This window comes from Natrix helvetica (assembly GCF_964273705.1).
Source record: "Natrix helvetica genome assembly, chromosome: 1".
NCBI classification, from domain to species: Eukaryota; Metazoa; Chordata; class Lepidosauria; order Squamata; family Natricidae; genus Natrix; species Natrix helvetica.
Genome location: NC_138548.1, coordinates 243,146,512 through 243,218,318, shown reverse-complemented (window position 1 = coordinate 243,218,318; position 71,807 = coordinate 243,146,512). Strand labels below are relative to the sequence as shown.

General features: G+C 40.8%; 3 protein-coding genes across 3 annotated transcripts; all 3 read left to right on the top strand.

Annotated features, from left to right (window-relative positions):
* The first annotated feature begins 29,892 nt into the window (after positions 1 to 29,892).
* P4HB (prolyl 4-hydroxylase subunit beta) lies at positions 29,893 to 46,305 on the top strand. The gene is made up of 11 exons (XM_081934641.1): positions 29,893 to 30,128; positions 31,538 to 31,744; positions 35,204 to 35,337; positions 35,655 to 35,792; positions 37,487 to 37,591; positions 37,928 to 38,053; positions 39,456 to 39,656; positions 41,036 to 41,156; positions 41,328 to 41,509; positions 41,837 to 41,923; positions 45,294 to 46,305. Exons 1-11 carry the CDS (start codon positions 29,969 to 29,971, stop codon positions 45,375 to 45,377), a joined length of 1,545 nt encoding a protein of 514 aa, XP_081790767.1. The 5' UTR covers positions 29,893 to 29,968; the 3' UTR covers positions 45,378 to 46,305.
* Positions 46,306 to 51,796: 5,491 nt separating this feature from the next.
* On the top strand, positions 51,797 to 54,828 carry PPP1R27 (protein phosphatase 1 regulatory subunit 27). The gene is made up of 3 exons (XM_081937267.1): positions 51,797 to 52,207; positions 53,230 to 53,380; positions 54,138 to 54,828. The coding sequence occupies exons 1-3, from the start codon at positions 52,030 to 52,032 to the stop codon at positions 54,259 to 54,261; spliced, it is 453 nt and encodes a 150-aa protein (XP_081793393.1). The 5' UTR covers positions 51,797 to 52,029; the 3' UTR covers positions 54,262 to 54,828.
* A 5,860-nt stretch (positions 54,829 to 60,688) lies between these two features.
* On the top strand, positions 60,689 to 65,484 carry MCRIP1 (MAPK regulated corepressor interacting protein 1). The gene is made up of 5 exons (XM_081939104.1): positions 60,689 to 60,894; positions 61,547 to 61,606; positions 62,100 to 62,218; positions 62,637 to 62,738; positions 64,484 to 65,484. Exons 1-5 carry the CDS (start codon positions 60,704 to 60,706, stop codon positions 64,546 to 64,548), a joined length of 537 nt encoding a protein of 178 aa, XP_081795230.1. The 5' UTR covers positions 60,689 to 60,703; the 3' UTR covers positions 64,549 to 65,484.
* Positions 65,485 to 71,807: the final 6,323 nt, after the last annotated feature.

The following is a 71,807-nucleotide window of genomic DNA, read 5'->3' as shown; positions in this document are numbered from 1 at the left end:
CTAAGAAAAGCCACAGAGAGTTGCCAGCTGCTCCTCCTTGCTGCTAATCTGTAGATAAATTGTGTATACAAGATACCCTCAGGACTTACCTGCCTAACCTTAATGCTCCACCCCAATTAAGAGCAAACACCAGTGTTAGATCTGGGCAGCGAGAGAACAGACTGCGGACACGAAGTGACTTAACAGCTCTTTATTAGTAGCAATAGTGATCCAGCTTGCTCTGTGGTCGGAGGGTTCCCCTTTTATAGTACTCGGGTACGCCTCTCGACCAATCAGAGTAATACCTGTTTCCCGCTGTAGCAGCGGACCAGAGAGGAGACTTCCTCCTATATATGTTAATATCTAACACCCCTCCCCTCCTAGACGGAACGTTGCGGTTAGTAACATAGTCCTTTAGATACGTTGGTGTTTGTCTTGCTCGGGAGGAGCGTCGTAGTTCGGGTTGGTTAGAAGTGGTTGCAGGATCGGGTGCTTTTCCTGTTTCACGTTCGGGAGGTTTTGTGCCTTCATTGCTAGGGCGTTCCGGAGTCTGCTCGGTTGCGTTGTCTGGGGTTTGCTCTGCTTCGTGCTCGCTCTCTTGTTCCGACCTGGGTTCGCAGGTGTCATAGTTCTCTATGACGGGGCTCTTGAGCGGCTGACTTTCCGTTGGCTGGAAACTCTCGTCTTCGGTTCGAAGGTCTGAATGTGCTAGGCGACCCCGAAGTTGATCGATGTGCCTTTTCCAGTTCCGCCCATCTTCCAGCTCCAGCAGATACGATCGTGGACCCGTGATGCCAATGACCTTGGCCGGCATCCACAATGTTCCCCCTGCATAGTTGTGGGCGTATACTGAATCCCCTATGCTGAAAGACCGAATTTTGCTTGTGGAGTCTGGGGGAGTTGTGGCAGAGTAATTTGGGTGAAGATGGTCCAGGTGAGACCGTAGACGGCGGCCCATGAGTAGTTCAGCGGGGCTCCTACCCGTCGTTGCGCTTGGGGTAATATGCTGAATTAAGAGGTAATGGTCATTGCGTGTTTGCCAATCACCTGGACCCATCCTAGCGAGGGCCTCTTTTGCGAATCGCACCATTCTCTCCGCCTGTCCGTTTGATGCCGGATGGAATGGCACGACGAGGGCATGCCGAATTCCCTGACCTGCTAAAAACGTTTTGAAATGCATGGCCGTGAATTGGGGCCCGTTATCGGAGACTAGGAGGTCGGGCAGGCCATGAGTGGCGAAAAGTCGCCGTAGAACCTTAATGACTGCCTCTGCCGTGGTTGAAGTCATTAGGACTACCTCTAGCCATTTGGAATATGCATCCACAACTATAAGGAAAGTCTGACCTTGAACTGGCCCTGCGAAGTCGATGTGTATTCTCGACCAGGGTGCTTTCGGCTTTTCCCATTCCGTGGCGGGTGCTTCCGGGGGTGCTGGTCTCGATTCTTGGCATGGATCGCAAGTGGCCACCCACTCCTCTATCTCTTTGTCCATGTTTGGCCACCAAACGTAACTTCTCGCTAAAGCCTTCATTCTAACGATCCCCGGATGCCCGACATGTAATGCATCTAACACATTTTTTTGTAAAGCATAAGGAATAACAACTCGATCCCCCCACAATAAACAACCTTGTAACACTGAGAGTTCGTCCCGTTTTGACCAGAACACTTTGAATTCTGGGCCCACGTTTCCCTTCGGCCACCCCCTACAAACCCAAGTTTGAACTTGCTTTATTAAACTGTCTTTAGAGGAGAACCTTGCAACGTCGCAGGAAGAAACCGGTCCTGAGTCCAAACAGTCAATGAGCAACACCGGTACTTCGGGAGTGGGGTCTGGCAAAAGGTCCGGTAGTGGGCAACGGCTGAGTGCGTCTGCGTGTCCTAGAGTGGAGCCCGGTCGATGAATTAACTTGTAGGAGAACGCAGCCAGGAAAACAGTCCACCTGGTCATGCGTGGAGAAAGGGAGACCGGGGTGGGGCGGTTTCCCGCCAAAAGTCCCAACAGCGGTTTGTGATCAGTAATTAGTTCAAAATCGCGGCCGTAGAGGTATTCATGGAAACGTTTTACTCCAGCTACCGCAGCTAACGCTTCCCTGTCCATCTGGCTGTAGTTCCTCTCGGCCGATGAAAGAGTTCTAGAGTAGAACGCGATGGGTGCTTCTTTTCCGTCTGGCATCCTGTGGCTAAGGACTGCGCCGACTCCAAAAGGTGATGCGTCGCAGGTCAATACTAGTGGTACTGTCTGGCTGTATTGGACTAACAGCGAGTCAGTGGTGAGCAGGCGCTTTACCCTGGCAAAAGCTGCTGTTTCGGATCGTCCCCATCTCCATGGTGCGTTTCGCTGGAGTAGTCGATGTAGCGGCTCAGCAACGGTCGCCTTCTGTCTCAGAAAAACGCTGTAGAAGTTAAGTAGTCCGAGGAAGGCCTGCAGCTCGGTCTGGTTACGTGGTGTGGGGGCGTCCTGGATCGCCTTAATTTTCTTTGAAGTGGGGTGTATTCCCTGACCATCGATTCTATATCCCAGGAATTCTACGCTAGGCACGTTAATTTGGCATTTTTCCTTTTTAAGGCGGAGACCCTTCTCTCTGATTCTGGCCAAAACAGTTCTGACTCTTTTATTTAATTGCTCCTTGTTTGCAGCGGACACCAAGATGTCGTCGAAATAGGGGATGACTCCCGGTATCCCTTGCAAAAGCCGTTCCATGACGCTCTGGAACAAACCTGGAGCAACACTCACACCAAATTGCAGCCGGTTGCATTTGAATGCCCCTCTATGTGTCACTATAGTTTGGGCCTCCGCTGTGGCGCTATCTACGGGCAGCTGCTGGTAAGCTTGTGCCATGTCTAATTTAGCAAATACCTTTCCTGGCCCCAACGAGTGCAATAAGTGCTGTACTACAGGCACAGGATACGCGCTTTGTTGTAGCGTGACATTAATTGTGCATTTATAGTCCGCGCAGATGCGGACTGATCCGTCTGGTTTGACTGGGGTCACAATGGGAGTTTCCCAACGCGCGTGATCCACCGGCTCAAGGACTCCTTGCTCTACTAATTTATCTATTTCCTTGTCTATTTTTGGGCGGAGTGCAAAAGGCACTCGTCTCGGCTTAAGTCGGATTGGCGCCACTTTGGGGTCTAAATTAAATGATATTGGTTTACCCACATACTTACCAAGACCGGGGCTGAACACATCCTCGAACTCCTTAAAAATCTGTTCAGCGCTGCTGTTTTCCACGGCGTTGATTCCGGTGACTTCTAACCCCAGGGCTTCAAACCAATCAAGCCCCAGAAGGTTCTGTAATGGCGCGCTGGCGATGGTCACGGGCAGCTGGGCTACGATGTCCTTGAAACGGATTTGGAATGTGCCTTGGCCCACGATGGGGACTTGGTTCCCCTGGTAGTCTCGCAGCAGGACGTCTGGAACGCGTAGTTGGCTCTTTCTGAGGCTAGGGATAGCCTGTTTCATGGATGCCCATGAAATGATCGTCAGGGTTGATCCTGTGTCAACTTCTAGCTCGCAAGGTGAGCCCTCCAAGAGGACTGTGACTCTCAGCCTTTTTGGCCGCTTGGGGCGGACCTGACTTATCATGGTGAGATACGTTCGCAACTCCTCTCTCTGGGTCAACTCTATCTCAGTATCTGTATCCTGAAAATACTCTCGTTGAGCGTCTTGATAGAACGCTCTTTCAGCTCTTTGTGAGTAATCTCTCTGGGGATACGCTCGCTCAGCTCCTTGTGTGTAATCTCTCTGGGGATACGCTCGCTCAGCTCTTTGGGAATTTTCTCTCTGGGTAAACACTTGTGGATTTCTCTCTGGGCGCCCTTTTTGGTTTCGCCAAGCCCCTGGGTTGGGCTTCTGTTGGCGGTACATGGGTGGCTGCCGTGAGGCAGGGACTTCGCTCCGGCACACTCATGCGATGTGCCCAAGTTTGTTGCAGTGCGAACAAACAACGTTCCTGAACCTACAAGTAGACCTGGGGTGATTCCCTCCGCAGCTTGCGCAGGGCGGCAAACGGAATCCGGGTCTCCCCCCAGGCCTCACGTGACTGCTCTGCATCAGGTGACTGTCCTCGAACTCGGGATCCTCGTAGTCGGGGCTTGTGTCCTCGTAGTGAACTTTGGTGTGTCTTGGCGCTGGCTGGCCAGTGTTGAACCCGCGTTGAATTGTCTCCGCTGATCTGTCTGCTGCTTCTGAAGCTCTTGCCTCCTCGAGTACAATCTGTAGGCTTAAATTGGTTTTTGCTAACAGCCGCTTTTGTAGGGAAATGTCTCTCAGCCTGCTAACGAGTCGATCCATAATCTGCTCATCCAGGTCTCTGAATCCACAATGTGTGGCTGCTTTTCGTAGTGCTGCAACGTACTGGTTGATAGATTCTCCCACCTTCTGGTTCCTCGTGTTGAACGCTTGGCGGCAAACATGGCGGGAAGGTTTTGGCGCGTAATGAGTCTGTAGAGCCTGTTGCAACGCCGCCCATGATACTGCCTGTATTGGAGTAGGCGCGGTGAGGTCTCTGGCCGTGTTGAATACTTCTTTTCCGCAGTAGCCGAGGAAAATGTTTTTCTTCCGGGCGTCGGTGATTCCCGTGTATTCATTCGCTTCGAGAAAACACTCGAAACGAATCATGAAGGCTTCCCATTCGTCATTCGCTGGGTCGAATGGAGCGGGGGGAGCATGCATCGCCATCTTCTCTCGTTTGAATTTGCCGCGCTGCGGTGGCTTGAGATGGCTGCCGGAATTTCTGCCGAATTCCTGGGCTGGATCAAAACCGGAGATTCTGGAGGTAGCGTTCTTCGTCCTATCTGTCTCTCAATCACACCCTCGTCGCCAATGTTAGATCTGGGCAGCGAGAGAACAGACTGCGGACACGAAGTGACTTAACAGCTCTTTATTAGTAGTAGTAGTGATCCAGCTTGCTCTGTGGTCGGAGGGTTCCCCTTTTATAGTACTCGGGTACGCCTCTCGACCAATCAGAGTAATACCTGTTTCCCGCTGTAGCAGCGGACCAGAGAGGAGACTTCCTCCTATATATGTTAATATCTAACAACCAGCAGTGCAGGTAAAGTTCTGCAGCATAATAAGTAGCTTTATGTCTCCTATTGGACGTAGAATCACCTGTGTGGACAGTTTCTCGCATTTTCAAACCATAAACATGATCTCCGAGGAAACACTTGGTAGAAAGATATACAAGATAACCTTTTTAGTCTTCGACCTGTTGAACAAGAAGTAAGTTGCTTCTCTCACTGCTGCAGGAATCCACCTGCCTACCTAGGTTGCATTCCTGCTGCAACTTATGAACTTTCTAACACATTTTCCTGCATTGTTACAATTTCTGTTCTCATGTGATGGAATGAAGGGAGGAGACAGATGTCCGGGTGGAGGGAGGGGGTGCATTCTAGAGGAATAAGAGGCAACTTAGCCCCGATATTATGTGTGAGAGAAAGAGGAGGAAGACAGCCCCTACCTAACAGTTTACAGAGTATATTTTAGATGCTATAAATGCAGATAATAGAGTGCTCAATCTGGCAAGACAATCAAACACTCACCTTGGAAAAATCACGTCATTATTGGTTTTGGGCCTGACATCTCAATGTAAAATAATTTAACAAGAGCTGATCTATGTTAGATTATGCACTATGTAATTGTTTTGTTTCCTAGCAATTTTCCACAGTTGCAGGATCCGCTTTTTGTTTTGGATCAATCGAATGTTGATCGAAATTGAATGATCCATTGGTTTTGACAAGAACTGACCAACCAGTTTGTCACTCAAGCCTGACATCGTGGGCTGAAAGAATGTGACTGGCCCGAAGTCACCCTGCTGGCTTTCGTACCTAAAATGGGACTAGAACTCACAACCTCCTGGTTTCTAACCCACTAGACCAGTGATAGCTAACCTTTTCTGGACCGAGTGCCCAAAGCATGCCCAAAACCCAAAAATGCAATGTGCGCATGTGTACCCTCTGCACACTCATTGACTCCATGCATGCACATGCCCCTGTGCATGCATGCATGCACCCCACGTATGCACACGCAGCCCCCAGCAATTGTCCCGCCCCCGCGCATACATGGCAGAGACCCAAAGACCAGCTGGCCGGTGGGAGATGCGTATGCATGCGTGACAAAGCTGAACTGGGGTGATGGTTCGCGTACCATCAAAGTGGGTGCTGCGTGCCACCTTTGGCACGCATGCCATAGTTTCGCCATCATGGCACTAGACGAAATGGACTTTCTAGGAATGTTAATGTTAGTCAAACTGGCTTTCCACAGAATGTTAGTAACACATTACTTTCTTCCTGCTATGTTTTTTAAAAGTATGGGGTTTTCCAGATGCCAAAATCCAGGATGTGACAGAGAGACTAACCTAAACAATCAAACCCACAGATTCTTTCATCTGCTGTTAGAACAGATGACACTGCCAGAGAGCGTTCAGAGAGAATATTGAGAGATCATGATGACGTAGGCAGAAATGCAAAAGATTTGGTGTAAAGGTGGTACTTTTGTCCATATTTCAAACTGACTCACAGCCCAAAGGAATAGAGGATGCTGGAGGTAACCAGCTATAGAGGGATAGTGTCATCAAGAAATTTTGGATTCCTGAATGATGGCCTGCAGCACCATCTATAAGCAGGGCTTCTGGCAATGGATAGGCTGCATTTAACAAAGATTGGGAAAAGTGTCTTTGGAAGACATCTTCCTCAGGTCATCTGGAGGCAGAGGAAGACCAGTTCTCAGAACCACATTGAAGCGTAAGCCTGGAGGAAATAAACCTTACTTACAACAAGGAAGGGAATGGTAAAAGGGAAGAGTAGATCAGGAGTACTCTAGGAGATTTAGCAGGGAAACTTAAGAAGAGCATGTGATGTTTGTACCCCCATGCACGGAGTATATAGGGAGTAAACAGGGAGAGCTTGAAGTCATAATATGGGAAGAGGGCAAATTTGATCTTACTGCTGTTTCTGAAACCTTGTGGGATGGAACTCCTCATTGGAATGTAGCACTTGAAAGATATAATTTGTTTAAAAGAAACAGACTCAACAAAGGGGAAGGGGGAATCACATACATTGAAATGATTGCACTTCAACAGAAGTCCATGACCTCATGGATAAAAACCCTGCTGAAAGCATCTGGCTGAATATTACGTGAAAAAGAAACAACATTGACATTATTGTGAGTCTGTACTATGTGTTGCCAAACCTTGTAATGGATATAGAAATAGATGCAACTTTCACAAATCAGAAACAGAGCAGGAAAAAAAAATGATCCTATGATAATGAGTGATTACAACTGTCTTGAAATCAATTGGGAATCAAACCTTGGCACAATTGGGAGAGATCCAATCCTTGGCATGCCTTGCAGAAAACTTAAATCATCCAAAACATGAAGGAAGAAACTAGAAAGCAGTTGAACTGGAGTTATTGGCAAGAAAGAAACAGTTGAGGAAGTTGGAGGGACCATTCAAGAATTCACAGATTGTAGGTTGAGAAAACTAAAGGAAGTCAGATTAGTGTTCTCTATCTCTCTGCATATATGAATTTTTTAAAATTAAATATCAAATAAATTTATTTATTTATAGAATCCACCCTGGCTAGATGCTGAGAAAGGAAAAAAAAAACTAAGAAAACTGATAAATTCCTCCCCTTTACATAACTGATCTACAAATTATAAACTTTCCCGTCCCGATTTCACAAAAATGCTATATTAAATAAGCAAATGCTCCAAGTGAGGGGATCTCTATCTGATAATCAAATCAACCCATCAACTGATCATAGTATATACATTAAAAAAAAAGGGGGGGGGGAACAGTCAACAGGTTAGCCCAAATAATACACTAATCTTCAAATCCCTGTTAACGATCTGTTACAGTATTGTATTTGACATGTAGAAAGGTGACTTCCTAGTGTGAACTTGTTTTGGCTTTATCCTCTAAAACCAGATGAGGAAATATAATTTTTGATTATATTTCATTTAAATCTTTTATTATTTATTTTTGAAAGATGTCCTGATGGATGGTGTGTAGACCCAAGAGTTCAAAATAAACAGGGTTGGAAATGTAGAAAATATTAAACTAACTGCTCTGTGCAAATACCTCAGATTTGATTCAACTGCTGTACTTACGATTTCTTTATGCTTCTCTGCAATTATCAAGTTGGTACAATATCCTGGTCTAACCAAGAGATGGCAGAGGAGGTTTACCAAAGCAGTAATGCTGGTTGTGCTCTATTTTGGGGGAGTTAAAGCACAAAATTGCATCAATCTACATCAAACCATTGTGCACACTTAATTCAGAGGAAGTCCCATTAAACTGAACTGTGTACATGTACATACTTTGAAATATGAACAAACAAGGAATCAGCTATTGCAGCTCAGAAAAACACAGTGCAACTTGTATTTGCCTGGCAGATGGAAGCACAAAGTACCGCTCTACAAAGTACCGCTCTGCAAAACTTTAGTAAGACCACACTTGGAATACTGCATCCAGTTTTGGTCACCCCATTCTAAAAAAGATGTTGAGACTTTGGAAAGAGTGCAGCGAAGAGCAACAAATATGATTAGGGACCTGGAGACTAAAACACATGAAGAGTGTTAGTGAAAAGAAGGACTAGGGGCGACATGATAGCAGTATTCCAGTATTTAAGGGACTGCCACAAAGAAGAGGGGGGTCAACCTATTTTCCAAAGCACCTAAAGGCAAGACAAGAAACAATGGATGGAAACTAACCAAGGAGAGAAACAACCTGGAACCAAGGAGAAATTTCCCAACAGTGAGAGCAATCAACCAATGGAACAGCTTGCCTCCAGAAGTTGTGGGTGCCCCATCACTGGAGGCTTTCAAGAACAGACTACACAACCACTTGTCAGAAATGGCACAGGATCTCCTGCATGAGTAGGCAGTTGGATTAGAACAGTGGTCACCAACTGGTGGTCCGTGGACCATTGGTGGTCCACGAGAAAATTTTGGTGGTCCACATAAACATTATTTGCATTTTTTATATGGCACTAAATTAGGGGTCCTCAAACTATGGCTGCTGGGACAGATACGTGCAATGAACCTTTGTGTTGCTGCAGAGAGTCTCCAACTTCGGAGTCTTTTTGTGCAGGTCGGAGGGGGGAGAAATTCCGACTTGGAGTCCACTTCAGCCTCCTGGTGTGGGACTTTGGGGGTGAAGGCTGGAGGAAAGTACCACTGGTGGCAAAGAGCCGGAGGGCCTTGTTCCAGTGGAACTGCATCATGGCCTGGAACTGGCTGACCATCTCAGCCCGCTGAGCCTTCAGGTGCTGGTACCTGGTCTTGCACTCCTGCAGGTCTTCCCTCTGCTTGTAAAGCTCGTAGTCCTCAGTGAGGTGCTTCTGCTGAGTCTCCTTCTTGTTCAGATCCAATTTGAACTGAGCCAGTTGTTTTGCCAGCTCTTTCTCATGGTGGTTGCTTAGCTCCAACAAACTGCTTCCTGTTGGGGCCCTAAGGAGCCCGGGCGGGCAAGTGAGGAGTGGGTGGGAAGGGAGGGGTGGTAGAGGCTGGTGAGGCACCTCTTGACGTCAGTGACATCGAGTTGGCTACATCCATCCAGTCACAGGGCCACCTAGCCACACCCACCCACCCACCCACCCAGTCATTAGGCAGATCATATTAGTGGTCCACGAAATTTAAAATTATGAATTTACTGGTCCCTGAGATCCGAAAGGTTGGTGACCTCTGGACTAGAAGACCTCGAAGATCCCGTTTAACTCTGTTATTCTGTTATTCAACCACTGTACAGGTAATCCTTGGTTGATGACCACATTTGGGACCAGAATTTCTGTTGCTAAGTAAGACAGTTGTTGAGTCATGGGTGATTTTATGACCTTTTTTTGCCATGGTTATTAAGAAAATCTTTGCAGTTGTTAAGTGAATCATGTTGCTAACATCAGAAAAAGGAAACAGATCATGTATAAAACATCTTTCAACCAAATGGATACTCATGCAACCTTTTCAAGAAATACCTGACCACTATAGCACAACCAACATAAGTTGTGAAAAGGGTACGCTGCCATACATCAAAAATGTCTCAGAAATCACTAACAGACTATTACAACCACACGGCATCACTATAGCACACAAACCAACTAAAGCCCTCCAAATTATCCTAAGTAAATCAAAATACCCCAAAGGAAAAAAAATAGGATTTATCTACAACATAAGCATTAATAGCCACTTTGTAGGATGAGGGTAGAAGATTAGCCAAGCACGGCCATGAACACTAGCTAACAATCAAAAGATATGATAAAAATTCCCTAATTTTACAATACATGAACAGACTTAACCAGAGTTTCAACTGGGAAAATGACCATCCTATATTGAGACAAGTCCAAAAATGCTAGAGAACTTTTGGAAACTCAAGACAAATCAGCTGTCAACAGGCACATAGTGATAAATAACATCTATGTGCCATTCAAAAGAGACAATAAAAAAAGCCAAAAAGGAAACAAAAAGACCACAACATCTCCTCACCAGCAATCGGTCAGATGAGCAGAGATTAATACCAAGATTAACACTAGATCATAACCAAGTAGTAAACAATACTCCAAATAAGAGAACTAACGACTTAGTCTTAGACAAAACAAGCTAACAGTAAACACCCCAACCAAAGAACTTCCAAGAGGACTACCACCAACTCTGACAGGGCAAGCCAGTAGGATATAAAATGAGAGCAAACTCACTCCCTACTATCATTGTAGTTGTTTACCTAGTTTGGTAATGAAACATCAGACAGCACCAAGGACTCCAGAGTTCAAACCTGAGCTACAAATTTTCTTTTCTTTTCTTTTCTTTTCTTCTTTTTTTTCTTTTCTTTTCTTCTTTTATTTTCTTTATACAAGTGTTTTCCTGGCAGGAGGAAAACTGGAACTGATGGGAAAAACTTCACCTGTTAGTTTTGACATATCAAGCCTGAGAGACGTAGATAAATTTCTAGGTCATGAAATGGCTGGTTTCATACATTACTTTAATGTGTTTGGCTAATTTGTGACTTACCTGCGCATACTGTGTGGAGTCTGTGGACCCAACTGTTTAATATTAATGGCACTGAATGAGGGGGATTTATGAACAGCCCCTCCTGGTTGCAGCCAATGTAGTGTCCCTGTGATTGCAAGTCGTGTGCTTAGCAACCAGCTTGCACTTACAACGGCTGCTATGTCCCACAGTCAAGTGATTACTATTTGCAACCTTCCCTGCCAGCTTTCAGTAAAGTCAGTGGGGAAGCCAGCAGGGAAGATTGCCCTGATAAATTGCTCCTGCTTCTGCCACTTTTTCTCCTGAGGAACCCCTGAGCAGCATAGTGAATGCGGGCCCCAGGTAGGCAAACAACTCCCAGCCACACTCACAATGCAATGCGTACCCCCCACTGCTTTCCACACTAACACTGCATATCCCCCAACCTTGCTGCATTTGTGCTGTGCCCCAGTACCTTCTTTCCCTGTCTGAACCAGTGGTGGGGTCCGGATCCCGGTGCAACTAGTACTGTGCAACGGGACCCGGCATCCCCCACATGCACATGCGCAGTGTGCGCATGCGTCCTTACCTCCACAAGGCCTCTGTGATGCCTCTGTGACGCTCCAGCTGCTCGGTGGAGCATCGTACAGGCGCCATGCACACTGTGCGTGTGCGCAGAAGCGCCAAAGAGCTCAAATACAGGTAAGGAGCTCGGGCAGACGGGCTCTCCAGAGCACCATACCGGAATGGTACTCGGTGCTCCCGGCAGGCACCGGTACGTTCGTACCGGGGCGTACCGCCTGCAACCCACCACTGGTCTGAACATACTCCATAGCATTCACACGCGCTCTGGCCTGCTTGCTGTTTTATGCTATATTTTAAGTGCAATTGCTGTGCTTAGCTCTTTAAGAAGGCTAGGAAACAGTTAACCTTTTTAAGGATGTCATCTAGGGCAGAAGTCAGTTTAAAGTTGGCTGCCACTGAATAAAGACTAGCTCTAGTTCAAGCTCCTTGCTGTCTGCCTTTATTTTATGCCAAGGTCATCACATGGTACCAGGAGTGGGGTGAGAAGTGTCATGGCAGCAAACAGCAACACAAAGAACACTCCTTACCTTGATTTGGTTAAGGTGGAAGGAACTGATAGAGCTTGTGTTTGCAGGACCTGATGCAGACAAATGGACTAATCAGCAAAAAGCAGCACACTTTCTAATATGTGTGGGACAGAAAGGACGTGATGTGTGCAGAGCCTGGCAAGCAAGTGGGGAGATCACTGCAGAGGACAAAAAGAAAACAGAGGTACTGTTTGCAAAGTTTGAAGCATACTGTAACCCGAGAAAAAACTCCATAGTGCAGAGAAAACTGTTTTATGAGAGAAACCAGTGTGGAGGTGAATCTGTGGATGATTGGGTGACCCAGCTGCGCTTGCTTGCCAAAGGCTATGCTTTTTATGATGCTGGAGATACGATTTAAGACCATATTTTGATGGGCAGTAAGTCTAAGGAAGTCCAGGAAAAACTGCTGCAGGAAGTAGACTTAAATCGTGAGAAAGCCGTAAGGATTGCCAGAGCATATGAAATATCAAGAAAAGACATGCAGATACTGGAAGGAACACAGCACCAGATCAATGCTATAGAAACTCACAGCAGTAGAAAGGGCACACAAAGGAACAAAAGGCACCTATGGCACTGGAACAAGTAACAGAGAAGCAGCTTGTGGATATTGTGGAAATATGCACCATAAAAACAGTGTCTGTCCTGCAAGGGGGCAAACATGCAACAAATGCAGGAAAAGAGGACACTTTGCTAGGGTGTGTAAACTGTCTTTGCAAACCAAAAGGCCACAAACACGGGCTGTATATGCTGTAGAGGACAATGATGACAATGCAGGGTCAAACTTGGACTGCTCCTCGATATATCTTGCAGCGATACAGAAAGAACATCAGTCTGCAGATGAAGCCAAGGTAACATTACAGATAGGGGCCAATAAAACTCCAGTCACATTCAAAATAGATACTGGAGCACAAGCAAATTGTGTGCCAAGCCACATATATCTGGAACACCTTAGGGATGAATCCCCTTTAGAGACTCTGAATTTACTGAATTTAATGGGCTATGGTGATGAAAAGCTGAAAGTAATGGGTCGCTGCCATGTACAATGTGCCTACGAGGGATCGGAAAGGGCTTTACAATTATTTGTGATAGAAACGCAAGCCCCAGCTGTGCTAGGTCTCAAATCAAGTAAAGAGATTGGACTTGTGAAGATCATAATGACTGTGAATGGTGGGCACAGAGGTCTGATGGAAGCTGACATTAAACATGAGTACTGTGATCTATTCAAGGGCCTGGGGTGTCTCCCAGGCATAAGCCACATATGTATAAAGGCCTGTCATCCATGCGCCAAGGAAAATACCTCTAACTCTTGTGGATAAAGTCAGACAGGAACTCACTAGGATGGAGAAGTTTGGAGTAGTAAAGAAGGTCGCTGAACCATCGGAATGGGTCAGTTCTATGGTTGTGGTGGTGAAGAAGAACACAGGTGCAATTCGTATATGCATCGATTCATGTGATTTGAACAAAGTAATAATGAGAGAACACAACAAACTCTCCACCATAGAGGATATAGCACACAAGCTAGTAGGAGCAACAGTGTTCAGTGTACTAGATGCCCAGTCTGGTTACTGGCAATTGCGTCTTGACGAAGCTAGCAGTTACCTCACTACTTTCAACTCTCCTGCGGGTCGATGGCACTTCACAAGGGTGCCTTTTGGCATAGCATCGGCACAGGAGATATTTCAAAAGAAATCACATGAACTAATTGCTGGTCTACAGGGTGTTGAAGTAATAGTTGATGATTTGTTGGTCTATGGAAAGGATCAAGTAGAGCATGACAGAAACCTTACTGCTTTGCTCAATCGATGTCGTGAAATAAATCTTAAACTCAATCCAAATAAAATGCAAATTGGGGTAGGAGAAGTGACATATTTTGGACACCTACTAACCAAAGAGGGTTTGAAGCCTGATCCAAAGAAGATCAAGGCAGTTCTTAACATGAGACATCATTGGGCATTTTCAACTATCTATCGAAATTCTCTAAGGGCCTCGCACAACAGACAGCACCGTTACGTGCATTGCTGCAGAAGGATGCCATTTGGTGTTGGGATGCAAACATGGAAAGGAGTTTTGACAAAGTGAAGAAACTGATCACTAAATATCCAGGCCAATACTGAAATACTTTGATGTAAATGCTGACACTGTGCTTCAAGTGGATGCATCCCAGTTTGGGCTAGGTGCTGTACTGACTCAACAAGGACATCCGGTGGCTTATGCTTCACGTGCACTGACCACGACACAAGCCAATTATGCTCAGATTGAGAAAGAGATGTTGGCCATTGTGAATGGATGTGAGAAGTTTCACCAGTACATATATGGCCATCCAGTAGTTGTAGAAACCGACCACAAGCCGTTGGAGTACATACTACAAAAACCGCTAGCTTCTACACTTCCACGCTTGTAGTGAATGATTATGAAATTACAGCAGAATGATCTCACAGTGAAGTATAAGCCTGGGAAGGAAATTCCAATGGCAGATTGCCTGTCAAGAGTGTTTCCGGAAGGACATGAAGCCAGGGATGAACCTGAGCTGGAAGAGCAGGTACATACAATACTAGTCAACATGCCAATATCAGATGTACGGCTGGAGAAAATAAGACAAGATACCAAACAGGATAAAGTACTAGAGAAACTAACACGCGTCATGTGCAATGGCTGGCCAGAAAAACGCAAAAAGCTGTGTCCTGAGTGGCAGGAATTCTGGCCTGTGAAAGATGAACTATCCATTTATGAGGATATCATACTAATGGGTGACCGTATTCTTATACCTAAGTCACAGCGGACAGAAGTAATGGAACAAATTCATCAGGGACATTTGGGCATCACACAGAGCACGGGAGGTGGTCTACTGGCCTCATTTGGACCCTGACATTGAAACACTTGTAAAGAAGTGTGACACCTGCCAGACATTTCAAAAAAACAATGCGAAAGAACCTCTTACACCTGGAATGCTCCTTCACGGGCATGGTAGAGACTGGCTACGGACATTTTTCATTTTGGAAACATGATAATAGTGGACTACTACAGCAAATACTTTGAACTAGTGCAGCAGGGAAGTTTAAAAGCGGCAACAGTCATATGGGCCTTCAAGACAATACTTTCAAGACATGGAGTGTGTGAAGAACTGGTGTCTGATAATGGGCCACAATTCTCATGTGCCGAATTCCAGTGCTTCCTACGTGAATGGGGAATCAAGCACAAACCCACAAGCCCTTATCACCCACAGGCCAATGGCCTAGCAGAGAAGTATGTTGGCCTAGCCAAATCCATTATACAGAAAGCACAAACGTCAGGGCAGGATGTGTATTTGGGCCTACTAAACTATCGTGCAACACCCATTGAGGGCTTATGCTCACCAGCTCAGCTGTTAATGGGAAGAACACTGAGAACTACAGTGCCTACTGCTCCGCATAAATTGCAACCTCGTTCCATCGCACATGAGCGGGTAATAGCTCAGAGGGACATAAACATGAGAAAGCAAAAACTGTATTTTGATAAATCTACCAAGCCTCTTCATCCACTGTGTGCCGGACAAGCTGTGAGACATAGAGTCACTGGGAAAATATGGGAACCTGCTCGAATTTTCAAAGAGGGCAATTCACCAAAATCATATGTAGTTGAAACTAAGTGTGGACAGCAATGGAGAAGTAACAGGTGTCATCTGCGTCCAGACATGGCTGCTGACACTGCGTTGGAAGAAGAAAACAGCAAGGAAAGTGAAGCGCAGGCGCATGATAGCACAAAACTCCTGAACACGGATATACAGCCTACTGAGAATGCCAAGGACAATGTAAGCATATCAGCATGTGACAATGCTGGGACCGACTCACAACTTGACAGTAATTTTACTGATGATCAGACAGCGGTAACTTTCTCTCGCATGGTCGAGCTATTAAACCAAAAATATGGAAAGATTTTGTAACATATTAGATGTTTTATACTTAAGAAGGGAGATGTAATGATGTGTATGTTTTATGTTATATTTTAAGTGCAATTGCTGTGCTTAACTCTTTAAGAAGGCTAGGAAACAGTTAACCTTTTTAAGGATGTCATCTAGGACAGAAGTCAGTTCAAAGATGGCTGCCGCTGAATAAAGACTAGCTCTAGTTCAAGCTCCTTGCTGTCTGCCTTTATTTTGCGCCAAGGTCATCACACTTGCAAGCCATCTAAAGAATGGCTTGTTGTGACCAGGATTTGACATTTCCTGTCAGATTCTCCATTGATTTTGCTTGTGAGTCAGCAGGAACTTGCAAGCCCGAATCCTCACTTAATGAAGGCAATGGGGATTGCCGGGATTGCCATTGCTAAGCAATGCAGTCATGTAACATTGCACTTTATGTCTGCATTACTTTGCTATGGAAATCCTGATCCCAGTTATCATCATTAAGCAAAAACTATGTGTATGTTGTTTGAGAACCAGTTTGATGCATTGTTAGTCAGTTTGGTCTAAGGTAGCGGTCGGCAACCTTAAACACTCAAAGAGCCATAAAGGTCCTAACGAAACTCCCCCTGTTGAATTCTGGAGCCAACCGGAAGTCCAGTTCCCCCACAAGAGAATCGCCTCATACCGTGGAGTCCTTTTTCCTCTACCAACTAGAAGTCTGGTTCCCCCACCATAGTCTCCTCCTACAACAGCGTCCTTTTCCTCTACCTGTCCTAAACAACCCTAATCCTATCAACTGTGGAGCCAACTGGCAACAGGGAGCTGCAACAGAGGGATGAAAGAGCCACAGGCGGCTCCAGAGCCACAGGTTGCTGACCCCTGGTCTAAGGCACCAGGCTATAAAGCAGGAGACCTTGAGTTCACGTCCTCCCTTAGTCATGAAAGCCAGTTGGATGACCTTTCACTAGTCATTGTCTCTCAACCCAACCCACCACATAGGGTTATTGTGGGGGGTGGGGGGTGGGGGGAGAAACTGGAGGAACTTGCATTGCATATGTTCACTGCCTTGAATTATTTGTAAAACTAATAAGATGGGAATGCAAATAAAAATACATTTGTGTTTTATAAACTGAGGCAATTTTAAAAATTGTTAATGATTCAGTTAACCATAGATAATATAACATAGGAACAGAGTCTCTCTGTTCTCCATCTTAAGATTCACATTTAAGAATGTCTACATTGTTATCTCTTGACTAGAAAAATCTGAATGACAGTTAGATGTCAGCAGAGATACAGAAAATACTTCCCTCTTTTTTGTTAACTCATGGTCACCCAAATGCAAACATCCCATGTTTGTAGCCCAGATATAGGAGGCCTACACAATTTATTAATTCATGGCTGGCATGAACCATTGATCCTCTACTTACCTAAACAAATGTACTAAATGAGGAAATTTAAGGAAAACTCAGTTTACTAGGGGACAGGCATATTTGACAGTATCTAAACAGCTTTGTGATGACCAGCTGGTTTCTACTTCCTCTTTGTTAGATTGGGTAAAAATGTGCTTGGACGGCTTGGGCGCATAATGAGTCCTGAGCGTCTGCTGGAGCACAGACCAGGTGACTGATTGGAGCGGTGTCGGCTCAGAGAGGTCTTTCGCCGTCTCAAACACTTTCTGGCCACAGTACCCGAGGAACATGTTCTTCTTGCGGCCTTCAGAAAGGCCCCTGAGGCCGTTTGCCTCAAGGAAACAATCAAATTGTAGCATGCACGAGTCCCAGTGCTCGGTGACTGGGTCCTACGGAGTCGGTGGGGCGTGCATGGCCATTTTATGTTCAGAGGGCGTTTTGAGTTGCCGCTCAAAAATGGCTGCTCGAAGCCACACCGAGCTCCGAGCTGGATGTACTTGCTGGATTGCTACGCTCTTTTCGGTTTGCCTAGTTGCCTTCCAATCCCACCTTCATCGCCAGTGTTAGATTGGGTAATGGATAGGCACACACAGGCTTAACGGTAACAACAGCTCTTTATTAAGTACAAGTGAGAACAATCCAGAGAAGGTTGAGTCTGACAGCAGCCCTTTTATAGGGAGCTGTCAGACCTTTCAACCAATAGGATTAAACCTCTGTTCCCGCCGGAACAGAGGACCTTGGTGGAAACCACTGCAGTTAGTACAAGTTTTGTCTGATTCCTATCTTAAAATGAAGCTGAAACAGCAGAATACAATCTGCAAGGGCAGTGAGGAAGGAGCTAGCTACCCAAGCAAAGTTTACTATTTTGTCTGTTTAAGGACATAATGTCCCTTCAGCTAGGCTGACGAGCCAATCTGATCCATTCTGGGCTTCCTTTTATGGGATCTGCTTGATTCCAGGAGCAATTAAGCCAGGAAATCCAATTTTCCTCCGCCTTTTGTGTCACAACCCAGGTCTAACAAAAGGGAAGGATATTTGAACCAATTGCAAGGAGCCAACTCAGACTTTTCTGACTTGTTTTTTCCTCCCCAACCCCAAGCTCTAACCTAACAAGTTTGAGCAGAGAAAGGAGGAAGTAGCAGTTTTAGGAACAACTGGTTTAGTTTTTCACAACCAGGAAAAAAGTGCTGGGAATGGTAGCACTCTTGGAAGGAGAACATGTTTTATTTGCAAATGTTTGCTGATCAGTAGATATTTGTCTGCTCCAAAGAAAAAAATCTGATTAATTTCTTGAAGCTGAATAATATTCCTTATACTGGGGGAACCTATTAAAATACAGTACAGTACAGTAAAATAACTTGCACATTTATCATGAGTAACACTCTAAACAAGCCCCAAATGTACCAAGCTCCTAATCCAACATGAGATCTTGAAGCCTAGATCAATAGGGTTACAGCACCAGCAGCTGCTTAGCGGGTCACGGCTTGTTCCTCTGTCTCTTTTAAATGTCAGCTGTGATGATATTCTTAATTAGACTCTAATCTCATTCATATTGTTGCACTGACGTTTTGAGGCTCAGACACCACTTTTCTTGTTAATTAGTAACTTTTAAGCCAGGGCTTGCCCTAACTTCAGCATAAAGCAAAATCAGAAGGATAGTTGCTAAAGCACTGTTAGCTGATCTGTTGTGGCCTAGGCCGAGAAGGACTTTGAGCTGAATTCCTTTTGGCTGTTATCTACAGAAAGGGCGTCTAGTGACTTTACTGTTTGTGATGATGTGTCCTATAGTACCAAGCCTAACAGGTTTTCCCCTCTACTTTTACCGCCATAGTCCCGTACGTAAGGAATGGAGTGGAATAAAATGAAACACTATAGCTCAGTTTCAGAAACTGCACTTATATCTGTATGTCATATTAGAAAAACATCAGAACATTGCAAGAATTTAACATCATGCAATTTTAAAGCGTTTAATTCTAATTCACTAGACAGCAAAACCTGCTCTTCAATTCACCACAGAGCCTTTAACTTTCACTTAGTTTAGCTGATGTGAACAGGATTTAATTTATTTGCATGCTTACAGGACCATATGGCTAGACAAAAGATTTGTGTTTCGTCAGTATGTTTGGAACAGTAGCTGATAAATTATCATAAAATATGCTTAGAGTTAATTATACAGCAATCATAAGTTACTAAAACTTTTAATGAATTTTGCAATCAGTCAATGCAAAACTCCAACTCCACTTTATTGAAGTACCATATTTTTCGGAGTATAAGATGCACCGGAGTATAAGATGCACCAAGATTTTGACGAGGCAAATTAAAAAAAAAAAAGTTTTTTCACTCTGCAGACCTCCCAAAAACGGACCTTTTTTTTGCAAAACCGGGCCCATTTGTTTTTAAAAAAAGAGCATGAATAGCCTTAAGCAGGCTTGTAGAGTGCTCCGGGGGGGGGGGGACGAGCAAAAAACAGCCAATCTTTTGCAAAAATGGGCCCATTTTCTGTCAAAAAAAGGGCATGCATAGCCTTTAGGAGGCTTATAGAGTGCTCCTGGGAACTGGGCAAAATTGAGCAAAAAAATGGCCCGTTCTTCACTCATTTCTGCCCTCCCCAGCCCCCAGGAACACACTGGAAGCCTCCTAAAGGCTATGCACAGCCATTTTGGTGAGGGGGGCGGGGTTTCAGGAGGCAAAAAATGCTGTATTCAGTGTATAAGATGCACCCAGATTTTCACCCTCTTTTTTGAGGGAAAAAACTGCGTCCTATACTCCGAAAAATACGGGTATGTCTTCTGTCTTCCTCTTAAGGTTCTGAAAAAAAGCACTGTTTTCACTTAATGGCTAAAACTAGCCAATGTTGAGTTCAATAAACATCAGAGGAAAGGTATTCTGTTGCTAGGAACTACTGTGGGGGCAATATATTGACACTATAAACCACTTAGAGAGGGCTGCCTGTAAAACACTGTGAAGCAGTATATAAGTCTAAGTGCTATTGCTATTATGAAAGCCCATTAGAAGATCAAGAATATTTAGAAAGCAGAAGGTTTTCCAGCAAATCTTGTCCTACTCCTGTGATTAGTTATTGATACTCCAGTTATAAAAATCATAGTGAAAATATTCGGGATCCTTCCAGCCCTTTTTAGTATGGTACATGAATTGCCAAATCTAAAAAATAATATTTTAATGGGAATAACAAAGCTATTATGTAGTGTCTGCTAAAATACTTTTCTAAATATTCATCAATCCCAAGATGATGAGTTCTGGTCTTAATTGTATCTTAATTTTTAAAATCTTCTGAATCAGTGTACATATTTGAATCCAAAAAATTCCAGCTTTTTACACATTCCCCCAAACATATTAAAATGACCTTTCTTGTTCACATAGCCAACATAAATTTGAAGTGCCTTTATACCTTTTAGATAATTTTTCTAGTGTCATATACCAACAGTACATGATTTTATAAAAAATATTTAAAAATAAAAGTGTAAATCGCATTCTTTCAATCACATATTTTCCATTGTTCGATCTATATAACAAAAAATATAACCCACTTTATTATACATTCTTTCATTTGTTCTTCTGTTTCAAATGTCAATACAGAAAAAGCTCATACATTTTAGCAGTCATGTTTATCAAAATCAGTCATACAATGGTCAATACCATAAACACTTTTGTCTATTTTAAATCTTTTGATAAAAGTAAATAAGAAAATAATTGGCAACTATGTTTGTCTGCCATCCGTCCTCTTGATTTTATTTTGTACAGTATTCCCCTTGACAAAATTCTAGTATCTTACAATAAGCCATTTTGTTTGCTATTATTTCTTGTCTATAAAATGCTTCTTGTGCTAAGAGCCACCAAAGTGTCTTTAGATACTACCTGGATATGTATCTATTCCATGTTCCCAATATAGCACATCTAACGTAATGATTTTTCAAATCCAAATTAATTTTGATTTTATCATGCCAAAGTATCTATGCCACCCTAATCTCAAATCATGTCTTTCCAATTCCAAAAGCCTTCCTTTTCTCAGTAGCACCCGCTCTTTCGTCCACAGCAAATAGCAAGCTTCAAAGTACGCACTCAAATTTGTAGAGAGTGGATTTTAGGAGGAGCTCTTCTATTCTACTGCCTCTTCCTAACAGGTAGCGTAGTAACAAAAGCAGAGTCCTTCAGGTTTTCCTGTTCTATAATCTCCCAGGACTTAAAATGAACACTTAATATTAGAACCATCATTAAAGAGACACAACAAGAAATGTTCTTCCTGCATCAGCTCAGAAAGTTGAGACTGCCCCAAGAGCTGCTGATAGTTTTACAGAGGAATTATTGAGTTTGTCATTTGTACTTCTATAATTGTCTGGTTTCATATAGCAACTAAACAGGACAGATAGAGTCCAATGGATACTTAAAGCTTGCAGAAAGAACAATTGCAACCGGCCTGCCTTCCATAGACCTGTATATTGAACTGTTCAGGAGGAGGGCTGAGAAGGTATTGAGAGACCACCACCCCCACATCCTGGACATAAACTATTTCAATTCCTCCCCTTGGGATGGCGCTACAAGGAATTCCATGCAAAAATAAATAGACAGGGATAGTTTTTCCCCTTGCGCCATCAGTTGGCTGAACACCTATTCTCAAAGTGCTGTCTAATGTTTATGTATACAGTATTTACCTTTGTAGTATGGCTGCAGTACTATCATTTATCCTTATTATCTTCTTTATTCACCCCTCTTCAGAGATGGCATTCAGCAGGTTCTGACCAGTTCTAGAGAAGCAGTAGTGGAAATTTTGAGTAGTTTGGAGAACCTGTAAATAGCACCTCTGACTGGTCCCGCCCCCATCTATTCTCTGCCTCCTGAGTCCCAGCTGATTGGGAGGGAATAGGGATTTTGCAGTATCCTTCCCCTGGAGTGGGGTGGGAGATTTTACAGTATCCCTCCCCTGCCATGCCCGCCATGCCACACCCGCCATGCCCACAGAACTGGTAGTAAAATTTTTTGAATCCCACTACTGCCCCTCTTATTTGGATGATGATGATGATTCTATTGCTTTGCATGTACACTTGAGAGCTTCTTCACTGGAGACAAATTCTTTGTGTGTCTAATCACACTTAGCCAAATAAAGAATTCTAATTTTAATCCTATTCTAAATCAAGTAAATACAATCATTCTCCTTCCTTTGATCTTGTAACACCTTATATTAACAGTTTTTTTCCTTTGCCATCCATATATATAAAATACAATAGCAGAGTTGGAAGGGACCTTGGAGGTCTTCTAGTCCAACCCCCTGCCTTGGCAGGAAACCCTATACCGTTTTAGACAGATGGCTATCCAACATCTTAAAGACTTCCAGTGTTGTGGTATTCACAACTTCTGGAGGCAAGCTGTTCCACTGATTAATTATTCTGTCAGGAAATTTCTCCTCAGTTCTAAGTTGCTTCTCTCCTTGATTAGTTTCCACCCATTACTTCTTGTTCTGCCCTCAGGTGCCTTGGAGAATAGTTTGACTCCCTCTTCTTTGTGGCAACCCATGAGATATTGGAACACTGCTATCATGTCTCTCCTAGTCCTTCTTTCTATTAAACTAGACATACCCAGTTCCTGCAACCGTTCTTCATGTTTTAGCCTCCAGTCCCCTAATCATCTTTGTTGCTCTTCCATGCACTCTTTCTAGAGTCTCCACATCTTTTCTACATCGTGGTGACCAAAACTGAATGCAGTATTCCAAGTGTGGCCTTACCAAGGCATTATAAAGTGGTATTAACACTTCACGTGATCTTGATTCTGTCCCTCTGTTCATGCAGCCTAGAAATGCATTGGCTTTTTTGGCTGCTGATGCACACTCCTGGCTCATATTTAAATGGTTGTCCACTAGGACTCCAAGATCCCTTTCACAGTTACTATTATTAAGGTACCACCTATACTGTACCTGTGCATTTCGTTTTTCTTGCCTAAATGTAGAACCTTAGTCTTTTCACCATTGAATTTCATTTTATTAGATAGTGCCCAATGTTCAAGTTTGTCAAGATCCTTCTGTATCTTAAGCCTATCTTCTGGAGTGTTGGCTATTCCTGCCAGCTTGGTGTCATCTGCAAATTTGATGAGTTCCCCATTTATTCCCTCATCCAAATAATTGATGAAGATGTTGAAGAGTACTGGGCCTAAAACAGAGCCTTGGGGTACTCCACTGCATACTTCCCTCCATGAAGATGCAGTTCCATTGAGGACTACACGTTGAGTGCGGTTGGTCAATATATATGGTGTAGTTTCTTCCATCTTAATATATATTTTTTATTGAACAGCAATTCTCAAAACCTGACAAAGCAATGTTTCAGCTACAAAATTCTATTTCAATAGTCTTAGGTAATATATTTTTCAACTTACTATAAAATATTTTGAAAGAACATTTCTACTTTTAAAAAACATGTCATTAGCAGTGCAAAATGCTATTATTATGAATTATTACATATTTTATGATAAGTTAAGGCTGCTGTTTTAGCAACAAAAATAAAAATATGTTAATCAAGTTAGGAATTAATTACCCAGGTAACAATATTTACAAAATATCAGCAAAATCAATGATGTGCCTGCCTGTCCTTATAGTTTTTCAAACTATAAGGACAAGTTTTCAAACTTGAAAACTTAATATAACTTAGTATTTTCAGGAAACAAAATTTACAAGACTCCTCATAATTTTAACCCAATATTGATAAATAATTGGAACAGAAATAAAGAAAGGAAAACACTATAATTGTTGTCACCAAAGGTGAAGATTTATTAGGGATGGCATTTGGGTTTTACTTCTGTGAGTGATATGTACTGTATATATTGTATATACAGTATATATGGTAGTTCTGCCATTATTGCATATTCTCCACTTCTCAATTAAATATTGTTGGAATTGTATCTTTCTTCCAATGTTGAACAAAATTTATTCTCACTTCTGTAAGCATGTATTTTATTAAATTATGTTTTTTTTCTTGAGATCATAAGAAAATTTGTGACTTCATTTCAAATTTAAATTCTAAGATTTTCTGCAATACACTAGGTTATGTCTTTCCAGGACTTTTGAGATTTTTTTTTTACATTGGCCACCACATATGATAAAATGTTCTTTCTGTTTCACAATCTAACAATTATTATTGTAAAATTCTGTTAATATGGTTTGAGCCTTATGTTCAAATTCAAAGCTTTCTGTGGAAATATTAGTTTAAAACTCAACAATCATTTAAAGACAATATACACATTAGCACTATATTAAATACATGAGATGAATTAACCAACATTTACCCCAAGCTTACTAATCACAACCTGGGGACTCTTCATGCCAGAAAAATCCAGGAATGTTAATTTGAAATTTAGGGAAGCTAAAGTGTATGGAAATTGTGCTACTCCATCTGCAGTATTTTTTTTGTAGTCTTCATCGATGTACGGAGGAATAAAATACAGACCCAAAGAACACAGGGAAAGACTGCTTTCTCCCCAACCCATTTTCAGGGTGTTTGATCCAAAAAGAACTATTTCTAATCTATCATTACAGTCATTTGATATTAGGCTACTAAGGCACTAGCCAAAATATCTGCTGTTGGTTGCTGGTACTGATACCGACTTCAATTCCCTGAGTTGAGTGGCATCAAACTAAATGGTTACCTTCCCATAGGTACAACCAGACTAGTTGGGCATTTATGCAGTGATGTCCCACAGCACATACAGTGGGGCAAAAAAGTATTTAGTCAGCCACCAATTGTGCAAGTTCTCCCACTTAAAAAGATGAGAGGCCTGTAATTGGCATCATAGGTAGATCTCAACTAGGAGAGACAAAATGAGAAAACAAATCCAGACAATCACATTGGCTGATTTGGAAAGAATTTGCCAATTATGGTGAAAAATAGGTATTTGGTCACCTACAAACAAGCAAGATTTCTGGCTCTCACAGACCTGTACCTTCTTCTTTAAGAGGCTCCTCTGTCCTGCACTCATTACCTGTATCAATGGCACCTGTTTGAACTTCTTATCAGTATAAAAGACACCTGTCCACAACCTCAAATAGTCACACTCCAAACTTCACTATGGTGAAGACCAAAGAGCTGCCGAAGGACACCAGAAATAAAATTGTAGACCTGCATGCTGGGAAGACTGAATCTGCAATAGGCAAGCAGCTTGGTGTGAACAAATCAACTGTGGGAGCAATAATTAGAAAATTGAAGACATACAAGACCACTGATTATCTCTCTCGATCTGGGGCTCCACGCAAGATCTCACCCTGTGGGGGCAAAATGATCACAACAGTGAGCAAAAATCCCAAGACCACACGGGGGAACCTAGTGAATGACCTGCAGAGAGGTGGGACCAACGTAACAAAGGCTACCATCAGTAATGCACTACGCCGCCAGGGACTCAGATCCTGCAGTGCCAGACGTGTCCCACTGCTTAAGCCAGTACATGTCCGGGCCCATCTGAAGTTTGCTAAAGAGCATTTGGATGATCCAGAAGAGGATTGGGAGAATGTCAGATGGTCAGATGAAACCAAAATAGAACTGTTTGGTATAAACACAACTCGTCGTGTTTGGAGGAGAGAGAATGCTGAGTTGCATCCAAAGAACACCATACCTACCGTGAAGCATGGGGATGGCAACATCATGCTTTGGGGCTGTTTCTTTGCAAAGGGACCAGGACGACTGATCCGTGTACAGGACAGAATGAATGGGGCCATGTAGCGTGAGATTTTTTAGTGCAAACCTCCTTCCATCAGCAAGGGCATTGAAGATGAAACATGGCTGGGTCTTTCAACATGACAATGATCCCAAAAATACTGCCCGGGCAACGAAGGAGTGGCTTCATAAGACGCATTTCAAGGTCCTGGAGTGGCCTAGCCAGTCTCCAGATCTCAACCCCATAGAAAACCTTTGGGGAGAGTTGAAAGTCCATGTTGCCCAGCGACAGCCCCAAAACATCACTGCTCTGGAGGAGATCTGCATGGAGGAATGGGCCAACATACCAGCAACAGTGTGTGCCAACCTTGTGAAGACTTACAGGAAACGTTTGACTTGCCATTGCCAACAAAGGATATATAACAAAGTATTGAGATGAACTTTTGATATTGACCAAATACTTATTTTCCACCATAATTTGCAAATAAATTTGTTCCAAATCAGCCAATGTGATTGTCTGGATTTGTTTTCTCATTTTGTCTCTCATAGTTGAGGTCTACCTATGATGCCAATTACAGGCCTCTGTCATCTTTTTAAGTGAGAGAACTTGCACAATTGGTGGCTGACTAAATACTTTTTTGCCCCACTGTATTTCTTTTATGGTTTTAAAGCAATTTTTTTAAAAAAAATATCACTCGAAAGTTTTAGCACACTAAAATAGATTCAATAGAATGAGACATACTTCCTGAGTTCACAAGGCCATTACACTTTCCACTTTCACTCTCTATAGCTTTGCATGCTTCACTGACTAGCTCAGTGTTAGACTCAAACAATTTTGATTTAGAATGGTTTTAATCACTTGCTTTAATAAAGCGATATTGTTCTATGGGAAAAGATAATTTCTTAAATTTAATTTTTGTTAATGTAATTTCATTAATTGGTGGGCTGATGGTGAAATAAATTATACAAAGTTACCATGGCTTGTGAAATATTGTGGAATATTGCTTGCTTAGAGCAGCTTTTTATGTTAGAAATTAAAAAGCAATACTTACATTCAGTCTTGAATTCCTACTTAAAAATACAACACTACAGTTTCTCAATTATTAGTTAAAACTAGAAACATTTTAATAATAGAATGTGACCTATTCACAATGCTAGAAAAGATAGTTGTATGCAAATTATGGCTGCTAATAGCTTTTTCCTGTTATGGAGTTTAGGTTGTTGACATAAAGGCATTAATAAATTACAATGAGATACATTTATACCTGTATTGTAATAAAACAGTAAGACCCGTTTTTCATTATAGAATCGCTTAATTGACTAAAATCTCATTTAATTAACTGGACTATTTTCTTATATTGAAAAGTTATAGGTCCATTCACTTATGATAAAACTATACAGTACTGAAGTCAGTCACTCTGAATGTAGATTAACATGGTTAACATCAGCTTTACCTCATCATTGTTATTTTATACATAAAATTGTTTTGGGTTGTTCAAAAGTGTGTCATAGTTTTGCCTTCAAAGGATTTTTTAAATTGTCAAATTAATTATTCCAGCTACAAATTATAGATTTAAACAAGCCAGAGAAAATCATGATTCAAGTAACTGACTACAGCCAGGTTTCATACTGTAATTATTACTCTACACATTTCTGTACAAATGACAGTACAAATCAAATTACGATAACATAATTTATAAGTTAATAGAAGAGTTTTTAATGCTAAAGAAGGCTGTTTTCATCTGTAACACTTTACAAATGATAAAAATTAACTTAGATAGCCAAATTTAAAAGCATTTGTGTTCTAAAATATTGCACAAATGTTTCACATCTGTGGGTGTTGCAATCTTCAGAGTTGTCAGTTGACCGTTGTAGTTAAACTGTTTGCTTTTAAAAAACATGTTTTATTAAGTTATTGCAATACCACATGCACAGCTGTTAATTTCACCATCTCATGAGCCACGTTAAGTATTGAACTATCTTATATAGTTGTGTCTGATATATATAATTTTACAGGAACAGAATTTGAAAAGCCAGAATGTTCACAAATAATTTATAGTTATCCTGGACAGAATATTCTCGAGACCAAAAGCTAAAATATGCCTGGATTTGGTAACTTAGTGCCTGAATTCACACTGGAATAAACTATAAAACTGTTTTGTTTTTTTTGAATTTGTACAATGTATGAACCAACTCAGATGGCTTAACTGTAGATATAAAACAATTATGGCCTATTCACAAAACTATGTTTATTATTTTACATTTAAGTACTAACAACTAATTTATGTTTAGAATACAATATGCAATCTTAGTCAATGTGACAAAATCAGCTACCAGGTTTTATACTGGTTTCATACTACATCATTGGAGCACCTTTGTATATGCAATTTAAAAAAAACCAGAAGGCGGTAATGCCAATTCACTACTATTTGCAAATTAAAGGGTCACTTCATTTTACTAAGGTAGCTATTAAACAGCACTCAGGGTAGGTTTTTTTGCATTTAATATGTAGGTCTATTTCTTATATTGGGGGTGGCCCGGTGACTCAGAGGTTGACACTAGGCTTGTTAGCTGGAAAAGCTGGCAGACCCTGGTTTGAGAGCCAAGCATCATTCAACAGGGTGAGCTACTGCCAACCTAGCAGTTTGAAAGCATGCAAATAGGTACAATTTTGGTGGGAAAGTAATGACCATGAAAATGTCTTCCGACACAGCTGGCTCAATGGCCTTGAAATGGAAATGAGCACCACTCCCAGAGTTGGCAATGATTAAGGAAGCAAAATCCACAGGGATTTCTTTACCTTTATCTATTTCTTATTCATATTTTTAAGCATATGCTGTAAATGTAACACAACACTCCAGTGTCACATATTCATCTTTTTTATTTTTATGCAAGATAGAAAAGGATTGTACTGATTTGAAAAAGTGCTCCGATTTTCATAAAAATAGCCAAATACTGTTTCAGCTCATTCCTTTTATTAGTTTTGTTAACCATTTTGATTTGTACAGCTCTATTCTGTATGTATTTGAAAAGTACCGTACATAAATGGTTTGCAGAACGTTAATTCTTTTTAGGCCACCCACTAAAACGGTTAATACGCTAATATTTTCCTTTTCCTGGAAGGCGAGACTTTTGAAGACTTTACCTAAGAAGCAGAGAAAAGACCACTCTAACTTCAGCTTACGTTCTTTATCTCAGGTATCCTCGACCTCCCTCCCCACCTGTAGTTTTCCAAGCAGCCTAGTTACCACTCGTACATTTATCTTTATAGGCAATTTACACAACATAGATCCACACAAATTCCTATTTCCCACCACTCAGCCAATTCCTTTCCTCTTTTTCTCCCCCACCTTCTAAAATCTAAGCGAAATCTCAAACAGAAAACGCCTACATGTGTTCTATTTCTTCTGACCCGGAAATACTTATGGGGTTATTATTCCGGCCGTTTTATAAAACGCGGCCCAGTCAGAATCAAACACGAACGACGCCCCTCCAATACGCATGCGCACTACAAAACGGGCAGCCTTCCTAGATGCCACGTTCCAAAGGCGAGAGGTGAAATGCAATGCAGGAAGAGGTAGACTCTGTTTAAGCTTCACCAAGCAACCAATCAAAAGCGATCGAACAACGGAACGAGAGCGGCGCTAGTACCCAATAGCAGCCAACCAAGAAGTCTGACAAGCCAATCCCAGTTGGCGGAACTCAGAAAACTCTTCGGGTTGTTCGGAGGTGGAAGGAACGGTGACGTTAGGTTTTTCGGCGGCCAATCACGAAATGAGGGCGGGCCCGGGGCTCGAAGCCAAGTCAATGAGAAGTAACTCGGAGGAGGCCGGAAGTGGCCAATAGGCGGTAGCCTCGGCGGGGCAAGGGCGGGTTTATAAGTGGGAGGCGGGGTTCGGGCGTCCTCTTTCGCGGTGCTTTCTTGTTGCTCGGTCTCTTTGCCTGGAGATCCCGTCGCTGTCGTCGCTTTCGCTGCCGCCATGAAGCTCCATCGTTTTTTCGCTCCGGTGCTGTGCTTGCTGTGGCTGGGCCAGGCCTCCCTCGCCGCCGACCTGGAAGAAGAGGAGGGCGTCCTGGTGCTGAAGTCCGCCAACTTCGAGCAAGCGCTGGAGCAATACCCCAATATCCTGGTGGAGTTCTGTGAGTGGGGAAGGGGCGCGGCGCCGGGGGTGGTGGTGCATGGGGGTCCCCCGGCAGAGCCTTCCGCGGCTTTGGGGCGAAGGCGGCGTTAGCCCCCCCCTTTCTCTCAGCTTGTCGATCAGAAAGGTCGGCGGTTCGAATCCCTAGTACAGGTCTCCTGCGTGGGGGGTTGGACTAGATGACCTCCAAGGTCCCTTCCAACTCTGTCACTGTTTTACTGGAAGAGGCTCCGGCGGCTTTCCGCGGGGTCTTCTCTTCCGACGGCTCTCGGCCGCCGGACGCTGCAAACGGGGCTTTGCGCTGATTCTGGCCTCTTAAAAACTGCCCCAAGGCGCCGGCGGAGTATTTAGCTTGCAAATATCCAGGCAACCTTGGCTGTGGGTGACTGACTGGCTTTTCACGCACCAGGTGAAGATCAATGGGCTTTCCCAGAGCGGAGAGAAGGTAGTAAGGCCTGCGCGAAGTACTACCGTATAGGAGGAAAGTGCGTGGAAAGAGAAAAGGGGTGTGCCGCTTAAGGGAAGGCGTTGGAAGTGAAGCCTCAGGCGTGCCTGTGGTAGTTGGTTGTTCCCCGCAGAACCCTTATATGCCGTTGACGGATAGGAAAAAAAATTAAAAAAATTAGCAGTAACACGAAAGATACGACAGCGGAATGCCTTTTATAAAGAGAATTACAAATTCTGGTTTAAAGTGTCTAGAGCAGGGTTCCCAACCTTTTTATGGCCCTGCCCCACCTAAGCATCTTTAAAATCCTGATAATAATTCTTACTTTACTCAAAAAGTGAACTCTACTCACGTGGAGGAGGCCTAAAAGACCATTAACAAGGTTTAAACAAGGTTCAAATTGCCCCCATTAAAAATCAAATTGCCCCGCCCTGGGATGTGGGCCCCACGTTGGGAACAGCTGGTCTAGAGATAGCATTTTCTCCTTAATTTTATTAGTACTGTCTTAGTTGCAAGAAAACTTCCCTTTCTTGCTGCTCTAAGCCCACGTCTTAATTGTGTGAGACATGACTCTCCACATGTAGAAGGCGTGAGGCATGGTGTAATTCCTAACTCACTTGTGCTCATTTCCTTCATAAAATAGTTGCACTTTTTGCTGCTTTGAAAGGAGGGGGAGTAAAGCATCCTACTCCCCCCCCACTATTAACTAAAGTTCACAGTAGTGTTAAAAAGCCTAGTTTATCAAGTATTTGTCACAGTCAATGATTTCTGAAGTACTTTAATGTTGGCACACAGCTTTAGCTGGAATTGTTTACATTGTGAGAGCTAGGATACCAAGCATTTTGTATGAAGGGTCTGTTGTGGCATTTTAAAGTTGAATGATGTATCTCAAACATTATTTTTGGCATTTGTTTTTAAGGGTAATTTTTCTGTGTTTTCTAGTATTTCAATATTCTTTTCCACAGATGCACCATGGTGTGGTCACTGTAAAGCTTTGGCACCTGAATATGTGAAAGCAGCAGCAAAATTGAAGAGTGAAAACTCTGAAATCAGATTGGCTAAGGTAGATGCTACAGAAGAATCTGAACTTGCCCAGCAATTTGGTGTTCGAGGTTATCCTACTATCAAATTCTTCAAGAATGGAGATAAGTCTTCTCCCAAAGAATACACAGGTGAGAGTACCATGAAGCTGTTAAAGAATTGTAATTTTCCTCAGAGGACTAACAGTGGACAATAGAACCAAAGAGTAACTGGGTTTTCTACAGGAGGATAACTAATAAACATTTGTTGCATCAGAAAAACTACAATGCTTTAGATTTAGATAACTTTAAATCTAAAGATTTGAATGCTTTAGCTTTTAGATATCTTTTTCCAGGATCATGAGCTTACTCCTGGGAATAGAAACATCAAGTATAAAGAGTTGTAAATATTCTCTTTATTCCAAAGATCATTTTTATTATTGAAGGATTACAATGCTATAGTTTGAAACAGTGTTAAGACATTGGCTTTTAGTTTTATTTTTTTCATATCAGACTTTGGTCACAAAGCCCCATCAAAAGCATGCTACTGGTAACTTATGCCCTTTGTCCTTGCATGTTGAGCTCTCAAATATGTTGTCCATTAGTCATCTTCTTTACTACAATTAGTACATCTATAATTACTATCTTTTGTAGATTGCTACAGGAGACTTACGCAGCTGTTTTGGGCCTCTTGTTATACTTTTGCTGTATCACAACCAGACTTGCTATTTACAGAACTTTTGCTTCCAAAATGTTTTGGCTTTGTGTAATTAAACAAAGCATAGTCCTTTATATATAATTACACTTAAGAAAATTAGTAACTCTATTGAATGTGATGGTGACATAGCTGTAAAATGTTACCCATTACATTTTCTATATAGTGCAGTGTGGTCTGCTATTGAATTTGTCATAGGTGTTCCCTAGAAACAGAATTTCAATCACAGGTTCCCTAAGAAATAGCTGTCAAAATATTTGGCCTCTGAAACAAACACAGATTTTGAATTTTGGGGCTTATAGGCAGCAAATATGATATTCATTTAACGAGCCTTATATGTTGTTCCAATATTCAACCAACCCTGACTTGAACAAGATTAAATCATTAGAAACAGCAAACCATATTTAAAATGTCAGCACAGGAATGTTTAAAATACAGGTCACCTGGATTGGACTTATGACCACGATAGAGCCCATATTTTCTGTTGCTAAGAGAGACATTAGTTAACTGAGTTTTGCCCCATTTTATGACCTTTCTGGTCATGTTAAGTGAATCATTGAAGTGAAGTTAGTAAGATGGTTATTTAATGAATCTTGCTTCCCCATTGACTTTGCTTGTCAGAAGGGCGCAAAAGGTGGTCACATGACCCCAGAACACTCCAACCGTCATAACTATGAATCAGTTGGCAAGCATCTGAATTTTGATCATGTGACCATGGGGATGCTGCAACAGTTGTAGATATGAAAAATGATAAGTCACTTTTTTCAGTGTCATTGTAACTTTGGTCACTAAGCAAACTGTTGCAATATTTCTATGTTGACATTTTCACAGGTGTTTCAAGCCTGGTAAATACATTAATCTCAACTTGTGCCCCTTCATAAATCTTGTCTAACACGGTTGTGAATCATCACTGTGGGTGTGATAGACAACACACATTGCAACTGTAGAGGGAGGAAAAGGCTGTAGGGAGTTTGGTCACCATTTTTCCAAGCTGTTGCAAGAACACTAGAAGCACAAGACAAAAGAAATGTCCTAATTTTAACTATGAACAATAATGTGAGCTTGCTTTGCCCTTGGGCTTTGAGCTTGCTTTTTCAGCTTAGGACTGGGATGGTGTGAATGATTTGAGAGCTTCTGAAATGCAGAAAGACTGGATATAATTGCTATTCCTTCTGTGAAGTTAAGAACAAGGCAACCTCTTTCTTACTATTTGGAGATGCTCCCAGTTAGTTATGAAATCTATCATATTGTTGGCTGTAAGGGCTGAGTTGAAAGTATAGCATGAGCAAATTGTCTGAGAGAATTTTATTTCCTGCTACTGTAGTACACAGTTAGCACATCACTGTCAGTCATTTGCAAACCACAATTCCACAAGACAGTAAGATGAAGCCAATAATATTGCTTGGCTTCTAATTTATGAACTTAGCTGTAGATTCATGTGTACAGGCAGCTGACTTTGACTGCAGGGTTGCACTAACTGAAGTAAGAGTGTTGGCCTTATGCATTTTATAGCCATACATTGGTGGGGAAATCCCTAAAATCTCAGAATCGTGACATTTGGAAAGGACCACTTTAGTTATCATGTCCTCAATGCAGGAATACAAATCAAAGAATTCCCAGTAAAGGGCTGTCCAGTTTTTGCTTAAACACATCCAGTGCTGGAGAATACACGTTTTCCAGGTGGCTTGTTTGCCTTAATGAGTGTATGTTTTTCCTAGCATTGTACTGGAACCTTCCTTCCTGTGGTTCAATCTCCTGAGCTCTGGAGTAATAGAGAGCATGTTTTAGTTTTCTTTTGGGTTGCGTTCTCCATATACATTTTTGTTTCCTGATGTAGAGTACAGATACAACCTGTGTCCTCTATGTGAGATCTACAACCCTGTGCTTTTGGGAGAAGTAAGGTAGCTGATGCTTGGGTTAATCACATAGACATGTAAGAATAGATTGTTACAGGCGAATAGATAGAAAACGTTGTAGAAGATAAGGAGGTAGTAGCCTCACCCAATTTTGGCTTTAGGACAGACTACATAAAATGTGTCCCTTGAACAAGAATGAAGCACTTTGGTGGCCAGAAGCCACGTGGAAATGGGGGTGGGTGGGAATGAAGGTTGAGCTGACAAGTCTATCACAGACCAGAGTTTGAAGGGAATATTTGTAGCTCTTGGTTGAACTGTGGGGTCCTGGGTGCTCTCAAGCTTCAAGATGGGCAGAAATTCCGACCCAGACTTGGCATAGTTTTCACTGTATTCCAGCACTTTAAAAATGATATTTATTTTTTTATATCCCACCTTTATGATTTGTACAAGTAAGTCCTATTTTGGCCTAAATTTTAAAGGATGTTCCTTGCTAGTTTTCAAAGATTTGGTCATATTAATGAGGAAGAGTACTCCCAATCTCAAGTAGAATGCCCATAGCAAACAAGGCAAAGTAGCGTCAAATGGTAGTACCTAGTAGACAGACAACTCCGTGCCTCAATAGCTGGACAGTGTGCAGTCTTCCAGCTTTTTTAATGATAAAGATACTACTGTGCTGTTCCTATTGAGTGGAGAAAGTAGATGAAGTATTTTCTTAATAGTGCCTCCTAATTCTTAGCTTTCTTTTTAAAAAGTGGCATTATACCACTGTAAATGCCAAGACTGTTTCAATAATAAGGATTCTGTCACTACTACAGTAATCAATTACATTACAGTACCCCAGTATAGAAACTTTTAATTGTTTCTGCTTTAGAGCATTTAGGGTTTGGTTTAAGATAAGTGAAGGTTACAGTGAGGATATAGGAGCACACAAGTAGAACTTAGCCTTGTTGGCCTTGGGGGAGTGAAGCTTTATTCTTTATATAGACTTCAAAGACAGAAGAAAGTACGATGCCTGATAAGTAAGTTTTTCCTCTAATCTAGCTGGCAGAGAAGCAGATGACATTCTAAATTGGTTAAAGAAACGCACAGGACCTGCAGCCACTACCCTGGCAGATGTAGCTGCTGCGGAAGAGCTAGTGGAATCCAATGAAGTTGCTGTGATTGGATTCTTTAAGGTATTTTTTTCATTCATAAATTAGGGTGAAGGATTTTATTAAAGACAATGGCAGAATTCCTGGGATAGAGGCGGAGAATGACAGCATAACGGATACACAAACTAATCAGTTGCCAGAGCTATTAGGCAATAAACAGTTTGGAATTTGGCCTTGTGGTCAAATCTGTATATGCAGATATGTGGTTACTTCTTGAGTTTCCTTGTAAACCTGTTTGCCTTAATAGGGGAAAATATGGTGCCTAGCTACTATTTTTTGGCTACTTGTAATTTTGAGATGATGCAGGGTTTTTTGTTTGTTTTGTTTTGTTTTAAATGTAGGATGCAGAATCTGATGTGGCCAAAGAGTTTCTGTTGGCAGCAGAGGCCATCGATGACATTCCTTTTGGGATCACTTCCAACAGCGATCTATTTGCCAAATATCAGCTCAAAAAAGATGGAGTTGCTCTTTTTAAGAAGGTGAGTGGTGGCTATGAGGAAAAGAAATCCTGATTGCTCTGTATATATTAGCCAGCCTGCTTTCCCCTGCTTTAGAAACAAGCAAAAAGTCCTGCCAGTCACAGCACATATTGGACAAATATTTGCATAATCTGTTTTGACATATATATTTTTATTCATTCACTACATGCCACCAAATTCTTCCATTTTGAGCCAAACTGGTTTGAAATTAATAAGGGTTCAGCAAAAGTTTTGTGAAGGAGTTTGATTATAATGGCTCTAAAAATCTTTTAAACCTATATCCTGGTTTAATGATTACAGGTTCTTCAGTTAAGTAGCATTTTTTTTCTGTCCTGCATCAATTGCGAAATAATATTTCCCTCTCAGTAGAGGATCAGTAGTGACCAGGAACCAAAATATTTCCCAATTCACATTTTTAAAGTCAACGTAACTGATTTTTCAACTGTGTAAAACCCTTCACTCTTCTTCAGCCTAGTCCTCTTCCGGTGTGTCGGACTGAAGCTCACAGGGGTGACCAGTGGTTTTAAACCTTGGGAATTTAAGTGTAACACATCCAGACTACAACATCAAGTTGAGGAAAGCCTCCTTGCTTATTCATGCCTAGTGGGCTTTTCCCCTCTCTCAAATCTTCTGATTCCTCATCCCTGTTTTTAAGAGAGTTCATTTAATCAAATGGAGGTGTGCAAACCTGGACTGTAGGGGGCAATAAAAGCAGAAGCGCCCAGCCTTTGAAGGGAGAACATCCATCCCCCAATAAGGCTGTAATCCTCTGTTGGTTTCCCTTCCCCTCTCAAGTGCTTGGAAAGGTTATGAGAAAAAAGGTCAACAGTGGATGTTACTCTGCAATAAGAGACTTCCTGGTGCTAGAGCTGTACATCTGTTCCTTTGTAGCTAACAATAGCCCTGCAGGAGTTCATTGTCTCTGAATAAGCTGCTCTCTGTTTAGTGGCTTAATAGTATGCAATTCTGCCTCTTAATGGTTCTGCTGATTGGATACATTTGTCCAAATCAAGCAAGCCCTATAATTTCACCCTCTCTAAAACAGGAGTATGTAACATCTAAAGTGCTGAGATCTAAAGCATTCAGTTGTTACTTTTCAAATTTTTTTAGGAATAATGATGAGGTGGGCAGATCTTTTTCAGAAATATTACATTGAGAATTGGGCTTCTTAATGTATTCAAGTTTCCCTTTTGCTGCTTTAATCCACTTGGGTGGTAAGATGAGAACTTTGGTTGAGTTTCTACCCTGGGGGGCATTAAGCATTTTGTGTCATGCTTGCAATGTGAAATGTGCTACCTTGGGTTAGAGTGTTTCAATAGCTACATGCTCTTTACAGTTTTAAAATAATCTGCCAGTGAAAAGTGAATTATTGGGCACTTCACGTTTACTGCATAATTTAGCGAGCAAAGATCACACGCTATTATTTATTGTCCTTGTCCTTTCCTCAAGCTTTTGGCAGTTGTTTTCTACCACCTTCCACTGCACATGTGTTTGCAGCGTCACGTAGCCTAGAAACCTCAGTGAATACTGAGGCTCTTTAGAAACTGGATACTGCATTAAGAGAGAGCATATTTCTGTATCACTATGGCATATAGGTAGACCCACTCTTGCTTTATTGTTTTACTAAATTCTTGCATGACTATGTATTTTGTCCATTTACTGGATGTAAACAAAATTCTTGTATATGTTTCCAGTTTGATGAAGGTCGTAACAATTTTGATGGGGAAATAACAAAGGACAACCTGCTGAATTTCATCAAATCAAACCAGTTACCCTTGGTGATTGAATTTACCGAACAGGTAAAGAAATAGATCACAAGTTTTACATGTTCTGAGTGACACATATTTGGTCTGCAGCTTAGATCTATCGCAGGACAAATGGTAGTGAATCCCACAGGCTAGAGCAGTGTCTCTCAAGCTTGGCAATTTGAAGATGTCTGGACTTCAACTCCCAGAATTCCCCAGCCAGTATTCCCTGGCTGGGGAATTCTGGGAGTTGAAGTCCAGACATCTTCAGTTTGCCAAGGTTGGGAAACATTGGGCTAGAGGGAGGAGGAGGTGGAATGGTCAGGAAAATTAATCTTGGGATTCCACATAACGTAATTGCCTTTAATAATGCAACTGTTCCTCTTCCAGACTGCACCTAAAATTTTTGGCGGAGAGATTAAGACACACATCCTGTTGTTCCTGCCTAAGAGTGTTGAGGAATACGAGGGCAAGCTGGATAACTTCAAAAAAGCAGCTGAAAGCTTCAAAGGAAAGGTAAATAAAAGAAACTTACTGAATAATTACTTGCTCCTAGGCAAACATTCCTACAGTTTATTATACATTCCCTTTCTCATATGGTTACACATGGCCAAGAATTAAAATCACAAGACCAAATTGTTGGGGGCAATATTGCTGACTGTTAGCCACTTAGAGAGGGCTATAAAGCACTCTAAAGCGGTATATACGTCTAGTGGTACTCTATCTTGCTCATACAGGTGTTGAACAAAGAAAAAAAAAACAGGGTTTTTCCTAAAGTCTAGATTTTGTTATTGGGGTTTCCCTGAGTCCCCTGACCCTCAAAAAAAAATCATAGTTGCACAATTGGCACGTAAGCTACGGATTCTCATTTTTATTTCTGTTCTTTAAAGGTTGATTCTTCTCTATATAAATCCCAGAAAATTTATGATAGTAGTATAAACTTATTGTAATAAAGTAAATGCAGCTCATTATAAAGAAGCAGGAGCTGTAGCTGGAGAAAGCCAACAAAAATGTGTTTTAAAAGAGGTGTGGTGGCGCAGTGGTTAGAATGCAGTACTGCGGGCTGCTTTGCTGACTGCCGGTTGCCGGCAGTTTGAATTTTGCCAGGCTCAGGGTTGACTCAGCCATCCATCTTTCTGAAGTTGGTAAAATGAGGACTCAGGTTGTTGGGGGCAATATGTTGACTCTATAAACCGCTCACAGGGCTGTAAAGCAGATGAAACAGCATATAAGTCTAAGTGCTATTGCTAGGCCTGACATTGTGTAAGGAAATCATTCCACAGGAATTTTGCCTCTAGAAAGTCCATTCTGCTTTGTTATACAACGTTGTAACTTAAGGATCATCTGGGCATTCTGGCTTTCACATGTTGTGTAGGGGCAGGCAGCCTGGCATCACTACTTTGCCGCTTTCATAATCAGCATGGCCATTGGCAAGCTATTTGCAGGGTCTCTGCTCCAAAACAGCTAGAGGTTTCAGCAGTGGTGGGTTCCGACCGGTTTGGACAGGTTTGGCAGAACCGGTAGTGGTTTGGCAGCTTAGGTTGCTGGAACCGGCAGCGACCCATGCCTGCTACACCCCCAAATTGGTTCTCCAGGAGCCGCCGTAGGCACCACCATCTTGTTTTTTGATTCTCCGCATGCACAGAGCAATTTTTATTGCACTGCGCATGCGTGCATCATGTGCACATCATGGCCATGAGTGAACTGGCAGTAGTGAGTGCCGGAATCCTCCCTTGGGTTACAGGGTTGCTTATTCCAGGTTTAAGATTCCTAGTAATGTTTAGAATTGTATATGAAGTGCAAGAGGCGTTAGAGAGATGGGATAGATCTTGGGGAAATCTTAATTCAGGGTGTTCCTCTGTCCCAAATGCTTTTGTCTAATACATACACTGTCCTATTTTCCCTCCTCTTCCCCAAGATCTTGTTCATTTACATCGACAGCGACCATGGTGACAACCAGAGGATCTTGGAGTTCTTTGGCCTCAAAAAGGAGGAATGCCCTGCCATACGCCTTATCACCCTGGAGGAAGAAATGACCAAGTACAAACCAGACTCCGATGATCTGAGTCCAGAGAATATTAGGGACTTCTGCCACAAGTTCTTGGACGGCAAAGTTAAGGTAATTGGGTTTTTAAATGGGAAAAGGTAGCCATGTGAGTTGATCCTAGTAGCACATGGAAATTGAGACCTGTCGTATGGCACGAACTTCTTAAATTCACCCTGCAGAGTAGTTTGAAATTACAGTATGCGAAGCTTTTGCTGGGAAATCCAAAGGGCAGAGTCAGTGGAGCATTGTCCTGGGATTTACATGGTCCTGCTGTGCTAGTAAAGTGAGCTGCATGAATTTGGGAACTGCTTTAGAGTGAGTGGTGCAGATCCAAGAATTACCTTTCTCAGCATGACAGAAGGAACGTGGCCTTGACCTCACGTTGCACGAATCTTTAGAGGATGTCTATTTTAATCTGGGAAGGGAAGCCTGTTACCAAGATCCAGCGACTGTTTGATGTTTCTTACACAGCACATGTTACCCAGGGCTTCCCTTGAATCACCTCCTTTGCTCTTTCTCATTGTCATGCTTTTTTACTTTTTTACTTCACCAATCAAGCAGGCTTCATAATGATGTAGTGGATCTGATTGCCTGGGGGGAAAATGTTAGGAATTGCTAATGGAGGTAAAGCTGTAAGAATGTTTTTTAATCAATAAAGACCAATTTATGATAGGGAAAGACATCTAAATAAAACGTCTTTTGCTTTAGATGTGCTTTTGAGACTTCTGGCAATTGGCTTCAGAATAGATAAGATACAAGGATAATTGGATAAAAGGATAAAAATGTAGCCTTTGAATAAAAGGCAAAAACAATATTTTCTATCTATGCACATTAAATACGTGTACATAGTGGAGATAAACTAAAGATATATCTAGAATTCGGCAGTTATAATTGAAGTTTAAGGTCAAACAACACATGGAATAATAACTTTTAAAAAAATACTCAAGGCTATGTGAAATATATGACTTGAAAATTTTGACGTGGTCATTTTAAGAGCCTTTCCAACATAGTTGCCTTTGTTCCATCAGCTCTAGATAGTGTGGACAGTGATAAAGAAAAATGGAAACACATCCAAAACAATGAGGAAGGCTGGGGTATCAATCTCTTTGAAATATACTGTAAAAAACCTTACCTTGAAACCAACTAGATCATCATAATCACTTCATTTTTATATCTATGCTACGCACTTCCTATGTTTTATAACTTCAAGGGTATTGATTGGACAGTAACAGTTTAATATACACAGATCTGCTCTATGCATCCTTCATGCGAGATATGTTTTGGTCGTGGGATGGGGGTGTGACCTTGAAGGAGCAAATCTATATTAACCTGCCTTTTTATAGTCTGGCTTGCCAGTTGCTTTGCACTTTGGAGCAGTGGGTGTGGGGATTTCCTATTGACAGATTCCATGCGGCTGCTCTCATGTTGTTGCTTTTGTGTGTGTATTTCAGCCCCACCTGATGAGCCAAGAGATTTCTGATGACTGGGACAAGCAGCCTGTCAAAGTTCTGGTTGGAAAGAACTTTGAGGAGGTGGCTTTTGATGAAAATAAGAATGTCTTTGTGGAATTCTGTAAGTATTTTACCAATAGCAATGTATGTGTACACGTACATGTTTTTCTTGTTTGAAATTATATATGATTAATGAAAGGAAAGTTTCTCAGCAGGCAAATTAAAAAAAAAGGGGAGAGAGTTGTGGATGCTGAACAGCTGTTAAAATCATTTATCATCTTTTGGTTCGCAGATGCTCCTTGGTGTGGCCACTGCAAACAGTTAGCTCCCATTTGGGATAAACTTGGAGAAACTTACAAGGACCACGAAAACATCATTATTGCTAAGATGGACTCTACAGCGAATGAACTTGAGGCCGTGAAGGTCCACAGTTTCCCCACCCTCAAGTATTTCCCTGCTGGCCCTGATAGAACGGTGAGAGCATTTGTATATTGAAACTTGACAGAGGGGAAAATGGTTCCCCCCCCCCCCCCCCCGCCTGCTTTGGGGTATGCTTGGGTGCATGTGTGCCTTGAGGTATAGGAAAAATAGTTTAATAGAGGATGGTGCTCTATTTTTTCCTTGCAGCATTCATGGGGATCTAGTGGCTGGCTCCTCTTCGACTCTTATGGGTGAAGGTGAATTTTCTAACCTCCTCTCTTCTTATTTTTTTTTTTTTTTGGCTGTTCAGAAGTGAATCCTTCATCCACCAAGGCCCTAGGTTTGTCTCTTGGTAATAATTTTTATTACTTCGTTTTCTAGGTTCTTGATTACAGTGGAGAGAGGACATTGGAAGGTTTTAAGAAGTTCCTGGAAAGCGGTGGAAAAGATGGTGGTGTAGATGAGAATGTGAGTATTTTAGGATTACGATATTTTGCTCTGATAGATAGATATATTCGGCTCCTGGACACTAGTCAGATCCCTGAGGAAGTGGCAGTTCTATCCTGTAAATCTAGTTATAGCTTGCTTTGGCAGCAGAGAATGTTAGTTCCATAGCAACCTGTAAACAAAACACAGCTGGTAATATCCAGAATGAGCTGGGACGGCAGTAAGGGTGTTCAGAATACCTGCAATTCCATGTAGACTGAGGCCATGTAAAATGCAGGAGCCTATAAAGACATTTCCGTGTTCAGAAAAATGCTGAAAAAAACATTGTTTGCATTCCCCTCAGCCTAGGCCCAACAACCCATAGTAGTCCTGAGATTGAATCTTCAGTGAGCAGACTAAAGCCCCTCAGCAGGTGTGGATGTCCTCTTTCAGTCACAGGGTTATTGCTCTTAGCATGCATAACTAGTCTCTGCTTCATTGTCAGAGATGCTACTAGCTCTGCTACTATGCTGCTATACTTTTGAGCCTTATTTAAAGGGTAAATATGAAAGGACGAAATTAGAAATGCTGTGAATTTTCCATTTATATTGGCAAGTGAGAATCTAGCAAGTTGCCCATCACATATTATATCTGACAGCCCTATTGAATTTCTGTACATAGTAGATTCTACTGTGGTGATTTCAAGTTGCTTACTAGGGCTGGGGATGTAGGTGTCTGTAGTTATTGTTAGAGCACATTCTTTACCATTCTTACGTTTGTGTGGAAACTCCTGATTTGGTTTGTTATCCACTGTTTTGAGTTCTTTACACCAGTGGCCCCCCAGCCTTTTGGGAACCAGGGACAAGTTCCGTGGAGAGAAGCTCTTCCCTGGACCCGAGGGGGTGTAGTTTCACAGGCTGCCTGCATCCTGCAGATACAGCTTCACTTGTTTGCATGGCCCGGTTTCTGGCTTGCTGCAGCCCAGTGCCAGGCTACAGAGCAGGGGTTGGGGACCCCTGCTTTACACCATTAGTGGAAATTAGGGGATGGGAAATACTCAGTTCAACTCTTTTTTGATTACTGTATGATTTGGGGGCACTATTCCCCGCATAGTACATAGCTAAGGTGAAGCAAAATACTGCCTCCGTGTTTCATTTCAGTTTAGCGTGCTCTTTCCCCCCCCTCTTGGTTAGAAGTGCTTTATTAAAAATAGTAGTAATAATAATAATGGATAGCAACTTTCCCATATGCAAAAGCAGCTATAGATTCTATATGTTACACAGAATTATTTATCATTCCTGTTCCTTGGCTTTTCTCAAAAACGGTTACCCCAATTTCCAGTGAGCAACGATTAAATGGCTTAGTGACATAAGGAATGGTAAATGGACAGCACCATTTCACGTATTTGCTTTCAGAGGATTTAGGGAAAGGGATGGAGCTTAGAAAGTGTTGTTCAACTTTTCCACTTTAGCTTATTCTCCAGGAAACAGAGGAAAGGCTTTTCTGAAGATCAGCTAGCATAGCTGAAGGAGAGCCACTAAACTAGTTAAAAATCACAGCGTTTTTGTTTTAGATCATCATTCCCCCCCCCCCCGCCCCCTCAGTGTTCCTTTCAACTAACTCAGTTTCCATGCTAGCCTTGGCTGAGGGATTCTGGGAGTTGAAGTCCACAGGACTTAAAGTCACCAAGTTTGGGAAACACTGCTTTAGGAGGTGGTGACAGTGGCAAAGAGCTTTGGGTTGCATCACTGAGGCAATATATTTTAAGAGTAAGTTTAGCTTACTCTTAACTGACCCGATGAATTTCAAAAAATTATAAACGATTATAATTTTATAACATTATTATAAGTTTCATTTAATCTGATAGATAATATTTCTGAAGACATACAATTCTTAACCTTTGTTTTGTGAGACCCAATTCAAAACAGGATTAACCCAAAAAGTAAAGCTAGTAATTGGAAGTGTTAATTGGGTTATTAGATCCAAGATGGTGATGATCAGTGATTTAGAGTAGATCAAAAAGTACTGACTACCAGTTTTTTTTCCCCCAATGGCTTGACTGAACAAAGGATTGGGTAGGATCAAAATTAGAAACAATTCTGTATGTGAAAAGACAACGATCTCTGCTCTATTCTGGTAGAGAATCAATCTTGTGATTCAGGTATATGCAATTGAAGTCTTCTTTAAACAAAAGGGAACATTTGATTCTTTTTTCTGAGTTAACATTTTGTACCAGATGCTACTTGGTGACAAGTACTCCTCATTTCGTTCTGCCCCATTTATTAACTTCACAGTTAGAATGGAGATGAAGATATATCTTTATGACCAATCTTTGCTTTTCAGACCTTCAAGGTCTGTAAACTAAATGAAAGCTGAAGTGAGATAAGCAGTCATGGTTGCTCTTTGAGAAAACAACCCATAAGAAATAAGCAAGAGAGTTATCCTCAATATGATCGTTTGAACCCATCCTGTGAACAGGATTTTGTTCGTTTGTGTGCATGCATCTTCAAGTCAGTATTGACTTCTGGCGACTGCCTGGACAAATCCTTCTAGTTTTCTTGGCAAGATTTCAGGAATGACTTGTCATTGCCTGCTTCCTATGGCTGAGAGAAAGTGGCTGGCCCAAGGTTGCCCAGCTGCCTTCATGCCTGAAGTGGGAATATAACTCACACACTTCCTGCTTCTAGCCTAGTGCCTTAAGCACCATACCAGATTGGGTCTTTGTCTATTATCCAGAAATTTTAACCATTGATTATCATATCAAAGATATTTATTATTTTTGAATAGTGTGGCATTATTGACTGAGTCAGATGTTTTAATCTAGTTTTTACTCTCCTTACTATAACTGGTGAGTCACATTCCTGAGTTTAGATGCAACAAGCAACCTTTTTTTCTAGTTATAATATCTGTTTGGAGATCCTCTGTTTATTGACAGAACCTTACATCACATCTGGAGGACAACAGTTTAGTTATGTTTAGTACCTGAACTGTGACCTCAGGAACTTTGAAGTTGGGAAATTATATTATGTGTGATAAAAGTTATTACCCCTTTGTTATTTTTATTCATTAAAAAGACTATAACTTTCTATAAGATGTGGGAAACCTAACTGTACCCCACTGCCTTGAAATCCCTTCTTATCTGCTGTATGGAAATGCTTGTGGACAATGTGCTTTTGGCATTTTGTTACCCATTGTTTGGTTTTATGTGGCTTCTTGGAATGCATGGGATTTTCCTGGTCTTGCATGTTTTAGCAGAAGACCATTACATTTTGAGCAGATCCTGAATTACCATACTGGTGAGGGCTCTGTAGCAACTGCTCTCACAATACTCTAGCTCTGTATTGCCTAGAGAATCAAACTAGAGACACAAACATCTCCAAACAATTGACCAGTCCTTTCTTCATTGAAACAGGATCTGGAAGATCTAGAGGATGCAGAAGAGGAGCCAGATGTTGAAGAGCAAGAAGAAACTGCAGGTCCAAAAGATGAACTGTAAACAGAAGTCCAATCTGCATATCCCCAGACATTATGCTGTGGCTGCCAACTCAAGCAAGTCAGCAAACAAATTCTAATCAGAAGACTGAAACTGGTTGGGAGTCCAAGGGAAATTAATCCATTCCTCTAACCTGTCAAACAAATCTAGTTTTATTCTATGCTGAAGAAGGATCTGACTAGTTGGCAAACTGCTGGGTCTTTTTTCTTGTCTTTTTTCTCTTCTTTCATTTGCAAACTGTGATGTACATTTCCTTAGACTATTGAGATCTGGGTAGAAGCAGATTGAAACATAATATGTCCTATTGCCTAACTAACTTGGAAATCTCATGAATAAGGCATCCTTAAACATTAATCACACTTTGTCTAAATGACATATGCTGCTGTTGACCCAGCAGGCTCTTGGTTATTTCCCAGCTTTTTTCCCTTATGCTTTACTGTTGTTTTTTCTCTCTCACCCTGGACCATTCCAATGTGGAAGAAATCACTAGGCTGACCAAGGGAATAAGTGCGGTATAGTAGGTCCTCTTAATTCATTGCATAGTCTCATGTCCTCTTCATATTGTACAATTGATTTCTGTCATCCAAAGATCTGGAAGGGTAGGAAAGGGTTGCTGAGGAATGAGAGTCCAATTGCCTCCTTGCCTAAAGCGAAATCTAACTTGAGTTGCTATCTCACCTGCAATGAAACAAAAGCCTTGCTACCTACACATTATTTTGCAAATGGGTTTTCTGGGGACTTGGGAAATAAACTTCTCTGAATGCAACAAAAAGGACACTTGATAACTAAGGAGTTTTGTGGGGATACTTGAGAGCCATGGAAAAGTGTATTATAAAGAGGGATGATGTGTTTCAATGGAATTCATTTTAAGCATCCATGATGCTCAAAGGAATGGAACTCATTGGCCAAATAAAAGTTAATTTTAATACTCTTCTGAATCTTGCTGTTTTCTTTACATTTGGAGGTTAGTTTAAGAAGGACTATTAATGAGGCAGACTGAAAAAGCTGAATTAAGGAATATTTGCTAGTATTTGTTTGCGTCATAGTTCCATCTAGACAGAAATGTTAACCAGTCCTAGATTGTATGGAGTACAAAAAAGCATTTCTGTAGAGCAAAATCTTATGTACAAATATTCAAATTCAAGGAAATATGTTCAAAATGGTTTCTTCTAAATGCTTGTAATTCAAACAACAGGGATGTGGTATCTGAATCAAATTCTGGTAAACAGTCAATGCTTGGAAAACATAGGACATACATAAAGAGCAATACATTACACAACTTGGTGTCTTCAACAGCAGGAACCCAGGCTAATTGCTCTAGGGCCATCACTCCACCAAATTCCTTTTGTGATAGTGTCTTAGAACTGTAATAGTCCAGGCTAAAATTAAACTAGATGCAGCGTTTCAACTAATACATAAAAATATTGAATCAAAGATACATCAATTCTGAATTTCCATCCAATTTACTGTATACTATAGTTCCATAATTACGCTTAATAAAGTAGCATGCTGGGCTTTACCATACTACTATCCTTGCTGCTGCCTTGTTCTTGCATCGAAGTGCCCTCAACAGTCTTTTTAAGATGAAAGAAAGGATAATCGGGCTTGATCAAACAAACTTATTTTAACTATATCACGTCTTGGTTAGGAAACTCAAGAGAAAAAAAGCACCAAAAATACCAATAGACAAATGGGAGTGTGGTTCTTATGGGAAATTGGTTTATAAGAAGTGTGGGGTCTGCGGAATGAGCCTAGTATAGTATGTTAAGTACTACAAATTCTCATCATGGCCAGTATTTTGAATTGCGTACAGGATAGGAATTTTTCTGGTGTATTAGATTTCTGTGAGTTGAATATTTCTGCTTTAGTGTTTTGGGAAGGAGTATAAATATCTTCAGCTGTGGGAAAGATCATTCTCACTTCTGATATTACATCAGATATTGCACTTTTGTATGGAGCTTTGAGAATCGGGAAATTTAATTGCATTAGTGGAATATTTCATAGAGTTTATCTGATGTTGTAGTGATTATGATAAACCAGGACTGGCAACATCTGGGTTCTTATTTCCCTTTTCTTTAGCTCACCAATTGTAGATAACTCACACTACTTCAAAAGCTGAAAGGAAAGGAAATGGGAGGTTGGATTTACCATCTTCACACTTAGAAGCTACTGGAGGAAAAGTATAAGGAAGGCATGCATTTACTCCACCCCTGCTGCATGTACCAATTCCTAGGTCTAAGGGGGACAATAAAGTCAATCAGTGAGAAGGCCGGTTGGCTTTATTGTTAAGAGAATTTTTTTTAAAAAAAATAGGTGCTTCTGAATGTGTTGGCTGGATTTAAAAAAACCAGCAATAGAGCAGCTTTTTATTAAGCAAAGTTGGAAATGAATTTTTAGTAGAGTACTTGAAGTCAATACAAGCCAAACTGAGTAACTACAAAATTACGAGCTGGAAAAAATAGTAACCAGAAAAATACCAGATTTTAGATTTATAAAAGCATGCAATCTCTTTTTAAAATATGTAGATCTCGGTTGGTATTCCTCAGCTATAGGACTTTGCTGTATTTAGTGGCATGTAGTAGTGGTTTGAAGGACTCCCATCAAATTACGCCAGGAGCATACAGCCTTAAGGATCATTCTGTATCCTAGCCTTCACTTGAAAATATACTTCTAAAATTATTTGCTTTTACTCCTTAGATTTGAAACAGTTTGTTCTTAATGGGAGAAAAAGAAATAATCCCCTCTGTTCATATTTGAAATAGGAGCTTCCTGGAGTGCTTGGCTTGAAGTGCTTGGTTCACAATTCTATCCAAGAAAGATCTATATATGCTATAGATCTTTCTTGGATAGAATTGTGAACTTCAGTGTATTTGGTAACTTTTTCAGTTGGCTGCAGCTTATATTTTTATCTGTGTTTTCTGAATCAGAGTAGATTGTTTAGTCCTGTACATTATCCCAGTATCTTTATTTTGAAATTTGTGATAAAGTATTCCAATACAATTTTAGCTTTATTCTAAGTATCACTTAAAGGACAACTCTATGTATGTCAGAGAGAGAAATCCTTGCCATCTCAAAGTGCAGAGCTATTATGTTCAGGATCATCAAAGTACAAATTGTTTCTAAAGGTCATCAAGCTTCGAATTCCTTCGAATTCAAAGAAATGCCCAGAGAAGTATGTAATATGCAACTATTACCTGCTTTGTGGATGGTTGGCCATCTCAATTGAACAATCTTTTTGTAAGCAACGATGTCATTCTGTCATATGATGAGAGTGAACAATTACTTGCAGCCAAGGAAAACAAGCTGCTGCTTCTTGTTGAAGAGCAGCAGAGCTTGCTGACAATTTCTTTTCGGTTGTGGCAGAAGAAGAGGATGTCAGACTATTTCTGAAGCAGTTTTTGTTGCTTAGTTTATTTTAAATAGCATTTTACCATCAAAACTATTCATGCCTGTATACACATCAGCTTAGAATTTCCACAGTAATAGCCCTGCATTATGCATATGTGCTGCTTTGGTCTTTACATGCCATGTCATACCTCTCCCTGCAACCATGGAATCTTTGTAATTTTTTATGTGGATCTACGTTGTGACTTTCTTGCTTGTAGAATTATATAAGGTGGTTGCATGGCTCATTTTCCTTCTATGAAGATTATAGAAGAGTAGTTTTTTCCTATGGGTCTATGATAAGGACCAGTCAGTATGTGCAGAGTTATCTTTTCATACCAACAGCTGGACAATCTGTGGCTCTTTGTTTTTTGGTAGTGTGGGATGGACCTTGAGAGGAAGTCTTTGAGAAAGAAGTTGGATTAGGTTGGGGAAAGTATGGCCCTCCTAATATTGCTGAACTTTAACTAAACAACCCTTTTAATTGGATGTGATGGTTGGGGCTGAGGAGAGCTATGCCTCAGTAGTAATTGCAGCAAGTAACTTGCTATCCTTCAGATATTGTGCTCTTCCTTTCCCACTGCTTGTATCACACACAGGTGAGGGATTGTTTACCTTTTGTGCTAAAAACCCACAAGTCCACTTCCTGCCTTGCATGTTGTTGGTTCTCAGATTTTTAATTTGAGATAACATGAAATGTCCCTAGCCTCCAGATGTTTAAAACGAGAATTCATTTACAGTGAGTTCTATCAGTGCAAGCATCTTTCTGGTATCAGGATGGGAAGGAAATAGTCTGTGGCCTAGCAGCACTTTCTAATTTTAATAGTCTAATAGCATTTGATACAGAGATGGATTGCTCCCAGTTCGGCCCGGTTCAGCCGAACTGGTAGTGGAATTCAGGCCTGGGTCGCAGAACTGGCAGCAACCCAGGCCTGCCACTGGGCCACTGCCCTTTTGGTTTTTAGTGACTGTGCATGCGCAGTTCACTGTAAATTGTTCTGCACATGCACAAAAAACAATTTACATTGAACAGTGCATACAGCACGCGTCTGGTGCCTGTGTGGGTTGCAAGTCGGTAGTAAAACTGGCAGCAACCCACTCCTTACTTGATAGTGGCATCAAAAGTTAGAACAGATGCCATATTTCTTGTTTCAAGCAGGGGATGCCTTCATCCTGCACAAACCCAGATTAATTCATAGCTGAAAGCTGTGGGAAGTATCAGAACCTCTTGTTGCTCCACTTGCTGCACTGCTCTATGGGGCCTGCTGAGATACCCCCAAGAAAAGCTGATGACAATAGTTTTCCTTTTACAAAAGTAGCTTGGCTTCCTATTTTTTTCAAGAGAAGAATGAGAGCTAATGTGCATCTCCTCAAGTATCTCTGTTGGAGGGGTGATGAGTTGCGGGTGGTATTCAACAGTTAAAAGTAAGGAGGTCATAGGAATTGTAAGGTTCAGTTATATTCTGTAAAAAGTTAAATGAATGCCATTTTAAAGTTGGATAGGGTTAGGGTTGTAACTAACATAGTCTTAAAATAGCTTTTAAGTTAAAAAAAAATCAAGAAATTGTAATATTATTTCAGTGTTCTGAAAACCTCTCTTGCTTTGGCTAGCTAAGTTTGATTTTGACCCATTCTGAATTTCTTTTTAAAAATAGTTTTCTTCTGAATCAAATTAGTAAAATTAATAATTCCAAATTTTAACTCCTTGGATGTACTAAAAATAATGCAAAAAACAAATATACTGTATTCTTGAAGATGGCTGTTAATGTCTGAACTATCTCCAGAACTACAAATACAAGGCCCAAGCTTAGAACTATTGGATGTGTAACAAGATCAAAAGAGTCCTTGGTGCGAATCATAACATAAAATGTGTGTTATAGTTGAAGCGGTGCATGAGATTTTAGATATAACTGTAGACTAGAAGAATTCATCCCTAGAAGGGAAGCAATTACTATTAGAATTTCTCTTCACATCTTTTTGGTAACTGGTCAAAAAAAAAAACCCACTTAATGGAGGCTTCCCTGAATTCACATGGTTTCTCCTATTGCTCACCAAAATTGAAGGGCTTGATTTATGCACCCAGGCACTCTGGAAATGTGGAACAGGCAGAAAAGCTCCAGCTGACCATTATTTCCAGTTTCAATTCTTCCTCAAAATGAATACCTTGCAATTCTCAAAAGTCACATTCATATAGTGCAACTTAGATTCCGTTACTTCCAGTTCTAGCACAGTTAAGTGGCTATAGTTATGCAGAGAAGGTGAATGGAATAAAAATCACAAAATAGCTATCGTCTTTCTGTTGCAAACCTCCAATTCCTAAAAATTGGTATCATTTTCCTTCCTATTTCATATAAGAAGTGTATAAATGCTTAAATCAGATAAAAACTCATTTACATTCATATACAGAGATGAGCTCTGAATTCACACTGCTGTACAGAATTTATATGTTGCAGCAGATTAATAATGAAAGAATTGATAACTGACATGAGCAAACATGATTCCTTGGATTGTTCCCCTTGATCACTTTCTACCCATATCTTTTGCAAATATATTTGGATTTTCAAGTTACAAGCAGCAAATTAAAAGCATGAACTTTTAAGAAAATGCCTAGCTGCCTTAAAGATCGCAAAATATTGATTGCTATTCGTGTAATGAAATTCTTCACTGTAGAAGCTTTTCACTTCTATAATAATTGTTTTTGAATCTTTCCCTAGAACGATAGCATTGAACTAGTTTTGGGAAAAGTACAAATGGCTGCCAACAATTTCCAGAAAGTAATGTAGAGTATTGCAAACGGTGGCTTGCAAAATCAGAGGCTGTTGGTTGTAGATTGCAGTCCAAGCTGGACCTGCTGACTACTACTCATCGACAGGTGGGCTGTAAGCTGATATTCTAATTTATGTTCAAAAGGGGGAGGATGCAGGCAAGGCGTCTCAATTACAAGATCTCATGGCAACAAGTATGAGCTGAGTCTCCTCAAAATAGCCACAGGGAGGCTATATAACAAGAAATTCTGTGGGGAAAGCATCAGTCCTCCACAGATCTTCACCACGTGTTGTGCTGTCAAAACCCCCCTGAAAGGAACAGAAAATCATCACTGGGTTTTTCTTCACCTTTTCTTTACAAGATTTTGGGAGGAGATACTCTTTTGGATCTCAAGACATTACTGTAGTTTTGCATCTAATCTTTGTGAGGTAGCTCTTCTACTTTCTAAATCTGCTCATTTTCCTCACCTCGTCTGTCTGTTGGGCTTCCTTTGCCTTCTGTGACCATGAAATACTACTGCCCAAGCTCACTTCCTAGATACAGGCGATATGCAAGGCACCTCAAGACTGTGCGTTTCCCCAATGACGTTCTCTTCCAGGACCACATTCGACAGGGTGACTTGGAACAAGTAGGACGTTTCATTCGGGCCAGGAAAGTCTCCTTGGATACCATCTATCCCTCTGGTACGTGTAAGACTGATTGGAGGGTGGCTGAGTAGGAAGCTGTTTGATCCCAGGGAAAGATATGGGTTGAATGTTAGGCTGCATTTTCAGTGTGATTTAAGGAAACAAAAGGGAGTTTCCTTCCTGTCTCTCAGTTGCCATATAGTCCACATTATTTTAATGGAATCATTCAAGAGTGGAGTAAGTCTAAAATACTATATCTTCTTATAGTACCCTCACCAACTTATTTCCTTTGTGTACATAGTAATTTGCTTCAATATAAACAAACAATATAAATGAAAAATGGGCAATAAAATAGAGGACATGCTTCTCAGAAATACTTTGAAGGCTTATGCCTAACTCTAAGTTTGGGATTGAAGTAGTTTGATGTCTTTGAGGCATCAACTCTGATTATTATCTCAGTGCATGGAGATCTATGCAAGAAACAATTGCAAGAGGAAAGATGTGGGAAGCATAGAAATGATGTGACAATTACAGGTTGCAAAATCCCAAGTAAAATTATGGCAGGACCAGCTTAATCTTTCTGAAAGACATTGCTTAGACTTGTCTTCCTAGTTTGGTACATTTCAGATTTTGTTGGGACTGTAACTTTCAGAATTTCCCAATGGGCTTTGGCCATGATAAGAATACTATGGGCTGCAGCCCTAATTCATGTGGAAGGTGCCCAATTGGAAATAATTGGTTTAGGTTATTTTAGCCCAGCATTGTAGGACTATAGGAGTCTCTTTGGGGATCATTTTGCTGTTAAGGAGACTGGCTTCCATCAAATAATTCTCAAAGAAGCTTAGAAAACATACTCAGGAATCTTGATTGAACTTCTACTTCCTTTTTTTGCCTGAAGTGAATAATCTTAAAAACATCAACAGATCTATGTGGATGCATGTTAACTGAACAGTTTTAGTTATTTTTCTTTACTTGAAAGATTTTTCTTGTGCTAAGATGAAAAATGTGATAGGATCCCCTTCAGTTTATAGTGCCCCTGTCTGTCAGACTAGTTTTGATATATCATCTTTTCCAATTAGGAATGGCTGCCATCCATGAAGCTGTGCTTACTGGGAACCTCGAATGCGTCAAGCTTTTGATAAAATACGGCGCTGACATAAATCAGACAGATGAGGAGGGCTGGACACCTCTACATATGGCCTGTAGTGATGGCTATGCTGACATTGCAAGGTCAGAGATGCTAGATTGTTTACCTCATTCCCCCTTAGCCAGCTATGCCACTCTCTCAATAAACAGGAATTATATGGCCAAGGAAAACAAGAAGGGGAAAGCGATTGCACTGCTTAATTTCTGGGTAGGGAACTTTGAAGTGAGAAGAAAGAAGTACTTGCTAGTTTATTCCAAAAGATGGATGAATCCTCTCTAATCTCACAGTGCTCTCATCCTGACACCAGCAGTGCTTATACCGTAGTATTTATTGGCAGATTAACTGTGGTATTGCCAAAATGCCAAGCAAAAATTTTTTAAATGGAACTCTTATATTTTATTTAAAAAGTGGTTGTTTTTATGGAAAGAAAAAAAAATATTTTGAGTCACTTCATAACATCATAAAGCCCTCTATATCGCTTTAAATATAATGTATAAGAGAAGTTGGTACATGTCAGTTGGACAATACACGTGGGGAAACCAAATTATTTGATTCCGGCTGCAACTCTTGATAGCAGAAATAGCTCTATGCTTTTGTGTACCACTGTATTCTCCAGGTGTGAATAGCATAATGGGGTGAACCTGCCTTAAAGAAATTTGAGAATAAAGATGATTGAAATTGCAAATTCTTATTGCAATTATGAAAAATGACTAAAGGACATCTAAACCATATTATAGTGAACTACTTCAATGGACTGAATATTTTTAAACAGAAGTGGGTCAATCCAGACTCTTTCAACCTCTGCTGCATTTCATGACTTTCTCTTTTCTGATCTTCCAGGTACCTTATCTCTCTTGGGGCCCAGTGTGATGCCACCAACAATGAGGGAGATAAGCCATCTGACCTTATTGACCCAGAATGCAAGGATCTTGTGGAGCTCTTCCAAGCAGCCCATGTAAACTAAAACTGTCTCTCTTTTCCATGTGAAATCCAGTTTCCATGGCAGACAGCATAATCTGTTGTACAAAGGGGGAAACTAGCAAAATTGCTCCTATGAAGTTGGTAAGGGAGTGTAAGATCTCCTAAAAGAGGCCATACTATAGCTGCAATAGGTATATAGGAGACTGACTACTTGGGGATTTCTCAGAGACATGCTTGGGATAGTCCATCCAAAAAGAAATGCAACATTCTTTATGGTGGTTCATTGTCCAATTCAATAGATGACATATACTGGTTCTGATGGGTGTGACTGTGTAGGCAGTTTACATATACTGTATGTTTGTGATCTGGATTGGACCGGACACATCACCTCATCACACAATCCTCACAAAATAACCATGAAAATATCTACCTTCAAAATGACATCTTTGTGTACATATGGATTATTCTAATCTAAAACATAGTGTATAATGTCCTATTTTTAATGTGTTGCCGATTCTAGATTTGCTTTTATACTGTATTTTTTAAGTGATTCCAAAACAGCTTTTTATTTTTTCAATAAAGGAATTCCCAAATCTTGGGGTATTTTTCTTTCTTCTCTTCTCACATTAATGGTAGCCCAGCTTTCGTTCAATCATTTGGTTTTGGTTATGATGCAATAAAACTCTTCTCCTAGAATCAAAATCCATATGGGGAGAAGAGCATTTGGATTTGGAATAAGCAAATCCCAGTGCCCAAAGCAACACGGATTGTCTAAAAATCAAAATAAAAAATGAAAAGGAAACTTCATCCAAGCTTGAATTGTATGGATTCTACTGTAGTTAAACCTCTGGACCTGGCTGTATTATCTGAAAAAAAAGCATTTTTACATTGCATCCAGTTAACTCTAAACGTCATTGAAATTATGCTACTTGGATATTTTTATAGCATTAACAATATGTAATATGCTGTAAGAAGTTATCTGTGGGAGGAGGGTAAATAATGCAAGAAGTCACGTAAAACCTGTATGCAGGGGTCATGATGTGATGTAACAGCCTAAGAGAAGGTGGACGGTTTATGCCATTCTAATAGATTTTATATATTCCTTTCTGCGACTACTGAGCATCAGAACTTGGGTAACTCTTAAAGCTAATGCATTGTATGTGCAATTATCAACTAGCGTAAAGGTCTGAGAGTTCTATTCTCAATAGAGGGTTTGAAGCCCCTAAAAATATATATAGCTGCCCATGTCTGAAGAGTCCCAAATAGGATAAAACTGGTCATATGGTGCCTGCGTTTTGATGATCAATGTAACAGAGAATGCCACACTATGTCAAATAGCGAAATTGTTACGACCCACATGTGTGTGTGTGTGTGTGTGTGTGTGAAAGTTATGTAAAACCCATACATGGATACATAACATAAAACTATATTTGTCTGCTCTGAAAGAGTAAAGGAAGGTAGACTGCATATACCATTCTAATATAAAGATTAGTGATGGAGGAAAAATATAAGTGTCAGGTGTGGTAATTCAAATTATTCCTATGTTTTTCTTATGATACACAGTGCCCAAGAATATGCTATTATTGAGCTTCTTAGTTCTGGTAGATGTCAGATGCTCAAATGTTGATTCTGCAAATACACTTGGTATGGATTAAGAGGGCACGTTTTACACACACACACACGGATTAAGAGGGTATGTATGTATGTATGTATATGTACATACATGTACATACATGTATGCATACATACATGTACATATACACACACAAATAACTTGTTTTAGCTTGGTAATGATTCAGTCCAGAATTAGGCCCAGAAGAAATTAGATATGAAATGAAATTAGACATGACCTATCTTGGTAAACAATGTTTTGTGGCTGGGTCTCCCTCAAAACACACACATTGTGTGGTTAAAAACTACTAGGTTATAATTGAGCAGTTTGCCTCATTTGTACCACATAAGTCAGCATGTTTTGACAAAATTTAGAGCAGTTAGGCTAAGTGTTATGCACTATCTAAACATAATGAGTACAGTTTTTCTATCTTCAGAATGTTTGTTTATTTAGAAGCAACTTTAAACAATGATTTTGATAAATGAAAATGCTTAGTAAGCTTATGAAAGTCCTTAGTAGAATTCTCAAAGGTGAAGTTTGTATTTCCTATACAGGTAGCCCTCAATTTACAACAATTCATTTAGTGACTGTTCAAAGTTACTACGGCACTGAAAAAAGTGACTTATGACCATTTTTCAATTACAACCTTTGCAGCACCCTTGTGGCATGTGATCAAAATTCAAATGCTGGGCAATTAGTTCGTATTTATGACTTGCTGTGTCCCAAGGTCATGTGATCACCTTTTGCAACCTTTTTACAAGCAAAGTCAGTGGGGAAGCCAGATTCAATTAACAACTGGGTTACTAACTTATCAACTACAGTGATTTACTTAACACTGAGGCAAGAAAGATCGTAAAATGGAGCAAAACTCACTTAGCAAATTTCTCACTTAACAACAATAATTTTGGGCTCAGTTGTGGTTGTAACTTGAGAACTACCTGTACTTATATTTGCTGTTCCTAAGAAAAAATAGAAAATTAAGCAAAAACAAGCACCCACCCACCCTCACCTTAGGTAAGTTGTAATTGATATAGATGTTGAACATATCACAAGTACTTGCCTAGCCCTGCTTATGAATATAAGCAATAGGTTATAGTGTGGCATGTTGCTTGAAGTGATCACAACTTTTCTGTGATGAAGTCTGAAGAGCTTCAAAATAATTAACTGAATCCTCAGTTATAAGTCTGTCATTCCCACCCCCCCTGTAAATCCCTTCTAGTCAGTCCTAAAATACTATGCAATCATGGGTGAGAATTAAACTTATGCACGGCATTCAATGGAACATCACAGAACCTAAATATCTGGTGGAGGATATTCCTTCCTACTATATTATGATTGGTCCCACAGTCAGCCAAGCATTCAGACTGGATTTGGCAGTTTACCCACCAAGCAAATCCTTCCCAAAGATCTGGGATAGGTAGTGTTGTTGATGGTGTTAAAGGTATTGCAAGTTGTTCAAGTAAAGCTGCCTTTTGTAGTTGACTGATGATGATTTTGTCAATGCCAATGATATTCAAGTATTATAATCGATTCACAAAATGAAGTCACAGCTGCCAGTTTTTTACCTCATATTGGTCTTCACGAACATCAAAGTTTACACAAATCTAGGATGCTGTAATGTATTGATGAGTATATGTGAGGATCTAAACAGTGTAGCCTTTTGCATTTGACAGATGGAAATTTGATCAACACGCAAATTTTGTGTCATCCAAGATTTAGTATGGTACCCCATGTGCCAATATCATTGGGATCGCTACATTTATGCCATAATCTTTTGATTTTCAGCTCTTGATACTTTGCGATCTTCAATTTGTGAAATCATAGCTGGTTCTTTAGCTGATGCTGACTTTCATTCACAGTCTTATTTCCAAGAACCTAGGATGTTGTAACAAATTGGCACATTATATGAGCAGATCTAAGCAAAATGGTCTTTTGTAATGGATAGAAGGCAATTCTGTCAATATGTAGATTTTCGAAGTGTTGTCCAAGCCTTTTTGGTATGGCACCCACCAATAATGACTAGGATCACCATGGCCAGTTTATGTCATAATTTTTCAACTTTAATTTTCAGATTTTGATACTTTGTGCTCTCCAATTTGTGAAATCACAGCTGCCAGGTCTTAAGTTGGTATTGACCTTCATTCTCATTGACTTATTCCCAAGAACCTAGGACAGTGATGGTTAACCTTTTTTGGATCACATGCCGGGTGTGTGTGTGTTCTGCACGGGTAGTGCAGGGGGGTTGTGTGCGGGCGTGCCGCATCCATAATGCTATGTGCGCGCACACACATTTTTTGCCCTCCCTAGGCTCCAGAGGCTTTCTAGGACCCTGGGGAGGGCGAAAACAGCCGCCCCCGCCCCTGGAGGCCCCCTTGAGGCTTTTCAGGAGCTTCCCTGAAGCCTCCGGAGGGCAAAAAATGGCCCTACGACCAAACCGGAAGTTTGGGAACTGTGACTTCCTGTTTGGCCGTAGGGCCATTTTTCGCCATCCGAAGGCTCAAGAGGGTGAAAAATGGCCCTATGGCCAAACTGGAAGTCACTTCCGGTTTGCTCGTAGGACCGTTTTTTGCCCTCCGGAGGGCAAAAAACGGCCCTACGAGCAAACGAAGTCCGTTTCCAAACTTCCGGTTTGGCCGTAGGGCTGGTTTTTTTGCCCCGGAGGGCGAAAAATGGCCTCAAAAGAAGGGCAAAATCAGCTGGCCAGTGCGCACATGCGTGCTGGAGCTGACAGGGCAACGCCTCGTGTGCCCTAACAAATGGCTCCATGTGCCACCTGTGGCACATGTGCCATAAACCATCACAGACCTAGGATGTCATAATTATATATGCAGATCCAAGCAGTGTGGCTTTTTATAACTGACAGATGGAAAATTTGTCAATATGCAGATTTTTCAAGTGTTGCCCACACCTTTTGCTAAGGCGCCAGCCAATAACCAATGGGACTACCATGGCTGATTTATGCCATCTTTCAATTGTGATTTTCAGATATTGATATTTTATGACTTTCTCCAATTCTTTTGTCTTCTATTCTAGTTTCCCCTGGCATTGCCACATCAATTATCCACAATTTATTTTCAATCAGTTAAATCCGATATGTCAAGATTTTATTAGTTTGTATTTGAAAATCCCAAAATATTTTAATCTGCTCATTTTCAACTATATTTTCAATTATATGTTCTCATCAATTTTTCATTATTGGCACATAATTTTTACAGATGTTCCAGCGAATCATTTTGGCAAATGTGTTATACCTCTGTTTTTAATCAGTTTGTTCAATCTTTTTGCATGAGTTGAGTATATGATGTTTCTTCTGCTTTGCGTCATTTGCACTTTGAATCATTTGATTTATTTTTTTAAAAAAATTCTGGCCTTGATTCCATTAGTTTAAATAGCTTGCTTTTGAGCAGCCAAAATCAAGCATTCAGTCCCTTTTTGAATGTTCCAATTGTAAGCCAGTCCGATTTTTATCCACTTTTCTTTTGATCTTTTGTAGAAATTAGCCACGTAATGCTTTTCCTTACCAGGCATTCTATTTGGGTTTTTATTACATTTTTTCAATATTCATGTTATGTTTCCTGTATATTTAATAAATTGTGATTTTTTATCTTACATCAGTGCTTCTTGGCTGCCTTTTACATAGTCAGCCAATGCACACTATTTTTTCTTCAACTTTGACCTGAAGTAAACCTTTGCCTCCATTTCTGCAGGGCAAGTATAATCTATTAACATCTCTAGAGGAATCTAATGCATAGCGAATAGTCATAGGTTTTCTTGTTTTTTGGTCCAAACTGTCCAATTTGGCTTGTGTTCATTTAAATAATTCCTGTCGTGTATCATATTGCAGGTATGGCCCAAGTACTGATGGTATTTCCACTGTTCAGATTCGTTTTAGCAATTTTCTCACTACTACTATTATTATAATATATATTTATATACAGTATATCACAGAAGTGAGTACCCCCCTCACATTTTATAAATATTTAAGTATATCTTTTCATGTGACAACACTGAAGCAATGACACTTCAGACCTAAACCCTACTGAGCATCTCTGGGGCATCCTGAAACGGAAGGTGGGGTGTGCAAGGTCTCTAACATCCACAAGCTCCGTGACATCATCATGGAGGAGTAGAAGAGGATTCGAATGGTAATCTGTGAAGCTCTGGTGGATTTTATGCCCAAGAGGGTTATGGCAATGCTGGAAAATAATGGTGGCCACATAAAATATTGACACTTTGGGCCCCATTTGGACATTATCACTTAGGGGTGTACTCACTTTTGTTGCCAGCAGTTTAGACATCAATGGCTCTGTGTTGCATTATTTTGAGGGGACAGCACATTTACACTGTTATAAAAGCTGTATACTCACTACGTTACATTGTAGCCAAGTGTCATTTCTTCATTGTTGTCACATGAAAAGATATACTTAAATATTTATAAAAAATTTCCCCAACACAACCTTGGGTTGGGCTGAAAGAGTATTATGTACATGTGGACACTCGTTTCTCATCCTCCTGATACCTTAAGTCAGCACTACCCAGAAATCCGACCGAAGCCAGCAGCGAACTATGTTTACATCGCACCTTACCTGCACCCACAAACTCCTCTAGGGACAAGCAGAAAAGATGAGATACCTTAACACCTGGAAGGCTTCCTTGTTCCAAATGGCCCTAGTGAATTGATGATCCGCCTTGGGGGCCTATGTCTGGCCAAGTCCCGCTCCCCCCAACCCCAACCCCGCCGATCTCGGTTTGCCTCTGGGTGCTACTTAGGACAAAGCGCCCTTCCCCAAAGCTCCCTCCCTCCTTCCCCACCGACTCCCCATATTCAGGATCCGCTCTCCTTCCCCGGAGCTTGCCTCGGACTCCCGTTTCCATGGCAACCTTCCCCGCGCCCTGCCCCGCCGCTCCGTTTCCATGGAAATTCTCTCCCGCGGCTACGCGGGGCAGGGGCTCTCCGGACCCACTCGCCCTCAGTGCGCAGGCGCAGCCCCGGCCTAGGCGCTCTCTTCCGCCCGGGCCTGGCAGCAGCGAGCGGAGTCAGGGCCGGGATCTCCCCGGGCCCAGGTGAAGGAGTTGGGAGGGTGGGGACCAAAAAAGGGGGAGGGGGAGGCAAGGAGGGGCGCTGACCGCCTTGTCCTCGGTGCCGACCCGGCTGCAGTGCTGAACTGACCCCCGCACAAGTACTCGCTGGTGGGTCAGTGGGCCTAGCGCCGGGCCAGCTCCCGATCGGACTGGCAGTTCGTAGTAGACGGCGGGGAGAAGGAAGAAAGTGGGACTCCAGATCCTCCTTTCTTTTCCCTTCTGGGCAGTGGCTGGCATCCCATTGCCAAGGCTAGATCTTTTCTCCGGGGTCCGATGGGCGAAGCTAAGGATGCAGAGATAAGAGAGCACAGAACTCCTGCATTGGGGGGTTCTCCTATGGGGATGATGATTATTATGGGGGGATCTGGGAGACTTGGGGTCTTTGCACGATTTAGGGGTTTTGGGTGATAGTGTAATACTGTCAATGTGATCAAACAATGCCTGAAATGGTCCTCTGGTCTGCAAAGCAAAGCAATTCCTGAAATCCAGCCTGCCTTGGGATGACAGGGCTGAGCCTGGATTTTATCCCTGCTCGGTTACTAAAGTAATTTGCTCCCTCATGTGTAGCTAATGGGACACCATCCTTAGTCAGCTCAGCCTTTGTTCTATCTATCCTTTGTCTTTTTTCTTTTAGTGTCACCAACCTATCCTTCCAATACCTAGCCAGGGCTGGGCAAGAGGCAGCCATGACAAGGTGAGAAAGATGAAAATTGAATTTGTACGGGTACCGAATATGTTGGTAGAATATATTATTACTTCTTTAGGACTTTTTAGTCAGCTGTTCTTTCTTGGTGAAGGCGGGCAGATGGTTGAGCTAGAGGTGTTCTGTGTAACTTATCTGATGATGATGGATAATTGTTTGGATCTTGGATTGATTATTAACTTGGATTTGGAAATCCTGTATTCCCACAGCACATTGAAAATGGCAAAGTGACATGTTAATTGACAGAGTCAAGAAAAAAAATGTGTGGCTTATACTGGTATTTTTCCCTTTGAAAAGACCTGAGTTGTCTTAACTTTTGGAACCTAACGCTTGAATTACAATTCCTAGCAATCCAGACCGTTGGCCATAGTGACTGAGGGGAATTGTAATCAGATTTGGGGGAAAGTGGCTGAAGTTAACAATGTCCTGCTTTTTAAATTTTGCCAAAGATCAGAATTTTGTCGCCTATCTCCTTTTTTTCTAGCTCCCCTGTTTCCAGAGTAGTTTACAATGGCAAGAGAAACAGCAGTCCTCGCTCCCCAAGCAACAGCAGTGAGATCTTCACTCCTGCACATGAGGAGAATGTGCGCTTCATCTATGAAGGTGCAGAATGGGAAGCATTTGCTGCATTTCCGCCAGATCATGGCATATTATGCCACCTTCTATTATGTATATTACTTATGTACCACATACCATTTAACAAGTATTGGTGACATTTCCCCCCATATCTATGCTTTTTTTTAAACATAGGCATGAGTAAGTGGAGAAAAATTACTGAAAATGAGAGTCTTTGAAAGTCAAAAACTTTATACATGGCTCTAATGTTTGGGATTGACAGACCAACATTGTAAGTTCTGTATAGTGGGTCCTCTAATTGCAAACAGTATGATTTCTTTGTTTTTTAAACATTTCTTGTAGCATAGAATCACTGTTAGTGTTTAGGTGGCTGATTCAGTCAGAAAGAGCTTCCTTAGTCTGCATATGAAATATTTTCCTATCTTAATATTTTCCTTTTCTGCAGCATGGCAATCTGTGGAGCGGGATCTCCGCAGTCAAATGGCAGGTGGTGAAAGAGTTCTTGTAGAGGAATATGTGGAGAAGGTACCAAATCCCAGTTTGAAGGGTGAGTTTCATACTGTCAGATACTTTCTTATGACAAACTTATTGACATCCAGTGTAAATTACGAATTTCTTTTATGTGAGTATACATTTGAAGATAATTCAGAAGTTTCAATGTGTTCTTCAAGTTCGTTGCTTATAATATATATTTTCAGTACTTTGTCTTATTAATTAGCTCCTATTTACGGGGTTTAATTGTGTGTGTTCGAGCTGTCTTTCAAGTGTCCAGACAGTCCAAATTCATGATACTTTGGCATCTATTTTTTTCAGTTTCAGTTATGAAACTGAATTGTATGAATTGTATGCTCTATATCCAGCTCAAAGTTCTTCTAGTAATTAACATTACTAACATTAGCATCAGTAGTGAGGAAAAATAACAAATGGCTACATAATACAACATCTTTTATATAATTGGTCCTAGACTTTGACATTTCCTTCTGTCTTAACTTTGGACTTTGGCACATGGTGAAAACTATTGTTCACAATGAAATTAATTTGTCTGTTGCTGATCATTGATCATAATTTCATTTTATATAATCTAGTAGCTGGTCTTACTATTAGCTGGGTTGGGTGCCTTAGTAATAGAATGGTGGAATAGAAGTGTTTTTAAAAAATAAGTTATATTTGGGGTAACACTTCTGTGCAAATATGCTTATGCAAAAATTGGAGATTCTTTAGGATCTTAAAATCAATTTATTGAATACAAGATAGTAGTATTTCTAGCAATAAATAGGCTGTTATATGCAAATGTGTAAGCCCCTAGACAAAATATACTCTTTACAGAACTTGGAGATTGCCAGTTTACCTTTCCTTTTGACAAGGTTCTGCTATCTTCCATTAAAAATTTATTCATGTATTGTGGTAGTTGTCAATATTTTTCACCATCAGCAAAATACTGCACCAATAGCATAGTGTCTCTTGTTAGGTCAAGAAAGTTCTACCTAGGAATCATAATCTAAACCGTGCAACTAGAAAATCTCTAACATAAAAGGGAGCAAGATTAAATGCATTGTTTTTCAAATGCATGTTTGAATTTATGCAATCGTCAAATTAATGGACTTTAGAATTAATGGCTATTAATCATAAGCAAGAACAAATAACTGTTCCTGTCTTGGAAGTTTTATTTTAAACTCCTGTGCAAAATAGAAAGTTAGACTTGATAGCCGAAGTAGTAGTATCTAATATCCCAATATTATGATTCTAGTCCAACATTTGATTTATAGTAGTGATCAAATGAATGCACTTAGGAAATTCAGAGGAAAAGGATAAAGAATGGCATTTTTCCATATATAAACTTTTACTGGCTCTGAACATTCTTTGTTCTTGCTTATGATTAATAGCCTTTAATTCTAACCTCTATGAATTTGATGATTGCATAAATTCAGATATGCATTTGAAAGACACTGCATTTAACCTTGCTCTGTTTTATGTTAAGAGATTTTCTAGTTGCACGGTTTAGATTATGATTCCGAGGTAGAATTTTCAACTCTTTAGAAATATATTTGGTTGCATCGTTGTGAAGATAGCTATGGATTCTTATACTGTATAGAACATATAGTGGAGCATACAAATATTTTAATTAAATGTCTCAGTTATCTATAGCCCAAAATTAAAATTTAAAGAATTATTAATTAGATGATGGTATGGAATCCACCGTAGCAATGTTCTTCTTGCTAAAGTCAGTAGAAGAAAATAACATGGGGGATCTGGAATTTTATCCTAAATTTTCTTCCTTTATTTTTTTGACAGCATTCAAGCCTGTTGACTTGAGCGACCTAAAGCGACGGAACACACAGGACTCTAAGAAATCCTAAAGTGGCTTGGGCTAGCCCAGCCCCAATGCTGGCATGTGGCCCACTGGTACATGAATTTGATAACTTTGTGTTGGTTTCCTCCTTAGGTCTGGATTGTGCCTGGGGCTGGCTCTGAATTTCCTAGGAAGGATTGGCTTTCTGCCTCTTCTTCTCAGCATTCCCTGGCCTGGGCTGTCTGTCTTCATTCTAGAATTGAGCCCAGGAGTTCCTTTTCCTTAGTAAATGACATTTTAATCTGACGATAGCCAAGTGGCTGGCATGTGTCCTGTCTGTCTACGTGTGAAATAAGACAGAAGCATTGGGAACCACCAGACCTAGACTCTCCCTAAAGTCCTCTCCAAACCCAGCTCTTCTTAGGGAAAAGCTGAGAGGCTGATGGGAAAGAAGCAGCAGTGGTTATGTAGTCTATTCTGCCAATACAAACCAGGAGATTTTAGACTGCTAATACTTGAGCTTTTGGTCTGAAGAACGGAACAGTATTGCTCAGCCCGTTGGTACAGTGATGATGAAGAAGAACTGAAAAATAGAAGCGTCAAGCCCAGGACAGTTTCCCAAGTGCAAACTTTTTGAGATTCAACTGTATCTGGATAAATCTGACTGGTCTCCCTTACCACGTGCTGAAAAGATGCACCAGATTCTGTGGTTTTTACACCTTGACTAGCAGCCTCAGCCAGGGGGGAGGTGGCATTTCTGAGCTAGCCCCAGAGCCCAGCCCCCGTGCCCCAGCAGGGCTGGGGTCAGCCTTAGTGTGTGCTGTTCACTAGCAAGTGGCAGAAGTACCCATGCTTGTGTCTAGCCCAGGCATTGGTGTTGGGGACCCTACCTAAAATAGGTAGGCAAGGGCATGGTGGCTGTTTCTTTCCCTTTGTTATGTCCCCCTTTGAATTGTGTCTGTCTTTAAGGGGTGTTGTAAATAAAACTGGTTAGTCATTTTGACCTTCTGTTGTGTGACCTTATCTTGCATTCTAGTTGCATTCTTATAGTGGAAGTCACTTAGTTATCTACTACTATATTCTTTTCTGTGACCAATAATTAGCTTCTCTTGACCTAGTATCGCCTTTCTTGGAAAAAGGTGAATATCTATTTTTTTTCTAGTTACTGTACTTATAATATTTCGATTAGTCTTCCTAATCATTATTTTGTGTTGGCCCTGGCCAATGGCACCCGAAGTGACTATTAGCTTGTTCTTTAACTAACCAGCTCACCCTAGCCTTTTTTGTTGCATCTTTGTTTCGGATGTGGCATATCCCTGAAAGAATATTAAACATCTTTGCTCAGACTTCCATAGCTTTGGATAAAGGAATTTAGCAAATCCCTGTTTTGCAGGAAGAGTCTTCAGAAGTGTTTCCCGATGTTTCCAAATTGGAAGCAACTTTATTCTGTTCTGTTCATTTCATGTTTTGCATACCTGAGGATAGTGTTTATATCCTGAAGTGAAAAAGTGAGATTATTGAGAATCACATGCTTATAGGTGCTAATGTGAGGCAAAGGCTGTTACACAGAGACTATATTATTTCAGCAATGGGGTATTTCGTCCCCTTTGAATATGAAAAGTTTAGTACAAGTAGTCTTTGTTTAATAATAGCAGTTGGGAGTGGCAGTTATGTCAATGTGGTCATAAAGGATGACATCACATGACTGCACCAATTTATGACAGCAGTTGTGACAGTTCAGGTTGCTGTCATTAAATTCTGCATGGCCATTAATAGCATATGATTGCCATTTGTGACTGCCTGACGGCTTCCCCATTGACTTTGCTTGTCAGAATCTGGCAGTGAAGGTTACAAATGGTGATCACAGGACTTTGGGACACTGCAACCATCGTAATTGTGAACTGGGTGTCAAATGCCCAAACCATCATGACGTGACTGCAGGGACGTTGCAGCGGCTGCAACTACGAGGACCAGTCATCTCATTTAATGCTGTGGTAACTTTGAAAGGTCTCCGAACAAGGGATCATTAAGCAAAGACTACCTGTATTGTACTATCTGAGTATTCAAATTGTAGGATCCCAGCTGGCATCTTCAGAGAGTGAACTGTTGTACAAAGAGTGTGGATTAAAATCATGCATGCTTTGCAGAAAAATAGTGCAAACACATGCATAAGTTTTTGAGGAGACATTTTTTTAAAGCCTTGACAGTTCCAAGTCAATATATTATTGTCCTACGTGGAAGAGTGCATAACCTCAATTCGGAGGACTTTTTGTTTTACTGATAATAGTAAAGTTTTTCCTTTGTCCCCAAACTTAATCAGATTACTAGAATAAGCTGGAACTCTCACTTGTTTACAATAGTGTAGATTTTTTCTGCTCACCTCATTTTCCTGCTGGTATCTTCCTAGGAAATTCGACATTTTATTTGGTTTACTTAAGCCTTTTATGTTTGCTTTAGTTGGGCAATAATTGCTGTAGTCAAATAACAACGTAATAGGATGGGTGAGAAACCTGAATATATTTCAGCAAACAATAAATCTTACATATAAAAGCAGCCTGAAGAATTCTAGATCAGAATGTGATAGAGACATTTGAAAACATGAATTTTGGATCATTAGATGAACATTTCTCATCTGATCTCAATAGTAAACATAATCTCAATAGGCCCTTGAAAATCAATTGATGGTAAAGGCTTTCCACTGCAGGAGAATTCTGTGGTGATTGCCATGTGCCTCCTTCCATCTTTCTTCAGAGATCCTTTAGACCAGGGGTCTCCAACCTTGGCAACTTTAAGACTTGTGGACTTCAACTCCCAGAGTTCCCCAGCCAGCAAATCTGGCTCACCTGTTCCTCAGCCTGCTGAGCTGTTCCTCAGCCAGCAAAGCAAATCTGACTGAGGAATTTTGGGAGTTGAAGTCCACAAGTCTTAAAGTTGCCAAGGTTGGAGACCACTGCTTTAAACAGAATAGTTGGCATTAAGGGCCTTGGTGAAACGAGAGCTGCTCAGCAGATTTCCAGAATGATCTTTGTATGCTCTCCTCTGCCTTCAAGGGAGTCCTTTCCCAGGGCATCATATGATCATTTATCTGAAGTAAAGTGTACATCTTACATTGAATACAAACTGAATCTTTCAAGAGTAGACCTGCCTGTATTATGCCACTGTAGTTTCTCGTTTGAATAATTTTATATATGGAGTAGACTAGAATGGTGCCATGTTTGAGAAGTTCTTCAAAGTTTAGGTTAAATCACAATGTGAAAAATCTAAAATCACACCAAAAAAGCTCTTGATTTTTCATCATAAGTGTTAGTTACGTGAATGGGTTCTGAATCTCTCAGTCTGATGAGCGAGGTGGAATTTAACAAAGGACTTGCATTCTATGAACATAACACATAAGACATTTGCATTTTTAAAAAACCTTAATGTTCAGAAGTAGTTGTACAACAGAGAAGGAAGACTGTGCCTCAAAGAACTACAAACAATAGATATTTAAAAGCATTGGTCCATGGGAGGAATCTAGACTGAAGATTTTCAAAGATTAGGGTTACTTAGGAAGGTCTAATGTTCGCTTTCTGGACATTGAGTTCTGGAGTTTTTAACTGCTTGATTGATCTTTGCTTTTATGATTTTTTTTAAAAAAAAGATTACATTCCCTTTCCTCCCTAACAAAAGGGCTCAGATTTCTCACATGGAATAACTTGATCCTGGACTACAGATTACAATCTGACTAGAAATGCCTCTGCAGACAATTCAGTGTATGTTTACTAGGGTAACAGTTTTTAAGAAGAGTCATATTTTCAGTGACTGAACAATGTTGGCCCTGCCCAATTAATTTATTTTCAACATAAGCCCACATATCAACAATGAACTCTTGAACGCTTTTTCCTTCAGACTATTTAGGCTTCCTCTTTCATTTAAGCATCTTGAATGTTCATTAACTTTTCTCAGACCCTCAACTCCTGGACATGAGCGAGCCAGTGAGGTGCATAATAAAGCTCCAACACTTTCTCTTTTTTTGCTGTTTATACTGTGTTAGAGCCCTTAGTCCTTATAAATACTTAGTGTACTTCCATTCAAGCATCTTCAGCAACCTCTTGCTGGCTATTCTGCCACAGGCTACAAGTGAAATTGCAACTAATTTCCCACATCTCCCTATTGCAGAACTTTTGTTTCATATTCTTTCAACCATTCATTGTTACCTGCTGTTACGTAGCTGTACGGCTAGTAAAGATATGTACATCTACTATCTCTCCGTATTTAATTAAATTTCTACTAAGGCTAACATTACATTTGGGAATTTAAAATATAAGAAAGATATTTTATTGCAAGTTTGCAGATGAGGAAAATGTTACTAGATGGGGATTAAAGTCTCCTGAGTTTTTAAATAATATTTTAATTACCGTAGCATTTTGATACTAAAATGTATTGTATGGGTTGTCTTTTAAGTGTAGAAAAAGTAGAGGGAGAACGTTTGGTGGAGTGGTTAAGGCATCAGAATAGAAACTGGGAGACTTGAGTTCCAGTCTGCCATAGGCTAGAGGCCAATTGAGCAACCTAAAGCCAGCCACTCTAGGATAGTGGCCTCCGACCTTTTGGGCACCAGGGACCTGTTCTGTGGAGAGAGTTTTTTCCGTGGACAGGAGGGGGTGTGGTTTTGTGTGCTGCCTGTACTCTGTGGATAGGGCTTCACTTGTTTGTACGGCCCAGTTTCTTGCATGCCATGGATTGGTGGTGGTCCACAAACCGGGGGTTGGAGACCCCTGTTCTAGGAAGCAGGAAATGGCAAACCACTTCCAAAACTTAACAAAGAAAATTGCAGGGACTGTAGGAAAAAAATTGTAGGGAATTGAAAAAAAAAATGAAAAAAAACTGCAAAGGAAAAAAGAATCAGTCTGCAACCCACTCTGTACATTCATGGCCCACATAAATATAAACATAAAATTAGAGTAAAGCAGATCCACAGAGTTAACTCACCCTATTTTTTAACACACATCAAAAAGATAATGCCTCCTATGGCTGTTGTGGGAAAGGGGATTGAACAACATTTCAGAAGCTATGCTATGCTACGTATGTTTCCTATGTTTTTAAATATAACAAGTCAAAGTGAGCAAGAATGAAACCCGACAGTGGTTGATTGAACTTTATCTGCATCTTTTAGGTTTCAGCAATGGGAAATCATCCAACTTGAGCTGGTTACAAGTGATTCTTATTTCAAAGTATCTAACAAATTTATTCCAGAAAGCCACAAGTGGGCCGCTTCCATTAGAGTTACTAACAATTGGAAATCTTAACTTGATCGCTGTTGGGTTTGTCACAGGCATTTTAATAGCACACATGAGACTGATTCTACCTCTGAGCCTGAACAAAAACAAGTTCAGCTTTCATATGGAGCACTTATACACCTACCAGGTCTTTCCTAATAGGTCGTGTTCCACTTTAAGCCACTCTAAACATCAATAACATGTTACAGAAATATAATAGAGAGACTAGGGAGAAAGAGTGATTGTGCTTTAAAAGGATATATAAACAATGTTGGTCTATGATTTTGCATATCAAGATCCCAAATCCTCTCCTTTAGTTCACCCAAGATTTTATTAAGGCCCAAAGCAGATAGTGCTGAGAAGGTAATACTGTAATATTTCAAATATTCATTAGTTTTTGGTTGGAAGTGAACCTACCCCAGCAAGATGAGAACTAAGGTAGTTCCTCACTAGACTGGCTTCAGCCAATGAAAAAGTTTTAATTGGGCCCGTATGATTTTCAACAATTTGGCTTGGATTGCTTCAAAACCTGAAGGCTGCTTCTTAATACACAAATGAGCACCATATGTCATCAAACCCAGAACTTTGGCTTCAAATAGTTTAAAAAAACTGTTGAGAGATAATTGTTTCCAAATTGATCTACACGTTGCAAGGGATAATTTTGAGGTTCTGCTAGAAGTTGAGTAGACCAGCAGGTAAAAGACTGAACATGAAGACAGATATTTAAAGCTGTTTATCTCTTCCATGAGTTTGCTGCTAATTGTCCTTCTAACTGCGATCTTAAAGCATTTCCTGGCGAATACAGTAGCAGTCCTTTTGTTTTGGAGTAATTTATTTTGAGGTGTTGCCTGCAGCAGTAAAATGATAGAGTTTCAAGTCATCTTCAAAGGTTTATTTGGGTTGCAGATTGGCTGGCAGCAGCATCCGCATCAAGGAGAAAAGAGATCATGGGATGATGGGTATGGGAGGAAAAATGGAATTTTGACAGCAGACATTTCAATAATATTGTTAATGTAAATAGTGTGGGGGAGGATACAGTTTTACTTTAAAAGGGCTCCAAGCCATCAAGAAATATTACCCTTTCTTTACTTGAGTGGTTATGCCTTGGTGTAATAGTATTACTAGCTTAAGAAGACAACTGTCTAGTGTTGTAATGGCTAATTTCCTCCAGAGTCGTATTCTCACAGAATAGAATCAAAGGCTACCCCAAAAATGCTGTAAATGGATTTAGTACATTCACCCCCAGCCCTTCTGGGAAGGTGGAATCAGATAAGTAGATAACGGTATTGGCAGATCATATTTTGCACTCCTATAGCAAGCTTTTGAGGGTTGAATTGTAATTCCCTTTGAGAGGGAGAGAGAATTAACAAATCTTTTTCATCCAAAGACTTAACAGTTTTCTATCTGAATTTCCACAAGCATTATGATAAAGTGTTCTTTATCTATGTAGAATTGGATTTCATCTGTTTTCCTCCGGTAGCGTTCTAGCCATAATAGGCTAAGCTTCATTACTTTTATCGCCAATGTATCAAGCAGCTAATCTGCCTCTGCTAGGCAGCCAGTCTCAAGTGCATGCATGACCCACAGTATCACAAGATCTTTGACAGGAAAGCCAGTCACACACATTTCATTGGCTTCTGGGATGGTGGGTTATTTAATAAGTCTCCCACTCCTGTAGAAATAAAAAGAACATTAATCATGAGATGGCAGGGAAATATTCATTACTGTCATCATCTTTAACAATTAACAAACCACATCCAGAGTATAAGTTGCTACCTTATGAGGATGTGACAGTTTGGGATGGATCCATGATCAGCATGGTATCCAAAAAAACAGAGACATACCAGCGGGCATGCTGAGCCATGCACATGATTGTCCCTTAAGATCACCAAACTGAGGCTCTTCAACATCCAAAGTCTAAAATCACGTATGTTAGCTCAGGTAAGAAGACTATTTTGCATCAGAGGGAGCGATATATCTAAACAGAATCCTAAACAGGCCCCAAATGCAAAGATTTCAAAATCAGCACTCTGGTGCACTGGAAATCAGAGAGAAAGGTGAAGTTCTT

What these genes read in the sequence shown, in the direction of transcription:
- PPP1R27 (XM_081937267.1), top strand. Translation starts at nt 52,030, where the DNA reads ATGAAATACTACTGCCCAAGCTCACTTCCTAGATACAGGCGATATGCA. An exon ending in GGATACCATCTATCCCTCTG is followed by an intron (nt 52,208 to 53,229) that starts GTACGTGTAAGA and finishes TTTTCCAATTAG; the next exon opens with GAATGGCTGCCATCCATGAA. An exon ending in GGCTATGCTGACATTGCAAG is followed by an intron (nt 53,381 to 54,137) that starts GTCAGAGATGCT and finishes CTGATCTTCCAG; the next exon opens with GTACCTTATCTCTCTTGGGG.
- MCRIP1 (XM_081939104.1), top strand. Translation starts at nt 60,704, where the DNA reads ATGGCAACCTTCCCCGCGCCCTGCCCCGCCGCTCCGTTTCCATGGAAA. An exon ending in CGGGATCTCCCCGGGCCCAG is followed by an intron (nt 60,895 to 61,546) that starts GTGAAGGAGTTG and finishes TTTTTCTTTTAG; the next exon opens with TGTCACCAACCTATCCTTCC. An exon ending in ACCAAATCCCAGTTTGAAGG is followed by an intron (nt 62,739 to 64,483) that starts GTGAGTTTCATA and finishes TTTTTTTGACAG; the next exon opens with CATTCAAGCCTGTTGACTTG.
- P4HB (XM_081934641.1), top strand. Translation starts at nt 29,969, where the DNA reads ATGAAGCTCCATCGTTTTTTCGCTCCGGTGCTGTGCTTGCTGTGGCTG. An exon ending in CTGAAAGCTTCAAAGGAAAG is followed by an intron (nt 38,054 to 39,455) that starts GTAAATAAAAGA and finishes CTCTTCCCCAAG; the next exon opens with ATCTTGTTCATTTACATCGA. An exon ending in CTGCTGGCCCTGATAGAACG is followed by an intron (nt 41,510 to 41,836) that starts GTGAGAGCATTT and finishes TTCGTTTTCTAG; the next exon opens with GTTCTTGATTACAGTGGAGA.